Raw genomic sequence first — 69,569 nt, forward strand, 5'->3', positions numbered from 1 at the left:
CGGAAATTAAGACATCAATGAGCCCTAAAAGGATAACTCGCCTAAAGGGGCATTTTTTTTTTAATTCCCTCCCACAGTTAAGTAAAAAAACTTGGTAGTTATGTCCCTTTGAATATTTACTTTTTAGTTTCACTAAACAAAGTTCTTCTGGGATGTTTTTTTTTTCCCCTGAGGAAATATGCACTAAATAAAATCCGCAAAACAGTCCTGATAGCTTTTCATAAACCGACTATGTTTTATATTAGTTCAAAAATTAAAACCTGAAAAGTCAGGGGGGGGTTTTGTGTGTTTTCTCCCTTCTTGTAATCCGTGGTCCCCAAACGACTGCTCACCAAAATAAACTTTACAACGTCTCAGAGAAGCTCTAGGAACCCGCACTCAAGGCTTTTGTTGGCCGGACAAGAAAGCAGTTTCGATATTTAAAAATGTGGCCTCCCCCGGTCAGTCGCCAAAAGGGGGAGGTCGGCTCATCTTAGCCGCTGATTTTAATTGTCCCGCTCGGCGTTTTGAGACATGATCAAACGGTAAAAACTGAGAGAAAAAGAGAAAGCCTCCAGAATGAACCCCAAAATAGAGGAATGGGGCATTTCTTTACTTTAGGAAGCTTGTCTGTTTCTAAATTTCTGGACCAAAAAAAAAAAGCCTTACAGCAGATTAGCAGATTTTTGCTCCCACGCCCATTTCGTGGTAACAGGCCCCCCCAAAAGTGCATCGCGAACGTCAGGTTTTTGTGGGTCAAGTTTTCCAGGCGTCATCGTAGACGGCAGGCCCGGTGACTGCGGACGCACAGACACACGGGGACACGGGCACACAGACCGCAACACGGGGCCAGCAGCCCCGGGCGCCCACGAACGCGCACACACGCCACCTGCCCAGGCCCCGCAAACGCTGGAAAGGAATTTTAATCTACGTGGTTTGAAAACGGGGGCCTTTTCAATATGCTGCCTACGGGTTGGGATGGTCATCTCCGAGATGCTGTTCTATTACCCATTTCCATTTGGGATGAATGAAGCTAATTAATTTCAAGCCATACTTGGTGAGGTCAGCACGGTGCGGGGTGGGGGGGGGGGTGCGTGCTAGACATGGCTAATCTCTTTCAGCTGAGAGTGATGAATTAAAGATGAAGCCTGCCTCTGCAGCCCTGATTCAGAATGTATATCAAAAAACGTACAGCAAATAACACTATACCTTCCAACAAAGGGAAACTTGCTCTCTCAGGCTCCCCAGGCTGCGCTGGGGTGGGGTTTTTTGTGTGTGTTTTTTTTTTAAAGACATTTTCCATCTTCGTTGGCATTCCAGCTAAAGGGGGGGGGGGGAGCCAGATCAAGAAAATCGAGCCCTCCCTCCCGCACATGGCCGTGTGGACAAAAAGTGGGATTAAAGGGAAGGAAGAAAGAAAGAAAACACAGACAAAAGACAGCAATCGGGGTTTGATCCCTTGTGTGTTAAAATTCCACCTACACATTAGGGTCTTTTTTTTTTTTTTTTTTTTAAATCACCCCCCCCCCCCCCGTCCCCCCCAGAGTTAGCAGACAGACAAAGATCCCAAATCAGCAATACCTATATTCGAGCCATGGCCACCCAGGTCTGCTGGGACATTTCAAAGCTACATCCTAAATGAGGCAGCCCGTTGTTTCCGAGCCAGCTCTATCCTAATGAGGCTTATTAGGTTTTCCATGTCTCTGTTTTGAAAGCCACTGGAGATTGACCAGGTAGATAGCGCGATACCTTTTATTAAGCCAAGAAAGCGGTTGTAATACACGCGCCTCCCGGCCAACATGTTCTTATAAAAAGTCAACGCGAAGCCAACTCCCCGAGTTGGGAAAGGGAGGGACTCGCCGCGCTCGGCTCGGCATTAGGCAGAATTTCTCAGCAGCAATGCCCCCAAGTCCCCCCAAAAAAAGGTGGTTCGCCCCGGAGACTGGAGAATGCACCTTGCTGGAGTCTTTCCAGAACACCTACCACGGGGAACCCCCAGTGCTCGGGAGTTCCCACCCGAGGCCACCGCGGCGCCTGGTGGTGTACCCCAGTAGCCCTGGTTGGGGGGGGAAAAAAAAACCTGCTTCGAATTAGGGCCAATCTCCACGCCGAAGCCATCCCTCATCCCTCTGATTGCTTCTGAAAATATTTATATTTCTTAATAACGCACATTTTGTCTTGCGACTTCTGATTAAACCCAGACGGGGCTTCCCAGAGCAGGCAGCGTGTGTGGGAGGGTGATTTAGGGCAGGAAAGGGAAGGGGAAAAGCACCCCAGTTTCTCCCATTGGGGACCCATTAGACAATGTAAATCGAGCGGTTTCGGTCACGGGGGCCTCCGAGGCGCTGTGATAAATTCAGATCGGGGTGTCGGAGTGACCGAGCGGAGGTCACAGAATATTCTTACTCCTGCGCAACTCTCCATTGCAGCTTCGACTCTTTGGCTGGTTAGCTTAGTAGGTTTTGTGAAGGATGAAGGTGGGAGAGATTTCGGAATGTTTCGTCTTATGACCAAAAATAACCCATACAAGGGAGCATATGAGATACAGAAATAGTTATAATAGGGACATGACATAGTGTGGGGGCAATGTTTGGGGGCCATGGGGCTGGATTCTTAGAAAAGGGGTTTGATTTCAACTTTGTCACCAAAGAGCTGGGTAACCAGCCACCTGTCAGTCACCTAATCTCTCCAGGCCTCGGGTTTTTCCTCAAGTTTTTTATATGGAAACAGGGGAGGTAAATGTTTCTTTGTGAGTTTTCGCTCTGGTTTTTTGTAAAGGACCATCATGGAGCATTCCCTGGGCTCTGGATGCTGAGGGGAAGTAAACGGGGCCCTCGTCCCACGCTGTGTGTCCCCAGGGCAGTCTCTGAGATGGAAGCCACACTTTCTCAAAGTACACCCCACGTCACGTGTCCCCGCTTGCCTCCTCAGAGGTGGCCATTGCTTCTCTGTGCCTCTCTTCTTTCCCCTTATGGACCCCGACAGAAAGCAGCACCCCAAAGCAACATCCACGGCTGCCTTTGACATAACCAGCCCATTTTACAGATGTGGGAAATAAAGGCCAGAGAGGCTGAGCTCCCATGCCTAGGAACCGGTGAAGCTAGAATGTAAACCCAGGTCTCCAAACCAGGCTCCAATCTGCTGTGACACACGGCCCCAGATTTTTATGTTCCAAAATTAAGTGGGATATCTTGTGAGCGCTCCGAGCGGTTGGAAACAGAAACCTAGGGTGGGGCAGTGGCTTAGAATCCAAACACCCTGGATTTGAGTGACAGATCCGCAACATTGTAGCAATGTCACCTCCTGGCAAGTCCCTAAGCTCCATGAGCCTTGTTGCTTTTTGTTTCTCTTGAGTCATAGAAATAATAACAGTATCTACCTCAGCCGGTTGTATAGAGATTAAATAAAGTAACATATGTATATGTTACCACAGTTCTGATACATAGTAATTCTTAGTTGCTGTTAGTATCCTGCTCATCTGCGTCTTTATTTACATAGTGACTTGGGGGAAGAAAACCCTGAAAGGCCCCTGGAAGGCCTAGGTGCAAATTCTGACTCTGTTCCCACTACCTCCACGGCCTCAGGTCATTCTCCCAACCTCCGTTTACTCATCAGGCAAATGGGCATTCAAAATATCTGCACGCGCCGGACGCCAGTAAAAACCCAATGAGTCAGGCAGGGGCGATGGCTTTCAAAACAGGTCGAGCCCTGGACAAAGACAAGGGTCTGGTGCTTGCTTAAAACATTCCTCCCGCGTTGCAAAGCAGGGGCCGCCGAACACGGAGGAGCTCATGCCATCCCTCTGTTTCTCAGGCCACCTTCGGAAGGAGATCTACACAAGGCCATTAAATCACAATAAACGCATTTCCTTGATGATCGCCGGCGTTCATTTAACCCTCTGCTGTCCTCTGCCTAAACTCGCTGTTCTCTCAGAGTTGCATTTGCACCAGACAACTGGGTGACAGTTGGGACGCGGGGACAGGGTTTAGAACAGGCAAAATGCAAACCCACTCTCCTCTCTGCCTCCCAGTGCAGGATAGAAAGATCTGAAAGCAAATTAAGCTCATTTTAGGAAATATTAAGCGGTGGCTTCCGAGGAGCCTCGAGACCCTGGCTTTTGAAACACTGTCAAACTTGGCCATTGACCAGCTGTCCGCGGGGCGTGAACTCAGAAGCACATTCATTACCGAGACATCATTTTGTCTGAGCCCAAGAAGCAGCGAGGGCTGGGGGGATTGTTTTCGGAGGGGGATTATGAAGGAGTTGGGGCCTAAAGGTGTGTGTCTATTTTCAAAAGGAATTTTCTGATTGCAGATAACTTCCCAATTTGATTTAGTGTCTAGCGATAGCGCCGGGGTTGATAAGTGAGCATCCGTCGGTAATGCATCTGGCGCGGGGAGAAATTTACAGCAAAGCCCTGCTTTCCCAGCAGTGACAAGCCCTTATTCATCTTCCTCAGACACATTTCAATAGGTGTCCCCATCTGCGGCCGACATCTAAACGCTCCCGCGTTGCCGGCAACTGGAAGACACCTCCATTTCCAGTTACATTGCTGAAAACGTGATACTAGATTGTACTCTATTTTTTAACCTAATTCCCCCCTCTTCATTCAATTAGCCTCTCTTGCCTGGACTTTCCCCGCTCACGTGTAACATCATTACCGAGGGAGAGCTCGCAAAGATTTGGTTTTGTAGAGATGCACGATCTTCCCCCCGCAAGGTCAACCACCGACAACTTCTGGACAAATTAAAATTGCTCAGATTCCAACCCTGACGGTCGCCGGCCTCTGGATGCGCGTGTGTGTAGACGGGAAAACCCGCCTAAATAAAGTCCGCCTGTGGATTGAGGGGGCTCAGGAAGAGAGGGAGGGAGGCTGTAAAAATCCATTTCGGTTCATGTTTACAATGCGATTTATTGTCTTCAATGAGGGTGTTAATTTCAGCGCAGGGGAATGCGGGGAACAGGAGAGGCCTTTAGGAAAACTGGGTGGTGGGAAAGAGGCCCCCGTGTTTACACATCCAAAGGCCAGAAGACGTCCAGTTAGAGGAGGCGCAATAATCATGTCGGGGTGGATTATTTTACTCAAATCACCTTTTTTCCCCCTGCAAGCAGCATGCTCGATCTGGCTGCCAGGTTGGCCCAGGTGGAGCCTGCAGAGGGGATGTGGTTTTCTGGGCCACTGTCAGCCTCACGGTGAGGTCTGATCTTGCAAAGAAACGGGATTCACGCAGCATTTTTCTTATGTGCTTTACAAATCGTCCCAGAGACAAAACTCCGACACGCTCTCGTGTGGGGAGAGGTGAGAGGCATCTATCTGTATGATGAATGGAGTTTCTTAACCTCACTGGACTTTTTTTGGTCCCTGTGTGATGGGAAATATTTGTGACCCGGACGTGTGCGCGTGTGGAGCCACCTATGTGAGCGGGACAGACGTTCTCAAATAGGCAGATTTTTTTTGCAGTGGTCATCGTAGCTCGCTGCAGCTCTCGGTACCTTATTGCAGGTGGCAGGTTTAAATGTGCCATATTAATAACTTGTCCTCCAAGACAAATTAAGCCCTTATGTGTCAAAAGCATTCGGCACTGGATTATCTACAAGACAAGTATTTATTGAATAAATGTTGAGTCCAATTTCATCTCAATGTGACTGCCTGTGTGCTGCGGCCTCTTAGGCGGAGATAAAAACACTCAGACCAATAACTGCGTTGCAACATTACACCTAACTTGTCTGGTTTTATTATTGTCTCCGAACTTATAATATGGAGGGAAGGCTTTTTTTTTCTTTCTTTCTTTCTATTTCTTTCTCTCTTTTTTTTTTTTTTTTTTTTGGTGGCGGTTCTGAAGAGCAAGGGGAGAGATAGAAAAACGGCTGGCATTCAGCCTAAAGAGAAATCATTGAAACAAATTAATCCTACGCCGTTTAAATTGACATGGTAATCCATCATCAGCGAGGGCGGACTCCGGGAGCCATCCAGACTCTGCCCGGCTCGCGCGCGCCCCGAGGCACGAAGACAGATGGGGGGTCATCATAAAAGTTAGGGGCGCCCCGGAGAAGCACAGGCTCGGCCCTGTCAGCTCTCGCTGCCCGGCCTCTGCAAAGTGGACCCACTGGCAGGTTTGGCAGCTATTTCCCCAGAAACTTAAACAAAAACGCCGCGCCCCCCCCCCCTCCCCAAGTGCCAAGGGGATTCTGACGCACGGGTTAGGATGGGCGCTTGGTTTATAGTTTTGTCGTTTTGGGTGGGGGGAAGCGAGACCAAAAGTAAAACTTGTGTCCCGTCCCTAGACACCGAGGCCGGCCACCATGGCCTGTCACCTTCCTGGGGCTTTCCTTTTATCTCCTGAGGCTTCTCTACCCGGCCTCCCTTCGGTTCGAAATGTTGTTAAAACTCGCTTAAGATTCAGAAACTCTCTATAAAACCAAAGCGAGCGTCTTGGTAGATAGTTAAGATGAAAACAAACAAAAGCCCCTTATTTAGAGCTCCCCTGAGAAAACAATGTGTCTGTATGTTCAACAGACTGAATCCGAAGGGGTTTTTTCCCCTTTAACTTATATATAAAATGTGGCTCTGATGTTTCTTTTCCTGGGGGGGGGAGCCTCGGCCCCTAGCACTGCCTGCACGGACAGATTTAAACACAGGATTATATTTCCGCTTAATAAGGCATTAAGCTATAAAGGCAAGACCATTTGAAAATGATTTTTAATCTCAAAAACTCGCTCGGTTAGCGACAGACAGCGTGTGGCGACAAACACCCAGATGCCTTAGCGCCTAAGTAAAGAAAGCAGAGCCCACGAGGACAGGCCATACCCAGCAGCTGCCCCGGCGAAGTTTACGTAGGATAGAGTTTCTCTTGGTTTATTAAGAAAACTTTATAGGTTCCCGTAACTTTAGAGTAAACATCACACCCCTTTTCTATAATTAGATTCTTTTATCCGCTGGTTTTTCGCAGGGGGTGGACGATACTTGCAAACTGGCTACTGCTTTTTCACGTCCGCGAGCTTTTGTAAAAGGCAAATTAAAGGCATCTGCAGGGTAAACAGGGAGAGAGTTCAAGGCTCTTACATAAAATATTCATCCACCGTCACCCAGTTGCCGTTCTAAGGGTTGTTGGGACAGAAGGGTCGGTTTAGGTCTTTGAGTGTCTTTGTTTTTAACAGAACCCGAGATATTGAAACAGTAACTCTTTAATAACCAGGCAATCAGCTACTTTCTGAACAAGATCTCATGCCTTTGGATTTATTTTCAGTTTCTAAACGGTGCCAAATAGCAGATCCTTTTAAAAGGCATCAAATGAACCAAAATCGTATTAAACATCAATGAACAAAGACGCACAGGTCCTTATCACTCAGAGGAGACCAAGAAAAAAAGTATCTTTTCAAAGCATCCCTCCCCCCCCCCCATTTAAATTCCACAGTGTAGCTTCTTTCTTGCTTGGTAACAAAAGTATATGCAGGATGAAAATTTGCAACATAACTTTGGAAGTCAACACGCAAGTCACTGCTATGCATCCTGCAAAGAAACGAGGTGGCCTGATTTCTTTAACTTCTGCCCCCCGACACGGGCGGGATGCCACGTGGCCCTGCGAAGCGATCCCCAGCGAGCCACGTTGTCCCTGGTGTCAGCAGGCCCTGCCTCTCAAGTTTTCGCTTTTGCTTTAAACTCTTTTAAGTGGCATCGCCTCGATCAGTTTACCTCGGCCGAGCCCGTCGCAGTCTCCTCGAGGAGCCTGGCTGATTGATTCCCAATTGTCCTGGACAAAGAGGGGAAGTACCTTTCTCTACCCTTATCCAAAATATTAACAATTAAAACACTAGCGTCAATTTTATTCCAACATGACACTCTGTAAACGCTCAGCCGGATGCCTCTTTTGGTCAAGGAGCCAAATACGATGTCCAGCAACCCCCCCCCCCCTTTAATTTTCCCTAGAAGTCCTTTATTTTAACCGTGTGCCTTCAACATTTCAAGCCATTAGCCTTTTAAGAGGAGAGATGCGGTTGGCAATTAAATAATCAGGACTGTTTCCTAAATTCCTGCATGAGGCTTTTCTGCTTTGGCAGTGTGTCTGTCTGCCTTTGTCCGTCCACTCACTGCCTTTATATTGAAACTGGGGTGTTTCAATCCTTCCCACCACCACCAGGCTTTCCATGACTTGTCTCCCGAAATTCACCTTGAGTCTGTGGTTCGAGGAAATGAAACCAGGTCAGTCCCCTTTGTTGCTGTGTTTGGACTCAGCTAATCCGCAGTATTAATTCACCTGCATAGTCGCCTCACCAACACCTTCCCGTCGAACTGCCTGCCACCTGGTACCATTTGACTCCTGCTCCCCCCCCCCCCCGCCCCCGACCAAAACTGAACTGTCATTTTAAAGATCCCATTACCAGGCTCTTGGGAAAGAAAAAACATATAGAATCAGACAAGCTTTCCTCACTCTGTCCACTTCTAAATAAGAGCTGATGTCCACGTGGCTTTATATGTCTTTAGAAGTCTCTCAGCAGGAGCTGCTCTGCGGTGTCTTATTAAAAGCACGGCCAGCCCGCAGCAGCCCCGGCTGCGTGGCCACCGAGTCCCCCCCGCGCCTGTCCCCTGGCTGGAGCCCGGCCTCGTTATAGCCTCCGATCCACTGCAAAGTAAAACACGCAGGGTGGCATCTCGTGGAATTTTTAAATACATATATCAGGCAAAAGATGCCCACCTTTTGTTTAAATGCTAGGCCAAAGCTACCCAAGTGAAAACAGACTTTTTTTTTCTTTTTTTTTTTTTTGTCCTTTCAGGTGTCTTTCTGGGGCTCAGCCAAACACAATAAAAACTGGACCATCCCTGAGTCGCTTCAGCCGGTATCTGCACAATAGTGAACCCGAGGGGCTCATTCAGAGCTCCTCTCTGCCCTGCTCCCGGCCAGCCCCCCAAGTCTGTACACGATCGACAGCCTCTCTCTAGGGCTTGAGTACAGGGACCGTCCCTCCACCGTGGGCCCGCCGACGCCCCCGGGCACACACCTCCGGGCCCAGTACCCGGCCCCCAATTCTAACGCCACCGGGGTTCAAAGTCAGCAGGATATGTTTCCCTGATTTCAGCCACATTTTTATGGCTATCGCTTGGCTACTGACAAGACTCTAAATTAGCTCAAATGAAAGAAGGAAAGTGTATGTTGGGTTTAGGGTTTTTTTAGTAACACCCCCCCCCCAATAATCTATGGCACACGCGTTGGAAATAGTGTTAAAGCGAACTAGGTGGTGCGTTAAAAGAAGAAAATATTTCACTACATTGTTTCCTTGTTTCCCAAAGTCCATCTCCTGACGGCTGAGACTGCTGTCTCCCTGAGTGGAACCTGCTGCCACAGGAGGCGTGGGGACAGGAGAGGACCGGGGAGGGCCAGCGCCCTGTCGCCCTGCCTTTGGCTTTTTGCTGCAGCCCCTTTGGTACATTAGTGCAGTTAACCTCCGCTGGGCCAGGCCGAGAAGGGTTAATGGAGGCCCGGGTCCTGACAGCCCCCAGGTCAGAGCTGGAGCTGCCATCACAGGAACAAGGAGATTACTGAGGATGGGACTCAGGCTCCAGTCGCCTCCCACCTGAACACATCGCTCCCATCCACTGGGATTCATAATTTTTCTAAAAAATCCCCCCTCCTGGAAAACCATTAATTGGATCTGCAGTTGTATTTCCTGTTGCAGTGAGGGGGGGGGGGGGGGCTGAGCTGAGTCCTCCAGCTGCCAAGACAATCAAGCAACCGAGGGAGAGGGGATATAGATACAGAGATACAGAGTTACACAGATACATAGATACATAGTTATAGATACATAGTTACATAGATACATAGTTACATGGATAGATACATGGATAGATACATGGAGAGTTACATAGATACATAGATAGATACATGGATACATAGATACATAATCAATCAAGCTATCAGTTTCTCAGGGAAAAAGTCAGGAGCAGAAAGAAAGCTTTTCCTCACTTTGGCCCCTCCTTTCCCCCCAAATTAGTGTCTTCCTCATTGTTTGCAGCTGTTTGGAACCTCAAGGCTTGTCCACAGTAGCGAGCTAGGCTCCCAGAAACACAAAGCTACTTTCCTGCCAGGACTTTGCTGCTTGCAAGTCTGTGGACCAGGCTTGGGGGGCAGGGGAGTTTGTTCCCCCCATCTCCCCCCCCCCAAAGCCTGGCTAACTTCAGCAAACCCTGGAGGCTTTTCAGGCCCCTGACCCATGGCACAGCTGGACGGTGGCTTTGGTACCCCCAAAGCTAGATTCCCACCCTGGAGGGAACCAAGGCGCCCTGGGGGCCTTGTTGGTGTGCGTCACCCTGTCCCCGCCTTCCTCCCACCCGCCCTGGAGCGGAGACCCTGGGATCCACAGGTCCCCATGGGGTTCGCCACCCTGCGGCTGCTCTGGACACAGGCCGGGTGGCAGGGACAAGCAGCTGGCCAGGCTGGGCCGCTGCATCCTCTTTAGAAATACTCAAGGAAATGAGGGGCAGGCATGTGTCAAAGAGAAAGTTCCAGGCGGCTACGGGGCTCGGCGGGGGGCCGTGGGGGTAAATGCGCGTTTGGGCCCGGAGTGAAGGAACCTGCCCATGTCCCCGCGCAGGGCCTGCGACCCACTCCCGTGGCCACCTGGCCACTGCCACTCGCGGCGTGGAGCCTGTGGCTCCCCAGCCCTCGGCCCCGCGCAGCCCGGGTCCGGCCCCTGCGGGCGCCCTGGCGTCGCCCGTCGAGGAGGGAGGGACACAGGCCTGCGCCCCTTCGAGGTTGCTCCCCCCTCTCAGCCTCAGCAAATCCCTGAAAGCCCCGGCCCCCTTCGTCACCCCGGGGGCTCCTAATCACCGGGTATCGATTTCCCTAACTCCTCTCATCCCGTTGAAGACACATCTTAAAACACTCCAGCCCGGAGTGTGCTCTGGGCTTTATCCACACTAATAAAATGATTTACCCTTCTCTCTGGCTCTCCTCACAGAGGAAAATCGTTCGAGCCCCGGCTATTTGTGTGTGATCAGTAAATATTTAGTGCAGTGACATCCTCAGCTAGGCTTCGGGTCGATTCCGGGCCCACCGGGAGGTGCGCGCGGTCCGGGCGGGGGCCCGCGCCGGGCTGGCCAAGGGGGCTCCTCCCGCCCTCGCCGCCGGCCGCTGATTTACAGCCTCGGCAACCAGCAAAGGGGGGCGAAAGCGCGCCTGGAAAATTGCCTTTTCAACCTTTTTACTTTTGACATTCAGCCGCCTCTCCAGGCTCTAGTGCTCGCCCCTACTCGCCCCAGCCCGCTCGGGATCCAGGGCGTCCTGCGCGCCCCGCGCGCCCTCGGGGCTGCCGCGCGCGCTGCGCCCGCGCCCCCGGGGGACCACCTATCACAGCCCCGCGCCGGACACGGGGAGGCCCAGGCCCCTGCTCTGGGGGTCGTCGCCTCTGGGCCAGAGGCACTCGGCCCGCCCACACCCAGAGGGCGGAGAGGGGGCGGAGGAGGCCCGGAGACGCTTTCACCGAACCCGGAGCTACTCTCCTCGCTGCCTCTTTCCCTGCCCTCGGTCATTCCCCCACTTCTGCGGCTGGGCCTCGACGCCACTCAGGCCTCATGGTGTCGGGTGGAAACTTTACTTTTCCTCGCCGAGAAGCTTCCGTTTCCTTAGGAGCGAAAAGGCACTTAGTTTGGAGATGTCAGAAGGGGGCCTCCTACCCTGACCTTGGTTTCCAGGGGGCTGCGGCCGCGCGGGGGGGTAGTGCCTGTTCCCCTCTGGCCCTGCCGGCCTCCCCGGGGCGCGCGCTCTTTCCTTAGGGCTGGGCCGTACCCTGAACCTAGACACCAGGCCGAGGGCTGGACCCCAAGTGGGGCAGGGCGCGCTCGCCGCCTCCTGCGGGACCGGCCACCTCTGGGACCGCTGCCTCGTCCGAGCAGGAGGCTGTGAGCGATACCAACCGCCTGGGCTCCTCCGCCCTTCCCGGGCCAGAGGCGCGGGCCTGGGGCCTCCAGCGCCGTCGCCCACCTGTTAGCCGGCCTGCTCCCTTCTCACCTGAGGCCCTGGCCTCTGCGACGCCCCCGGGGCCCGGGGGAAGCAGGGGCGCGACCTTGCTGGGTCCACGCGCCCCTCCCCTCCCCTTTTGTCTCACGCATGATTTTCTCAACCGCGTTATCTGCAAGACTCCGTCTTTATACTAATACATACTTAATTGGTCCGTCCTGACTGTCCATATAAAACAATTTAATTAGGGCGCTTTCTTGCTTTGGAGAGCAAAGGGGGGAAAAGAAAATAAAAAAAAAAATCTGCCCGGTGCCCATTGTAGTTAGCACCAATACAGGCACAAAATGTAGCACAAGTTTTTGGTTGAAAGAGCACCTCCGCGCCCATTGAAGGGCGTTGATCCGAAAAGACAGAAAGAACATGTAAGATCGATTCGAAGCGACCCTCTCTGTCCCTTTCAGCCATTCAGCAACTCCATTCCTTCTAAGACAAAGACCAGCGCCTTGGGAATTCTCCCGGAGAAAGCGGACTCCAGTCCCACAAGCCTAGGGCACTTTAAAAAAAAAAAAAAAAAAAATCCTCTATATTGCACTTAAACCGGCTCCCGGTGCCGTGCCCCCCAGGGCGGGTCCGCAGGCGCCCCCTCGGCCGCGCCAGGCTGGGGCTGCCACCCGCCCGCTCCCGCCTGCGCGGGGCCTTCGGGCCAGGCCGGCCTTTTAGGGTTAGCGCGGCCCTCACCTTTGACCCCCGGGATCGCAGTCGCTGCAGCAGGCCGCTGAGCGACCCCCGGGGGCCCGAGGTTAAAACCAAACAAAGCAAAACTGTATCTTTTTGCTGCCCAGCGCGGGGAAACCAGTTGTGGCTCCCCAGCCCTCCCGCGCCTTAGCCACCCGGAGAAAGAGAACTGGAGCTGTCGGGGCCGCGGCTGCGGGGAACCCGAGGGCCAGGTTATCCCAACGGGGCGCCCAGGCCCGGGAAGGCGGTCATCCATCGGGGAGGGGGGAGAGGCTGGGCTGTGGCCACCCTCACCTGCCCTGGGTCCAGCCCCCCTGTCCAACTGCCCCTCCACCTTGTGCTGGGGTGAAAGGGGGCGGGGGCGCCGAGGAGGGGTCCGCCACCTCCCCAGGGGCCTCGCCGCCATCCATCCACTCGGAGGAACTGACAGGCAAACCGCAAGGAAAAACTTCTGCAGCCCATATTTATGGTATTAATGAATAGTTAAAAAAAGATTTACGCTTCTTATGATCAATATTCTGAGTTATTTCCCTCAAAGTATATAATTACAGAGTCCTCGGAGTTTTCATCCTAGTTTTGGGGGTGGCAAAACCATTTGTAATTTGCATTAGCCAGTAAACATGTAATTAACATTCAGCACTGTGTTTAACTTAATTCCTGTTTAAGACAAGGACAAGACGCAGCCGAAGAGCTTTAGTTCCATTTGTCAAGTCTGACATACATCTTACCATCCAGGCTCCTAAAATAAAAGATCCGCGTCTCCCCATTATCCCTCTCTTAAAACAAAACAAAACAGAACAGAAAATCCATTAGCGAAAACTGTATCCAACTACGAGGGGCAACATAGTTTCCTCTCAGGTTCTCCGGCTCCTGGATCCCCGCTGCCTTAATTCATTTGAGGGGGGTGGGGGGGCTGGAGGGGGTGAATTAACCATTCATTATCTGACGACCAGAAATGGGGAACCCCTCCCCCCCCAGAGGCACAGGGTTTCTCTCCAGGAAAGTTCTAGAATGGGGACTGGGAATGGGGGGGGCGCATCTGCAGGGGAGAGGGGGGAATCGCCGAGGGGAACTTGAGTTAAGAGTAACAAGGAATGAGGGTTCCAACGGATTCCTAGGGAAAGGAAAAAAAAAAAAAAAAAACCCGCTGCCCTTCTATTTAAGTTGCATCTTTGATCCAGGGCGAGCAGAGCCTGCCCGCCGGGCTGCGGAGGCTGGAGCCCGCCGTCCGCCGCCAGCCCCGCGCCGCCCGGGCCCCGGGAGGGTCGCCCTGCCCCCGGCCCCTGCGCCCGGCCCGCGGGCGGCGGCTGCGCCCCGGTCCCCGCGCCCCGCAGCCTCGCCTGCAGTCGCGGGCGGTTTTCCGCTCGGGCTCAGCGCCGTGCGCGCTCCAGCCTCTTCGGACTAAACTCATTAAGTTGGGCGATTTTTTTTTTTTGGATTTTTTTTTTTTTTTTTTTACCCCAATTGGACGGGTGTTTTGAAAGTCTCCACTTTCCAGCCCCAAACAAGGTGTAACAACGCATTTTCCCTTCTAAGGGATGAGATGAGAGACACGGATCACTCCAGACATCTCCCTACCTACGGTTTGGGGAAAAATTTTTTTTTTTTTTTTTTTTTTTTTTTTTTTCCTTAAAGGCGAGGCTCGCATTCCTCAGCAGGCTCCCTGAAACGTCCTCTCTCTAAAGTTAGCGCGCAGGGCTTCCCGAGGCTGAGCGCGCCTGATTCATGGGGAGGCACTTCCCGGGGCTGCAGGAGCTCTGCCCGCGCCTCGCCGCCCGGTCCCCGCAGGCTAGCCAGCGCCTACTTTTTTTTTTTTTTTTACTTTTTTTTTTTTTTATCAGTTTGCACAATCGCGTAGATAAACACCGAGGAAGAGAGTCTCTTTAATTATCAAAGACACATCTTTCCAGGGGTCCAACAAAAGCGCTATTTCACCCGCCAAAGTAAAGGAGAGGTATTCCACTTTTAGAAGCAAGATGCAAGCCATCTGGGACCTTGAACAAGGGAAATATGGTTTTGGTATGTTTGCTTACAGTATTTTTTTTTTTGTGTGCTCTCTCTCTCTCTCTCTCTCTCCCTCTCCTTTCTCACTTCTCTCCTTGTGCCGTGTGGGGTTGGGGATGACTCGGGGTTTTTTTTGTGTGTGTGTGTTTTTCAAAAAATCGGGTTGCTAACTGTGTATGAAATGCCTGGACTGTGGTTCGAGGGGTTCGGGGAAAGGGGGGGGGCAGTCGATTCAATGCATGGCCATATTTTATTACATGTGTGCGGTGTGGAGGGAGGGGGGGGCGGGGGGGGGAAGACAATCGCGAAGGTGCCAAAATATGATTAAACCGAAGCGTAAAGACTGCGGTGCCTCCCCTCTCCGCGTCCTGTCTGCGCCAACCCATCGCCTCCGGTAGCCAGTGCTCTAAGCGTGTTTTTCCCAAGCAATAGATGACTCGGTTTTCCTAGCGAAGGAGCTGCTAGGCTCGCACCAGGGATCAGAATTTACTGTTCGATCGGCCCGCTGAGCTGCGTTTTGCAACCTTGTGCAACTGACAACCAGGCAGGGAGGGAGGGAGGGAGGGAAGGAGGGAGGGAGGGAGGCGGGCGAGCTGCGCCCGGGCGCCTGGGCCGCGGCTGGGGAGGCGCGCGCTCGGTTAGGCTGGGAGGACAGTCGCGACGAAGGAGGGTTACTCACCAGCCATCCATCCAGCCAGCCATCCATCCAGCCATCCATCCAGCCATCCATCCAGCCATCCATCCAGCCGGCGGGGTGGCGGAGCTGGCGCGCGCTCTCAGGCAAACGTTTACCTCTATGCTGTCCATTGCAACGGCCGGCGCGCGCTGGCTTGGGAAGCAATTCTGGGCTGTGTCCAGAGCGTGCAAGGAACGGGTCCTCGTTTAAAAAAAAAAAAAAAAGCCGGCGACAGAGGCGAGAGAGAGACAGAGGAAGAAACAAGAGCGGAGGGAGTGAGAGAGACGCACATAAAACCCAGTTCGGGGTGGGGGGGGGGGTGGCGCGCGAGAATCATCACCTCTCCCGTCCCTCCGCCAGGGACTCGGGGAAACGCAAGAGGTGGCGAGAGAGATCCAGGGTCCGGTCCAACCACGCCAGAGCCAATTAATTTTCAATCCTGCGAAAAACCCATTCAGATGAAAGCGCGCAAGAGAAGTTTCATTCTGCTGGGCATGCCTACGTGAGCCTCCAGCCGGTCCCCTTTAAGAGCTCCTTTCTTTGAAAGTTGGATTTTAGGCAGCGAGGACGCTTACACTAGGGGGCAGACAGACACTGTACTTGCTCCAATCTTAAGCAATTTTTTTTTTTCCTCTCTCCCCTCCCAGCATATGCTCTGATTTAGCACTGTAAATTTTTCAGAGGTCCCAACTCTGACAGCCCCTGGTGATTTTCAAAGTACCACAAGCCAGTGGTTAAAAATTGCATTGACTTGGAAGTTGAGAGGGACACAATGGAAACTCCCTTTTCCTATTTAGGGAGCTCCAATGTGGTCCAAGAGCAAAACACACAGGGGCTGGAGTGAGGGGCAGGGGGATCCACTGAGCCCGGGTGCGCGGGGCTGGTCCCCACCGAGCCCGGGGCTGCCCGGGGCTGCCCTGGGCACTGGCCCGGCTCTGCTCCCATGGCCACTGAGTCGGTGGGGAAATTGCAGACGGCGCTTCGGTGGCTCCCCTCTGGAAAGAAATCATCCCTGGGTGGCTTTTCGTCTCTCCCTCTTTTCATTCCCAGAATGAGACAAAATGGTTTTTTTTCCAACTTTCTCCGGCCAAATTAAAAGCTTGCCATCCGTCTCGTTACAGTGAACTTACATCTGCAATGAAAGCCTGGGCTGGGTTTTTATTTTTATTTTTCTAAACGGTGACAATATATTGATATTTCTCGGCGAGTCTCAGAGCTGTTTTATTGCAGGGAAATGAGCATCTCGAAAAAACACATTTTAAAATTTTTTATTCCCCCCTTCTCGGTCTGTAGTCCTTTTATGCAGTAAAATTAACTACAGTGAATAGTCTTTTGTTTTGTTTTTTTTTTTTTTTTTTTTTGGTAGTAGCTGCATAGCTGTGGATGAGCCCCTACAATGGAGAGCGAGGCACTTCTGACTCCCCGGCAGCCCTGTGGCCGTGAGCCTCGCAGGCTGCAAGTTCTGTTGGAGGCGGCTGGGAAAATTTTTCATTTTAAGTCTGAGGCCATCAAAATGGACCTCAGATGCCAGATATCTCTCAGGGCACTGGGGAAGCTGTTCCTCCTCGAAATTTCCCCAGCGCCTGTTTGTCAAAGGTGGACCTTGCTGTGGGGACGTCTGCACAGGAGGCGAGGGGGACATCTCCCTGTGACCAATTATTCCAGCTCCCACTAAGCCGAGGCGGGAGTGCCCATCGGGCCGCCTTCTGCGACCCCAGCCCCACCACGTCCCTGCTCAGTGGGCCCCTCACCCACTGACATTTGTGGCATCAGGCAACTTCTCGACTCACAGAGGTTGAAAGAGGGGAGCAGAAAAATCCTCCCCTGGAATAATTTCTTTTGCACGATTCTTGTTTTTGGGGGAAGAAAGTTCTGTTGAGCCGATAACCTGAAATTCTCAGCCTGGCAGTCTCATTACACGTCAGGTTTATAGCCCACTGTCCACTATAGGGTTCTGGTTTTTTGTTTTGGTTTTTTGTTTGTTTTTTTTTTTTTTACAACTTTCCAATAATCCCAGCACCTGCAGCTTTGGTGAAATAGGTGGTTTCAGGGGAGAAAGGGTGAGGGCTGAGAGAATTTTATTTCCTGCCCTGAAAACTAGCCCCTGTCTGCCCACATGTGCACCTCGTATCCTGCCTGTGTGTGGAAAGGGTATTGAATGCAAAGTGCAACCTGCACGTGTCAATTTTATGTTAAAGAGAAATCCTGCATCTTTTTGGATTTTTTTTTTCTTTTTTGGAACTATCCAGGATGCTTTCTCGAGGCTGTTCATTACTAGTTATACGTGTTCGAGTTTCCTGCAGCTTGGCGTGTGTTTTGTGTAAAATGTTTTAATTGTTCACCAACCTGCTTGGCTCAGCCACTTGCAGTTTTTCTCTTGGTGCAAAGTGTGCGTGACGGAGTCACGGATTTCCTTTTAGGAATATGAAATAATCGTCACCCACTCATTTGTCCTAATCGAACCGAGCGAGCGGCGTGTGGGAATAGAGTGTGTTCTGGGGGTGGGGGGGCGACCTCTGGATGTTGGATGTTTCAGACCCATCGCCCTGGACTTCAGAGGCTCAGCCGCCTGGGTGACTTTAGCCCACTGAGCAGCACGGCCGGGGCTGGGAAGTTGGTTTCTTGGGGTAGAATATGGCCGGTGTGTGGTTCTTGTGAGTTGCCCTGGTATTATTTCCAAGTTGGGGCAGAGGCTCTGGGTGTGTTTTAATGGCCCTATGAATGCTTTAAGGGGACTTAAGAAACAATGAAGTCCGTCCTCAACTGTTCCATGACCTGGAAACATAGTGGCTGAAGTCTTTGTCTGTGAACATTGACAAATGTGGCCTCATACATGTGCGTTCACATGCGTGTGCGGAGGGTGTGCGCTGGGGAGCCCGGGAGGCTGCCTCTGTTGGCCCTTCGGCCGGCAGGTCGGCCTTTCCCCCTCTGGCCAGGACTGGGTGTGTGGCAGGAGGTTGGTTAAAACCAACCAGAGAGGGGAAAAAGTTGAGGAAAATGTATTTTAATTGCGTCCTGACTGTGAGATGAAGTCTGCTTCTGTTTCTCAGCATCCGAGATGTTTTATTTGAACAATTAAAATGTCAGGCCGCATACCTGTGAAATGTTAACCCTGCAAGGAAAAGACAGGCTCTGAATGGCATGTTACCTCTCTTTTTAAAAATAAAAATAAAAAATAAAAAAAAGCCACCAAACCAAGCCAAGGATCAGAGTTGATTAAGAGAAGGGTCTGCCATCACCCGGATTTGGCCAAATCTCCCGTTTGGAAAATGGCCCGCAGAGCTCGGTTCGCGGCACCTTCCCGCCCCCGCCCACCGCCCCTCCGCGAAGAATCCGGGGAACTTTTCCCTTCCGCCGGCACGGAGATGCGCCGGGGGTCCCCGGGCGGCGCGCGCGCACGCGCTCGCGCTCGCGGCGGGTTTCGTGGCATCGCCAAGTTGCGAGAGGCGAAGTCCCCGATTCCCATTCCCGAGCCTCTCGCGGAGCCTTTAAGAGGCGTTTTGTCTGCGCGCCGCGCTCCTCTCCGCGCTGGGGCGGAAACCTCGGGCGCGGGGCGCAGAGCGCGCGCGGGAGGGACGGTGCGCCCGGGGCCCATCCCCCGCTAGGCGGCGGCGGCAGGGGGGGGTGCATGCGGCCGCCCCCCCCCCCCAGGCCGCCCCCCCCTCCCGCGGCGCCCCCGGAGCCCCGGCCGCCACGCCGCTCGCGCTAGGACCGAGCTGAGCCCGCGGCCGCCATGGCGGGGCCGCCCGCGCTCCGGCCAATGACGGCGAGGGGGCGGCGCGCGCGCGCCGGGCCAGGCCAACCCCGGCGGCTGCCTTATAAGGCGCGCCGTCGCCATGGCAACGTGCGCTAAGTTGCAGCAGTCGTGTCAAAGTTCACTATATAGAGAGCTCGGTGAGCCGAGCGCGGAGCAGCCGCCGCTGCCAGCCCCGCGCCTATAAATCGCATTTCCTCCCGCGCCCCCCTTTTTAGCATATTTGATCACTTTGATTCTGTTCTTTTCTTTCCGCGGTGCGTGCGCGCGCGTGGGCTTCCTCCGCCGCCTCCTCCTCTCGCCGAGTTGCCTCCTCTCTCCGGCGGCCGCGCTGCCCTTTCCCTCTCGCGCTCTCCCTCCGTCTCCTCCCCGCCCGGCGCCCGGAGGATGTGCTTCTAGGCGCCGCGCCGCGCGCCCCGCTCCCGCCCGGTGCCCCGCCGCCGGCGCGCTGACTTTCCCTATGAGTGTGAGGCGGCGGCGCCAGCGGCTCCAGCGGCTCCGGCGGCGGCTCCAGCGGCTCCAGCGGCTCCAGCAGCGGCGGCGGCGGCGCTAGACGCGGCGGCTCCGGGCCCGACCCGGCGGCATCGGCGGCGGCTCCGGCGAAGGCGGCGGCGGCGGCGGCGGCGGCGCGGGCGGCCCGCGGGGGATCGGCGAGCGGCCTCCATCCGGCGCGAGCGGGCGGCGGCGGCGGCCGGAGCGAGCCAGGCGCGCGCCGGGCGCCCGGGGCAGGCGGCGGCGGCGGCCCAGCGCCAGGACGACGCCGCGCAGCGCCCGACGCGGACCACTTTCATGCTGATTCCCCCGGACCCGGGCAGCGCTCCGGCCACTCCGCGGGCCGCCGGCCTCCGCCCCGGCCTGCCCGCGCCCGGCGCCTCGGCTCTCCCGGTCGCCCCGATCTCCATGGCTTTTCTGAATGGCTGACTGCGGGCTGCCCTGGACTTGGCCCCCGGACAGTCGCCTCTCCTCCGCGTGCTCCCTGCGCTGCCTCCTCCAACTCCTCGGCGCACCAGCCCTGAGAGCGAGCGAGTGAGCGAGCGGGAGAGGGAGGGAGAGAGCGCGAGCGAGATCTTTGGAGAGATTTTTTTCTTTCTTTCTTTCTATTTTTTTTTTTTTTTTTTTTTTGCCTCCTACTTCTCTCTTGAAGCCAGACAATCGACTTGCAGCTCGCCCTCCCCTCCCTCTCTCCACGTCCCGCTCCCACTCGCTCTGCCCCGACCCTTCCCCTGCCCTCCCGGGGCGAAAGCACCCTCCTGCCCACCCCCACCCCCCTCCTCGCCTCTCCCACGAAACCGACAAAGCTGAGCCGAGGGACACAAACAAAACAAACACACCGGGCCAGACGAGCCATCGCCAAAACTTTGCAAAAGCAGAAACAAAAAAAGAAAAGAAAAAAAAACTAACCGACCTCAACCAGCCGGCACCCCGGAGCCAGCCGGGGCGCCCTGCCCGCGCCCTCTCGCACCCTCGCGCGCGCACACACAAAAGGCGGCGCACCGGAGCCCGCGACCCCGGGAGCCGCCGCCACCGCCTCCGCCGCCGCCGCCCGCAGCCAGGGGAGCAGGAAGTCCGGACGCGGCCCCCATAGATATGGCAATGGTAGTCAGCACGTGGCGCGACCCCCAGGACGAGGTGCCCGGCTCGCAGGGCAGCCAGGCCTCGCAGGCGCCGCCCGTGCCCGGCCCGCCACCCGGCGCCCCGCACACGCCCCAGACGCCCGGCCAAGGGGGCCCGGCCAGCACCCCGGCCCAGACGGCGGCCGGCGGCCAGGGTGGCCCCGGCGGCCCAGGCGGCGACAAGCAGCAACAGCAGCAGCACATCGAGTGCGTGGTGTGCGGGGACAAGTCGAGCGGCAAGCACTACGGCCAGTTCACCTGCGAGGGCTGCAAGAGCTTCTTCAAGCGCAGCGTGCGGAGGAACCTGAGCTACACGTGCCGCGCCAACCGGAACTGTCCCATCGACCAGCACCACCGCAACCAGTGCCAGTACTGTCGCCTCAAAAAGTGCCTCAAAGTGGGCATGAGACGGGAAGGTATCGGCCTCTCATTTCTCCCCCACCCCACCCCACCCTACCCTACCCCACCCCACCCCCTGCGCGCGCGCGCGCTCGCTCGCGCACCTAGGGTCCCGGGGGTCCTGGGTGCGTCTGGCCAGCCTGCTGCTCTGGGCACGGTCACTGTGGAGCCCCGAGCTCTGCTCGGCCTTTGCTGCTCCGAGGGGGTTGATACTAGAAACAAGTCCCGTACTGTGAACCCGGGACCCCCTCCCACCCCGGACCCGCTTCCTTTGGCCAACGGGTCCCCTCCACTGTGTCTTTTGGGCCGGTTTCCCGTTCTTTGCGGGGATGGCGAGGTTCCTTGGAGTTCGCCTTTCTGAGGGGCTGGGGTGGTGCTTGCAGTTGTTGTTTTAAATCCTGCTGTACTTCTCTGCCCCCTCGCCCTCTCCTCGCAGTTTCTCTCTCTTTCTCTGTGTGTGTGTGTGTGTCTCTCTCCTGGTTTTTCCTGCATGTTCAACACATGTCCCTCCTCCCCACGTCTCCCCAGCCCCCACCCTCTCTAAAAAAAAAAAAAAAAAACACCCAACCTGAGATTGTACTTTTTACAGGCGGTTCAAATTACAAATGGCAATTTTATGCACTTCGCCGTATTAACGCTGCCGCCCGGGCTGCGCTCATGTGACCCTTCCGTGGATTAACATTCTGCTAAAGAAAAAAAAAAAAAGAAAGAAAGAAAGCAAATTCCTCTGTTTTCTTTTTTTTTCTTTTTTTTTTTTTTTTTCCTTTCACTTTTGAAGTGAATGGGGGAAGCAGAGCGCGTTGGGGAGTCCGGGAAGGGTGGGCCAGGGCCCCGGGCGGCCGCTTTCGCCCCGCGCGAGTTGGGTCTTTGTGACAGAGGATTCGCCCAGAGCCACGAGCCGGGCTCGGCCAATGGCGCGGGGCGCGGGGCGCGGGCTCCGGGCTGCGGCGAGCGGCCGCGGGCTTTCTTTGTGTTTCTGGGAGCGCGGATCTCCCCGCGCGGCGCCGGCGAGCAGCCCCGGCCCGAGCCCCGCCGCCTCTCCCGGCCTCCCCGGCCCTGCGCCGGCCGCTCGCTCCCGCCTCTCCCCGGCCTCCCCTCGCCGCGGCCGGCCTGCCTCTCTCCGCCCTCTCCCTCCGTCTCGCCTGCTCCGTGCACGCTGATCGGGCCGCCGCCAGATCCCAGCTCCCCGCTCCTTTCTCGCCGGGAGTCCCCCCTCCAGGCTGAGGCTGGAGGCTGGGGGCTGGGGCTGGGGCTGCGGGGGTTTTGGGGGGAGAGTCGTTCCCGGGCGGCCACAGGCCAATCTGGGGTGAACCCTTGTGTCTCTTGCAAAAGCGTCTCTCCTTCTCCACCCCACCCCACCCCCCCAGACTCGCCCCTCCCGCTCCCTCTCCTCCAATCAATAAGAAATATCAGCTGTTTAGCAGGAAAGAAGATGCCCCCAGAATGCTTCATCCCGCCCACCGCGCGGGGACCCCAGGCACGGTGGCCGGTTCTGGGCGCTCGGCGGCCCAGCTCCGAGCGGGCCTCGGAGGCAAGTGTGCCGCTGTGCCGCCGGGACCTGGCCTGGGTGGCGATTGGAGAGGTGCTGCCGGGCTCCGGGGGAGTCCCAGGCGCACTCCAGGGCCTGGCAGGCCTGCTCGTTCTTGCAGGGCTTGCGTGCATATGTGTGCGTGTGTGTGTGGTGTGTGTGTGTGCGCGCGCCCTTGGGGTCTGGGTCAGGTGGGGGTCGGGCTGGGGCAGGCCCTGCCAGGGGCGCTGGGGACCCAGGCTGGTCACTAACCAAGGACTGTCTCCTTTCCTCCCCACAGCGGTACAGAGAGGCAGGATGCCGCCCACCCAGCCGACCCACGGGCAGTTTGCGCTGACCAACGGGGACCCCCTCAACTGCCACTCGTACCTGTCCGGATATATTTCTCTGTTGCTGCGCGCCGAGCCCTACCCCACGTCGCGCTTCGGCAGCCAATGCATGCAGCCCAACAACATCATGGGCATCGAGAACATTTGCGAACTGGCCGCGAGGATGCTCTTCAGCGCCGTGGAGTGGGCCCGCAACATCCCCTTCTTCCCGGACCTGCAGATCACCGACCAGGTGGCCCTGCTTCGCCTCACCTGGAGCGAGCTGTTCGTGCTCAACGCCGCGCAGTGCTCCATGCCCCTCCACGTCGCCCCGCTCCTGGCCGCCGCCGGCCTGCACGCCTCGCCCATGTCCGCCGACCGGGTGGTCGCCTTTATGGATCACATACGGATCTTCCAAGAGCAAGTGGAGAAGCTCAAGGCCCTGCACGTCGACTCCGCCGAGTACAGCTGCCTCAAGGCCATAGTTCTGTTCACCTCAGGTAGGAAGGAGCCTCCCCTTCTCGCGCCCAAGGGCTCCCAGCCCAGAGTTAGGGCCCGCGCCACTGGGGAGTCCCCTGAGTGAGTCCAACCTTCCCCCCTCCTCACAAACACCCTTGAAAGGCCAAACTGTTGAGTGCTACTTGCATGAGAAGTTTTGACTAGCTGCTGGGCCCCAGCAGGCCTGTCTGGGAGCGGGGGAGAGGAGGGCAAGGCTGGGCTGCAGGAAGGATGCTTCATACAGGCTGAAAATGGGGCCAAGGGGAGGCCTCTGGGGCCTGCTTCCCTCCTGCCAGGTTGGGATGAGTGCTCCTGCTCACCCCCTGGGCCAGCCCAGCCTGTGGAAACTTGTCCGCCCCCAAGGTTCTCTCTGTCACCCTGGCTTAGCCTCCAGGAGATGCCCCCCGGGCACTGGGGCGGGCCTGGCATCTGCTCGCAGGGGAAAGTTTGCCTGGTAACTCAGTTAAGAGTTGGAGCTGCAGGCAAATCCAACCGGAGGGCACCAATTTTGAAAATCATATACTCATTCAAACAATGCAGCCTGCCAGGAGCGGGGAGAGAGCCGCCAGGAAGGGGCGAGAGGAGGAGAGGGGCCATCATAACTCTTGGGCGCGTCTGCAGGGGGTTGGAGACTCTGGCCTATTGCCTCCCCTGCCCAGGCAAACACTTGAGGCGATTTTCAAACAACCCACAGTGCCTGCCAACTTGGGCTGGATATGGATGTTGCCGCAGATAGAAAACTAGCATTGACTGCGTGATGAAATCTAATTAGTCTGCATGTAGTTTAACCTGTGTGAGTAATAGATCTAATATTAATTAACTCTTGAGGCCAAATGATTTTTGCAAGTGTCTTTGCGCTTTGCGCCACACCTGAGCCTTTTGGCTGCCTCCGGGCTGGGTTCAGCCCAGCCCAGGTGGGTGGAAGGCACCCCCTCCACCTTCTGGTTCCAAGTTCTCAGCTGATCCCTTTGTCAAGGCCAAGAGGGAAAGGGTTCCCAAGTCAGCATTACCAACCATTTGGATGTGGGTAAGGCTTGGAGGCTAGTCACCCACTGGATTCCCCCCCGCCCCCCAACTTGGAATCAGGAGAGTAGGAGAGAGCTTTGTGGCTCAGGTGGCAGACAAAAAAGATCCACCACCTCTCCCTTATTGTTTGAAGGAAATCTGGGGACCCGAGCCATTAGCTGGATGTATTTACAGGTCCTGAGTCTTTTCTCTAGTGCTGGTTTTTACCTAAAACCCCAAATTTCACAGCCACCCCAAACTGTGCCTCTGAAAGTGCTTAGGTAATCAATTAGAGGGCAGGGTCTGGGCAGAGGCAGAGCCGCCTGCAGAGGCTGGGGTCTGGATCATCCTCCTGGGGGACCTGTCATAACCAGAACGTTTGCCTGACGGATGCAAACGTAGGAGCAGGAGAGCCCCCTACCCCCGCAGCCACCTTCAGCTGGTCCCACAACCCCACACCCAACCCACCATGTCCCCAGACGGCGATGGGGGTGGCTGTTAATTTCTTGACATCATTGTTAGCTCTCAGCCTCACCCTTGGTCTTTCAAGGAAAGAAATGCCTGGTTCTGTGGTCACAGTTGAATTTATTACTATTTGTCCAACGTAGAGGCCTGTGTGGGGAATGCAAATCACCCCACAAAGAGATAAAAGCTCCTGCTATCTGATTTCTGAGGGATGCTCAGGGAAGGGGCCTCATGGAAACAGATCTTTTCATTCCCGAGCACAGACACCCGCGCTGGGTGCAGACAGGTAGAGTCCTGGACACACACACGCGGGAAGATTGCATGTGTGCTCTGAGTCTTGGGGTGGAGACGGTGGCCGCTGTTTTCCAAGCCCCGTTTTAAGATTCACAGTGTGTATGTGTCAGCCCCAGTCTTGTCTGGGGAGCCCCGAAAGGTCAGGTCACAACCTGCGCCGCCTCCACTGAGAAGCCTCTCATTTCAAAGGCACTTATTGTATTTTTTTTTTTTAACGTATCAGAAAAAGAAACGTGTTCTGAGGATAACTGGGAGGGGAGGGGGGTCCTCTTTGGAGGGACCTGGGTTGTTTTTTAAAAAACAAAAAAATACAAAAACAAAAATAAATAAAGGGGGGGGGTAGGAGAAAAGGGGGAAAGAAGAAAGGGGGGGAGAGAAACAGCTGAAATGAACAGAAAGATCACAGTTTGCATGGCTGCCCTTCAATGGGCTAAACTGACAAGATCAGTTTTAAAGGGCCACTTAAATCAGTTTCAAAGGCCGGAGCAAAATGAGTCGCCCTCTTTGGGGACAATCTGAGGCTGGGTCGTGGGCGCCATTCCTCGGTGCCGGGCCAGGTTGTCGCCCCCCCTCCCCACCCCATAATTATCAGCCTAACTGTTATTTACAGGCGAGGAGGGGGAGGAGCACGAGCACTTTTGGTTTCGTCTGTTTGTGTTTCTGTTTACTGACTTGGGCCAGATTTCACCCAACGCTCGCCCTCCGCCGGGGCCTCCCAGGGACCAAGCCTGGGCACCGGGGCGGTGGAAGCCTTGCAGCCGCACGGAGCCGGGGGGTTTTCTTTTTAAGCAGATGCCCCAGGGTCATGCCCAGCTGTCCCCCACCCTGCCCACGGGCCCCCTCCCCGAGTTGCAGGCTCTAGGCATGTGTCCCCCTCGCGCGCGCACACATGGTCACGCACCTCACGTGGCCCACTGCAGACCTCCCGGTCTGGTGGCTGGATTTCTCTACATTTTTCTCCTTCTGGGTTTTTTTTTTTGTTTTGTTTTGTTTTGTTTTCACTTCCCTGCAGATGCCTGTGGCCTTTCGGACGTCGCCCACGTGGAGAGCTTGCAGGAGAAGTCCCAGTGCGCCCTGGAGGAGTACGTCCGGAGCCAGTACCCCAACCAGCCGACGCGCTTCGGGAAGCTCTTGCTGAGGCTCCCCTCCCTGCGCACCGTCTCCTCCTCGGTTATAGAACAATTGTTTTTCGTCCGTTTGGTAGGTAAAACCCCCATCGAAACCCTCATCCGGGATATGTTACTGTCCGGCAGCAGTTTTAACTGGCCGTATATGGCAATTCAATAAAAATTAAAAAAAATAAAAATAAAATAAATAATTTTTTTTTTTTTTTCTCAAAGTAAGAAGGGGGAGTGAAACAGAGAAACAAAAGGCCCAAGAGACTGGTTTGTTTGCTTAAATTCCTTCTGTTAAGAAAGGATATAAAAGAATGTTACCAGTTTGCTAAAAGAAGAGAGGAAAGATTTAATGGACTGTGAATTTCCAAAAAAAAAAAAAAAAAATTAAAAAGACTGTCAAGTGAACTTTTACAGAATGCATTAAAAAAAAAAACTCCTGTGTCCGTCAGAACAACTTGCTACTTTTTTTTTTTTTTGTATAAAAAGGAAATTAGTCTTTTTTTTTTTTTCTCCTTTTGGTAAATTTTTGAAAAAATATTGCTAAAAAGTGCATTTAAGGAGATTGGGAGAAAATTAGCAGAATGGAGAAAGTAAGTCTCTCTCTCTCTTTTTTTTTCTTCCCCAAATTATTAATTGTCCTGTGTCTATGTACCTCTAGCTGTTATTTCTTTGTACTTTCCTGGTTCCAAACCAGTTTATTCTGTGGTTCTATAATAAGTTTTGATATAATCTTGGCTTCTTAAAAACTGTGTATCCTTAAAATATATGTTCTGCAAGAATTAAAACCGAGTCCATGAAAATATCATAGGAAGACATAAAACTTTAAAAGGCAAGTCAGAGGTGATGGGAGCGCACTTAGAGGTGGTGACCAAAAATTTTAGGTGACGCGGAGCACTGTTAATTTGAAAATTGGAGGAACCACGTACAACACTTAACTCCCCCTACCCTGCCCTCCTCCCCCCCCAAAAGACACCGAGACACAAACCTAGCTTTTTAAAAATATTTTAAGAAAGAGAATGAACTGTGGAATTTATTGGCAGCCCAGGAATGTGTCCAAGACACGTGCTGAGGTTTTCAATAAAACGTGAACTTTTGTAATTTGAATTGAGTCCCGCTTAGTTCTTGAATTGTTATGAAAACCGTATATCTGTTTGTACATTTGCAAACCCTTTGTATTATAATTGTTGATATTCCCTTTTTAAAAGAAAAAAAAATGCCATTGAAATCAGCATGACAACTGTTGGCACTTATAGGTAATGTGATTGAGTCCCTACCTTAGAGTTTACAGTTTGTGTTTTAAAAAAAAAAAAACTGAAGGTTTTTTTTTTTTTTTAAGTGCAACATTTCTGTATACTGTAAAAGTTATAATAACTGAACTGTTTGGTCGAGTCTTTGTGTGTTATATTCCAAGGAAAATTTGAAAGTATTCAGAAATTAAAATATTATTTGATATCTGAAACCTGTTTGGCTGTCCCCACTCACTGTCTTCCTGTGGCCAAAAGCCCCCGTGAGCTCTGGCTGAGTGGGGCTGGGAGGCCCATTTGTTTACGATCCTCAGTTTGCTCAAAGGTGGACTAGAGTATTTATTTGCCTGCTTGATTTGGGGGGGGTATGTGTGTGTGGGGGGGGAGAAAGCTGAAGTTAATGGTTTATCTATGGTTTAGGAAATGCCATAATGATATAGTCAACCACCCCCATTCACCTAATGCTCTTTTTAATTAAAAATGGATTTGGGGGGGGGGTTATGTGCAGGGAAAAAGGGGGCCCTTATATTTGTCACACTTAAGTGCCTGCTTAGGGAAGGTATTGTGAAAAGTCTTTGAAACCTGGAGATGGGTCTCTATGCTATATGATCAGAAAAAAAAACATAGTGTATGGTACCTTTCCGACAGTCGTGCAGAAAAGACCGTTTGCAGCGAGTGTTTCCTGAAGTGGCTGTGATGGTTTTTGTGTGTGTTTTTTAAATAATTCTGCGGCTCTTATCTGGTGTGGTGGTGGCGAGGATTTCAGAGTCAGTGGAATCACAGTGCTGAGGAGTCTGCTCTGAATGTATATGTGATAACTTCCAGTTGGCCTGCCTGTCCCCTCCCCCTTCTGTGTTCCTTCTGGGAGAGCATGACCACAGGTCAAGGGAATCTTTTCCGCTGGAGTTATGTACATAAAAAAAAAAAAAAAAAAAAAACCCAAAAAACACATCAACATTTTTGACATTGCAGATTGTGTAGATATACAACCTGGACTGCTCTGGGGATCCTTTGTCCTTAAGGAGCCAAATTAAGACAAAAAGGAGAGAGAGGGAGGGAGACAGAAGGAAGGGAACCTGACAGGCGGTGCTGACTTGGAAGCAGCCACTATTTTGTTGTGGAGTCTGCCCCCCGCCCCCCTCCCCTCCTTTCCTGGGCTGGAGAAAGCTAAGTTCCTGGGAACTTGCAGTTTTGCTCTGACTGAGGCTCTCCTGCACCCCGCCCCCGTATTTCCCTATGTTGTGGTTTAATTTAAAAAATTGGGGTGGGGAGGGAAGGAGGAAGTGTGGGGTCATTTCATAAAGTGTATTAGACTTGGATTCTCCGTGCCAGCGAGTGCAGGGAGACCAGAAGTGCCCGTCTGCTGTGTGCATTAGAGCGGGGTTGTCCATCCATCCATCCATCCGGCCCAGGGCCTAGCTCCCTCCTGGAGACACTTATGCACATAAATGCAAGTGTGTCCTCAGGGCTGAACACCCCTGACCTCTCCGATCAAGGTCTCCTAGGCTGGCTTTTACTTTCGTCCCCTTTGCAAGTGCTACCCATGTGCGTGTGTGAAAGTTTCCTCCGCTAAGTGACACGCAGGCCCTTTCCTGTATTTTGCTTGGTGTTAGTTTATTGTAAACAGCCATTTGTTGTAAATTATTATTGGCATTAAATTATAATTTATGATTCTCAAAGCAAAAGGCAGTCCCTGTTTTATTCTGCTGTGAGCATGTGTCCTAGACGCTGGGGGATCTGTGTGTGTGTCTCTCTCCAAGTTTCAGCCATCAGACGGAGGGGGTGTGCGAGGCAGGCAAACAGGACCCAGAATTTTTCAGAGGTTAAGACAAAACCTCTTGTATATGTTTAGAGTGGCCCGGAGGAGGGTCTGTTTAGAGTCTTGAGCTCGGTTTAAGTTTATCGCATTTAAAGAAAGTTTTTCTTTTCACGCTGAGTTAGAACAAAAGATCTTTGCTGAGACTGAACTGGACAAAAGGCGAGGGCTGGGACCCAGCGAGTGCGTTTCTGTGTGAAATTGACGAGATCTTTAAAAAAAAAAAAGCTGCTAAACATGGCGACTCTTTCCCTTTAAGTGTCTCTCTTTCCTTGCTGGTTTTTTTCCCCCCCCTCTCATCGGATCGGAGCTCTCGCTTTATTTCTTCCCGCAGCCGCGCTCCCCCTCCTCTCGGCGCTCGGGGGTGTGCGAGAACCGGGTTAGAGACGCGAAACTGCAACAATAGTCGGCGGAGGGGCCGAGAGAGAGAAAGGGGGTGCCTGTGGGGGGGGCATCGCTGCTTCTCGCCTCTTGCAAACCAACCTGGGGGGAGCCTGAGCTGGGGGGTGGGGGGTTCGTGCCCGTCCGCGGGGCGCGCGCACTGGCCCAGCCTCGGCCTCGCAGGAGGAGCCGACCCCGGGGCTGCGTCTCCAAGTTATCGGGGCGACGTCCGGGGCTGGTTCCGCGGGGCCGGAGGCGGCGGGGACCGGGGCCTGGCGTGGGCAGCGGCCGCCGAGAAGCGCCGGCCCCCCGCCCTCCCCCCCGGTTGCGCGCGATGGAGAGTCCCGGGCGCGCGCGCGGAGCTGCGCTCGGGGCTGCGCGCGCGGGGCGGCCGGCGGCAGGCGGGGGCGCTGGGGGCGGGGGCTGGGGGCGGCCGGGGGGCGGTCGGGGGGAGCCCGAGCGTGTGAAACTCTGCCTCGAAGCTCGCTTTTGACTTGGTCCTATGAGCTGAGCCAACATGGCGTCTCCCACTGCTCCGCGAGCGCCGGGCTGCCAGGCTCGGCAGGGCCGGGTAATAGGAAACACATTGATTCCCCCCGAAAAGAAAAAAAAAAAAAAAGGCGGGGGGGGGGGGGACGGCCAAAGGCCATTCCATCTGCAGGCAGAAAACCCTCTTTTAAACTCTGCCTGGCCCGGGAGTGCGATCGGTCCGCGATGATCTGTAATTACAGCAGCAGGAGTCGTAGGGGAAATAGGGGTAACGCAGGACCCCTTCTCTCTGCGCCCCCCTCTCCTTCACCGCCCCCCAGTAATCAGGAGAGTTTATTTCATGTCTCCCCTCCCTCCGAGCATCAGTGTAGGGGAAGCAAAAGTCTGGATCCTCAAACGATCTTAAATGTTTTAATGGTAAAGGGGGAGGGGAGCGCGCAGAGCTCGGCCGCTCCTCTCGCTCATTAACGCAGGGGCCGCGCGGGGAGGGGGGGGACCCTGCGCCCGCCGAGCTGGGGGGTGGGGGCCGCGCTGCGGACCCTGCCGGACGTGGGCAGAACTTGCTGCTGGCAGGTCGAAGTTATGAGAAAGGTGGCTTTCGGGGCGCAGGGCTGACCGGGGGCGCGCAGGGGTCGAGGGGCTGGTTCTGGGCCTAGAAATGTGTGGAGCCGCGTGGACAGCGCCCCTGGCAGGAGCGCGCCTGCAGCGAGGGTCCGAGAGCGGGCGAGGTGGGCCGTGGGACGGACCTGGCCTCCCAGAGGGGGTTCTTCCGAGGGCCCCTGCAGAGCCAGGGGATGGGCCGGGCTGAGCCCAAGGGGACAGATCGCCCCTTAGGTCCAGCCCCAGCCCCAGCCCGGAGACCCCGACCCTCAGCCGCCTGGGAGGGAAGGGAGGCTACTCTCTGAATTCCGGGCCTCATCGAGATTTATTGAAGCTGGGGTTTTTAAAAAAAAAAAAAAAAAAAAGTGCTTCAGATGATTTTTTCCCATTTTCTCAGATTTCAAAGGCTCCCTGCAGTGCGGATGCCTAATTAATGGTGAAATTCAACTAAATCTAATTATGCAGTAATTTTAAAGCAGTTAGTGCTGGGCGTTGGTTTGTAATAGGACCCCAGTTTTTTAAAGTTTGCTTACTATGTGGATTCAGGGGAAAGCCATCTTTTGTAGTTCTGCTGGGTGAGCCCCAGGGCGGAGAACTGCCCCTCTCACCTCTATCTGCACCCCCACTCCTATCCCCCCTTTCTCTCTCTCTCTCTCTCTCTCTGCACCCCCCTCCCCCCAGCTCAGGCTGAAAAGCTAAGCCAGGTGCCTGCTCAGCCAGGAGACCCGGCTTCATAAACCGACTGGGGAAAGGGCCTTCCCTTCAAGGATTTCCCATCAGGACACAAAGGGGCTGGGGATCTGCCCTCCTGGATGAGTCTGTGGACACCCGAAAAACCGGGCAGGGACTGTCGTCTCTAATAGAGAACAGATTTCCTCCGCGCAACATCCATTGTCATTAAGGCCAAAAGCTGACGCTCGGGGTTATAAATCTTATCGCTCTTCTGATAACACACTTGTAATAAGTGAGCGTCCAATTCAAAGCGAATTGTAAAACTGCCTCATTTAATACGGCGTCTGTGTCGTTAAAACTTATTTATTATTATTATTATATATTTTTTTACTTCCCGCGCGTCCTGCAGGCCTGGCATTCCGGCCAGGCCAGCGCCGAGGTGCCTACTGGGCCCTGGGTGGGTGGGTGGGTAGGTAGGGGCAAGGGGGAGAAAGGCATGGGAGGTGGGCAGCCTGGGGTCCGCCTCTGGATCTTAGTCTGGGGTGACACCCCGCCCCCCGAGGCAGAGAGGGCCTGGGTGGGTGGGTGGGGGCGCGCTGTGTCCCCTTCTGGGAGCGCCCCAAGCGGCCCCCTCGCATGAAACAGGCTTGTGATTGGCTAAGAAAAACACATCTGCGTCGGAGTTGGGCCTCGGTTAATTAGCTGAACAAAGGGCCGTTTGGGTTTTTACCTTTTGCTGGGGGAATATGTGTGTTATTTCGGGAGTGTCGCCGGCCCTCTTTTTTTTTTTTTTTTTTTTTCCATCGCAGCCACGACGTTAATTTTATTGGGATTACTGATGGGAAATGAGGTGACGCGGGCTTCCGAGAGGAAAAGCTTGAGCATTGCCCCCTCTGGAACTATATTTTTCCACCCAGCCTCCTGCGCGCGGGGAGGGGGTGCGCCGGGCTGGGGGGCGAACGGCGCGGCGAGTCCGGAGCAATTGGAATCAGGCTCGAGGCGCGCTGATCTCGGGTGACAGAGCGTGTGTGGAGGCTGAGCTCTATAATTTGCGCCTCTGCTGCTTTACTAGGCCTGGATAACGAACTAATGAGCTTTGGCCCAGCGCTGTGTCACTTGTATTTATTTTCTTAGGGCAACTCGGAGGTAGCGGAAGCGTCCCTTATGCAGAGCCCAGGGAGGGCCCTGAGGCCTGACCGCCACACTGTCCTGCCCGGGGTCGTTGGCTGCGTCCCCGGGGAGCCAGGGCGCGCGGAGCTGACCGAGCCCCGGCACTGGGCCTTTACGCGAGGCCCTGGGGCGATCGGGAGGCGCTAAGGCCCTTCGGAGGCGCGGGCATTCCTGCAGGCCCAGCTCCCTGAGGTTGGGGTGGAGGGACGCGGGGGCAAGCCCAGGGCAGATCCCCAAGGCACGCACGTGATGGTCAGAGAGGTGCAAAGGTGGCCGGCGCTGCTCCCTGCTGGTGCCGGGCAGAGGAGGGACCCAGAAGCAGAGCATGTCAAGGCCAAGGAACCCTTGAGCGAGCTGAGGCTATTCCCGCCCCGTGGCCAGGGCGGCTGTCTGCTTTGTGCGGAGGGAGGCCTGGCTCAGCTCTCCGGCTAACTTGTTTGGGGGGGAGGGGGGAGCAGAAAGGATGCTTTTAAAAAGCTCTTGGGGGTCCTTAAGTGCGCGGGGCAGGGGGGCACACCCTTCCCTCTCTAGTCTGGCTCATCCACCGAGTCTCAGTTGGAGAGGCCTGGAATTAAGTAAAGGAGTGAGGCGTAAAAGGGGTCATCGGAGGAAGCGCGCATGTCCCTGGTGCCCTGGCACAGAGAACAGGAGCCCCCACGTGGAGCAGGGGGCTGGGGGTGCAAGGGAAGGGGGTGCCCAGCGAACTGCAAGGCCCGTGGGGACTTGTCCGCTCAGCCGCCGGCGACTTCCCGTGGCTCTCGCCTCGCTCCGGGTCAGACAGCCCTGACTAATCCCGCCCAGGCTCTGCGCCCCCGCCCGCCCACCCGCCCATCTCTCCCGGCCTCTCCTGGCCGCATCCCTTTGCCTTCCTACCCCCTCCCCACCCCTTCCTTCCTTCCTGCAAATGGGTGTTAACGCGGGTCTTTATGTTCTCTCTATAACTAGGATGTAATCACGCGCCCCATGCCTCTCTCTAAAAGCATTTAATAAATGTCTATTAAACTGCTACAAATGTAAGATGAATTCAGTGGCGCTGCTGCCTCCCTCAATCGGAACGGTAATGATGGATTTATCAACGGGGATTCGCCCGCAGCACGGCGAGGGAGGTTTACTCAGCAAATACGTCCTCGAGCACCCACCCTAATACAATCACTCTGTCCCCCGCGGGCGCCACCGCCTGGGCCGCGCCTGGGCCCGGCTGTTGGACCGCGGGGCGCGCCCCTCTCCCGGCCTCTCACCCCGTCCTCTGTTCCTTCCCGTCTCCTCTCTTGGCAGGGATGGGGGGGGGGCTGCTGGATAGGGTTTGGAGGCAGAGAGAGGCTGGTGGCCTTGCCAGAGACATCAGTGGCCCCTCTGAGCCCCTCTCGGCTCTGAAGGAGCAGCAGTCATTCCTGAGTCTGCGAGTGGGCTCCAGGGCCCTGGCTCTGACCGCGTCTTGGGTGGTGGGATCCTCGCTGGGCCTGCAGCCCAGCCCTGGGCACCATTCTAGGGGAGGCGGCTGGAGGACCCAGGCCTCGGGTCTCCCCAGGCCCTAGGAGGGGCCTGGGTGTGCCCAGAGTGGGCGCCTTGGGAGCCCACGGCCCTCTCCGGTTGCTGGACCCCGGCAACTAAAGCAGAGGCGGCCGTTTTATCCAAGGCTAGGGTGTAGCCTGGAGGCGGGGGCAAAACTTCCAGGCCTCTCTCCCCGACCTGCCCCAGCAGAGGCCACCGGCCATTCCAAAGTGTGTGTGGCTGCGGGTTTTTAAAAATCCGGTCTGGGCGCGGTGATCGTTAACGGGCACAGCCCGGTGCCCAGCGCCTCGGCCTCTCGGGCTTTTATCTTTGTTTTCGAGGCTCGGCCAGCGCTCCCTTGCTCCATCCAGCCCAGCTCGCATTTGCTCTGGCCTCCGATTTCTTTCTTCTTTGGAAATTTCATTGAGATGTCTCTGTACTCCGCTTGTCAGTTATCTTTGTTCCTTTTAAATAAAGGGCTTTTAAATGGACTTATTGCTCCCAGCGTGGGTTCCTCTCTCTAAATGTTAGAAAACTGTGCCATCTACCCGCTACGCTGAGTACTGTCACTCTCGGAGACCTCGGGGACCTCCGGGCCGGCTTCAATGCTGCCGGCAGGGCCGCGGGCGCAGGAGGGGGGTGAGGGTGGGGTGGGGGGGCTCACGTGGATTTGTACAGATCTCCGCCTGCAGCCTCCCGATCCCCGCGTGGCCGCGAACTTGGCGACAGCGGCCGGTCAGGGACTGAATCCCAGGCGGGGCCGGGGCTCGTCCCTTTCCTCAGATGCCCCAGGCCAAGGAAGGGGGGGCGCGGGGGCTGGGTTTAGACGCCGCCAGCCACTGGGGGTCCCGGGGAGCCCAGGCCGGCGCGGGAGGCTGCGGGGCAGGGGCGGGCTTGGAGCTGGAGCGGTCCTGCCCCCGGAGCCCCGCGCTCTCCCTGGGGGCGGCTGGGCTCCGAGCCGCCGCTGCCTCGGAGCTTCCCGGGCTCTCGGGGATCCAGAGAGAGGCCGGCTCGGCTGCGACTTCCAGCTCCGCTTTCCCGGGTGCAGACGCTTCTAGCGGCTCCTGTAAGCCCAGGACGGGCTTCCCTTTACGGGAGCGGGGCTGAGCCGCAGCGCGTTGGAACAAGTCGGGTGTCAGCTGAGGGGTCTCCGAGCCCCGAGCCCCCCTCCTCTGCAAAGCGTCCCACCCGCAACCGCAGGGCCTTTTTGAATGAGCTTAAATGGATTAAGGGTTTAGATTTTATTCTGTGGCTACCCCTCCCAGGTGCCTTTTGTTTTTTTAACCCATTAGGAGCATTAGCTAAGATTTCCAAGTGTCAGTTGGGTACTTATGCTTGTGAGGGCAAATATGTATCTATACGTGTTCCCCGATAGGGTTGGTGGCTTTTCCCACAGCCTCGCCCTGGCGGAGAAGCGGCCTTTGAAGGAACAGACGGTCACATCTATGTTGCTCTTTGGAGAAGAGCCCAGGGCCTCGCAGTCAATGAGCTGAGATCTTTCGATACTTGTTGCTAAGACGAAACTGTGAAAGTCCAGCCTCACCGGACAGCTGCCTCCCCATTTCCCTAAAACCGTGGCGGCGGGACCGCATGGGAAATGACCACTGCTCCCCCCACCGCCCTATTTTTCTAGATTATTCGGCACCGATCCGCCCTTAAAGAATCAGGCTGTTTTCTGTTTCCCCCCTGGACGCCCTCTGACTGCCTCCCCGCCTCCGTCCGCCAGGTTCTTTCTTAAATGTATTTATTTCTCATTTGTATCATTTGAACGTGAGTTTCCCACTCACCCTCTCACTCGCCCCCCTGCCCCTTGCCTGAGACTCAGAAGGGAAACTGTGTCAATAACCACAATAGTACAGTGTCCAGACAAAGGCAAAATTACGTTTTTATGACCAGGACTAGGATGGGGGATATAGTCTCTGCTCTGCTCTCCTCCCTCCCTCCCTCTCTCTCATCTCTGTCTCTTTAAATAAGCATCTTAGGAAATAATCTCCTTCGAACACAAACTGCTCGCTCCTTGAAAATGCCACCGTCCCCAAGTCCCTGGCTCTCCCGGAGCCAATCCCCTCGGCGCCTGGCAGCCAGTGCCAGCCCCTGGCCCTGGCTGGGGGAGCGGAGATGCCCCTACGGAGCCGGGGGCCCTTTGAGTGCTGTGGGGTCCTGCCCACCTAGACGGGGCAGCTGACCAGGTCTGCTAGCAACTTCCAAACAGGGGCTTGCTCACAATTTATTCAATAACTCTCGGTTCCCCTTAGCTTCTCCCTACAGCCACCCGGTTCCCAAAAGGAGGGGAGAGGGGTCTGGGGCTTTGCATATATATCCCCCCCATTGCCTTCCCTGCTTTCCAGGCCTTTCCCCACCCTCGTCACTATTTTAAAATCCCTGTGGCTTTGGGACTGAGCAGGCCACTCAGTCAACTGTCGTGTCCACCAGGATGGACCTCTAGGCATCCTCGCTTGTCCAAAAGAGACTGAACCAAATGAAGTGATGGGTCGGAGTGTTATTGACCTCTGTCCAGAACCTTCCTTTGCCTCCCAGGGGGTGAGGGCTCCTGGGGGCGCAGGGGGAGCCTGGCCTGCACCCAGCGCTGTGGCCCTGGCCCCGAGGCCCCTCTGGCCTTCCACCCGCGCGCCTGCCATGTGCCCATCCCTGGGCCGCTGCCCCGTGGCGAGGAAGGTCTGGGAAACATTTTCTCTGCGCTAATTTCATATTTCCCCTTTCCCCCCCGGCAACATTAAACATAATTTTGCGCTGTCACTGTCGCTAAGATTGCGGTTTGGTGATGTCTCTACTTGGAAATATGACCCCTTCGCCTCCAACAGGGAGTCCTCCCTGTTCAGCCTCTGAGAGGCCCCTTCTCCGGCTCCATCGGGGACGTCAGGGTTTCTGAGAAAAGTCAGAGCCAGAGAGAAGGGGGGGCAGTAATGAAGGCCAGAGGGGTCCCCACCGGAACCCCACAGTTCTTCCAAACCCCCTTTCCCTGCACTTGCAGATGCAAATGTATTTTTGACGTGCGTTTGCTGCTCGGCTTGTTTGTTTAATAAAATCCCTGTGTTTTTCTAACGTCTCGCTACCCGGGAAGGGTGACCACAGCTCCTCCACTTTCCAAATGTGTCTTTGAATTTGTTTGTTGGCTTTGGGTGTCTCTCCTCTTCAGCTCCTCTCAGTCCTCTATCCCTCCCCCTGCCCCCCAAACATTTTCTCCCCAGCTAAGCAATAATCCGGCCACGTTCCCGGAGATAAAATCCATTTATCCCGTGTGTTGCCTCCTCTCCGAGGCCCAGTTACCCGGGGCCTCCGGTGACAGGCTGGAGCGACAGAGGCGAGGCTTCTCCCGGCTCCCAGGCCTTGCCCTCCTTCCCTTTAAGGTGCCAGCCTGCTGGAGGGGGGAGCAGGGGAGGCTTCTGAGCTCCAGCCAAGCTGCCCACCTTCTGCAGGTTTGCTCTCTGCTCCTGGCCGGGGGTCCTAGGTGCTTTGCATTTTTGCACGCTCCACAAAAGTGTCGCTCAGCTTCCTGCACCCAGGCTGCTGGTTGCAGAGCGATTATCTCATTTCGCCGGTGCAGAGTGAAGGCGCTGCTGGCAGCCCCTGGGTCAGGCATTCAGCGGAGGGCCCGTGTCACACACCCAACCCCAAGGTTAATTTTCCCTCATTAGCATCTCCATAGCCCGCTCCCTGCTCGGGATCTGGGGTTCTAGCGGCTGTCACCTCCCTGCTCCCCTCTGGGATGTGCGCTCTCTCGGGGCCTCCTCCCCACAACATACCTTCTGCCAGGTTCCCATTGGATCCTTAGGCGGATCACTGAAAACTCATCTCATCAGTTTCCAGTTTGCCTGCTTCCTCCCTGGAGCGCATCTCCGCCCTCGCAGGCCCCTCCTGGACTATTCCGCTTTATTTGAATTAGTTCAAAATAACTAATTTCGAAGAGCTTCCCTTTGACTGCCCCACCTCCACCCCTCACTCTTTCATTCACCGCCTAGTAAAACCTAAAGATACTAAATGGCAAAGTCCAGCCGGGTTTGCAGGAGGTGGGGGGGGGGGGGCAGCCGACTAGAAACAAACTAGAGGTTGCCACCGAAGAGAGAATCGCATCCCCGCCTAAGTAGCCGAGTGTGTTTGTGTGTCTGTGGCCGAGTGTGTGTTTTTAGGATTTCTTTGAACCGCCCCTCTGCAGGCTCCACACAGGCCTTTGCCGAAGCCAGTCACGGTATAGGGACTTGGAGTTCACCTCTTCCAGCAAATGAATCTTTTCATTTAGAGACCAATAAATCTCCATCTCTAGCTACCTTTCCTAGACCCGGCCCGCGAGCTCCCCGAGGCAAGGCTGGGGGTTATAATAAAGACCAGATCGACTTTGCCAAACGCGTTCTTCCTCCCCCCCCTCCCATCACCACCACCCTTTTTCTGCCAACCTGAAAAATTCCCCCATCCAACAAATAAAAGTTCAGGGAAGTAGCTTTTCGCCGGGAGCAGATGGTTGGGAATTTCTTTACCTTTTCCCAGCCAGCCTGTTGCCTGAAGTGCTTTTCCAAGCTCAGACACCGAAATGATTTATAGTTTTTTCAACAAGTCATTATTGTGGGGTGTTGCTTAGGTGGGGCTCAGACAATCTAATAATCAATGTGAGGCTGGGGGCGGCGGGGGAGGGGATCGTCTGTGACCGAGAGGAGAGTGAACGCCAGGACATGAAAGCCAGGCGGGTCCCCAGGGATGGAATTTGGGGAAAGAGCCTGCACACGTCGGCTCCGGGGCTGCAAAGAAATACATTGTTAACAACAAACAAAACAGACAATGCCCTGAGCTCTGCCTTGATTCAGAGCTGAGCTACTTGCAAGATTTTTTAGCTGCACTGTTCACTTGGATGGGGGATCTGGGCCATTTGAAATGCAACCTCCAGAATTCAGTTTCTGATTTCCTACCCCTCCTGCTATATTTTCTTTATTTCCTGATGGCCTCCCAGGGGGCTGATCTCCCCCCCCCCCATAGACGACTCGGTGTTTTTCCTGTCTCCCCTGGTCACCCATTCGCTTCCTTCCCCCTTTCCTTCCTTCAGAGACGGAGGGACAGAAAGCGAACAGGAGGGGGGTTTCCAAACGGCTCGCCTCTAAATATTATTAATCGCCCTTACAAGGCAGCCGGCTCCTCGCTAATAACAAAGTTGTAAATTACCCCCCCCCCCCCCCCGACTTTCAGAAATTTCCCATTTGTCAGCTTTGATTGAGTGGATCCATGGTCCACTCTTTGAAATAATTTCAGCCGCTCGGACAACCGGCTCTGCCCACGGAGCCGGGAGCAGAGCGCGGCCCCTGACCGTGGGCCCTGCCCCGCTGCTTTTACCCGGCGCGGAAACTTCTGGCTCCCACCCCGAGGCCCAGGGTCGGGCGCTTCTGGGAAAGTTCGAGGGGCAGTTAAACGGCAAGGAGGGGGCTGACCGGCAGACCCGCGTGTGTGCGCTGATTTCTCTGTAATTTTGAAAGCCTGGTCCGGCAAATTCATTGTATTGAAAGAACCAAACGACATCAGTCCTGAATATTTTTTTCTCCCCTCCAGATCCAAGGCTAAAAAGATTCCTACCCCCAGGAAACTCACCCAAACAGCCCCATTTCTCCTTATATTTCTGGATACCATTTCTGAGGAGCTGCTTTACTCTCAGCTCTCCTAGCAGAGATGGCATTAGGGTGGCGGCTGGGGGGGAAAGGTCGGTGGGGGCGCACAGGAACTCTGGGGACAGGAGCACCCGGAGGACCCCACCTTTTAGGAAGGGGGCTGTCTGTTCCAAACGTCTTTTTTCCCTCCACCGTCACATCCAGAATGCAATTTTGGCCGCTATCAATACCCGCTGCCTCCAATACCTCTTGAGTTTTAATCTTAATTATATTATTAAGTGAAGTACCGTGCTGTCAGGGGATTGAACATGATTTATGACGTCTGCCTATTCAAGGATCGATCGCGAATATCGCTACTATCATCTATCAATATTCTCCGGCCGGGGTATTTCTCGCACCCCCGTGGTGGTTTGTGATACGGAGATGATAGGCTGCAGGAAAAGACTATTTATTCTTTGTAGGTCTAGCTTCCCAGGTGCGGCGGGGCGCGGGCGCCAGGAGACTCGGCGCGCTCCACACCCAGAGAGAGTTTAAAGGCTTGTGCGTTTTTTTTTTCATGTTTAAACGGGTGACTTCGGATCTGGTCGAAGAAAAACCAGAGTCGTTTTTTAGGGAAAGAGGTAACCTCTGCAGGTCGATATCGGGGCGAGCGCTTTCCAGCTGCCAGGCGATTTGCAAGGAGACTAGAAGGAAAACCAGCAACGAGGGGACCCCTTTGTAGGAACATGGCCGGATGGGGACTGGCTGGGGGGGGGGTAGGCTGTATTATTTTGGAGCAGGGCTGTGCCTGTGCCCTTCCACTTAGAGGTGTCCAATTTCTGGGATCAATCAAAGCTCGCCACTGCCAGCCACCCCTGCAAGGACACTCACCTGCTCCCGCCTCCTCAGCAAAGGTGGAGGCGGGTGCGAAACACGCAGCACTAAGCCCGGAGGAGCCTGGACGCGCGGAGGCCTTTTGTCTCCAGACTGAGCGCGCAGCTCTGGCTTTTTTCCACCCTCGCAGGGCACCGCACGGGTCACGGGCGAGTCTCAGCCCCTGCTTTACGGGGGTGGGAGGGAGGGGCGGTGAATGGAGCCAAACTGCCGCCTGGGACCCGACCCAGGCTGCAGCACCCGGGCGGGGTGCGGCGGGGAGCGGGCCTGAGCACCGCACTGGCCGCCTGGCCTGTGTCCTGCTCCTGTCCCCGGGGCACACCAGGCCGCCAGGGCCCCAAGACTCCCTCCTCAGCTGCCTGGGTCTTGGATGGATCAAGCGCCCGCTGGCACCCCGAGGGAGGTGCACCCCGCCTGGAGCAAGGCCCCCTGTGACCTGGGCGGGAGGAGGTGCAGGATGAGGGGCCTCAGGCCTGGCTCTGCGCCTGGCCTCCCACCCCCGGCCTGGCCCCAGCGGCCTTCACGGCCCAGTCTGCGCTCCTCCAAGTTCCAGCTCCAAGAAGCAGGAATATCCCTGGAACCTGTTGGCCTTCCCTCTCCCGGTCCAGAGGCCTTGGGCCCACACTGGCCAGGCGGGGTTTTGACCACAGGCAGGGAGGGACAATGCTTGGCCTGGCTCCTGGCTGTCCCCAGCACCCCGCCTCTCCGGGCCAGGAGAAAGGGTTTCAGGGCATAAACCCCAACCCCCCAGACATGCCATCCCACCCATCTGGCCACCTGCCTGCTTGTCCTGGCCTCCCACTCCGACCCTTGGCCACCACGGTTTGTTCTCAGATTAGGAATCTCCCAGGGGCCTGGATGCATGGTCCATAGTAGGCACTCAATAAATGCTAGCTGGTATTATTAGGCACTTCTGGCTTCCTCCACCAGCACCCCAGTCTCCATTTATTCCACAGTAACTACAGCACAGCCGAGGTCCCACGCTCCGCACCTAGGGGCCCACCAGCTGTCTCTGCCCCTCCAGAGGCGGGAGCTACAGCCCCCCACCCGTGACGTGGGAAAAACCCAAGGCCCCTGTGCCCCCCCCCCCCCAAGGTGTCCGTCCGGCCTGGGCCACCTCAGCCGAAGACACTAAGGCCTGAAGCGGGTGGTAGCAGGTCTCTAACTGTCCCTGCCCAGGTCAGGACCAGGGGAGGGGCATTTCCGCCCAGTAACACCCTCCAAAAGGGGATGGTGGTTCGTTACTTTAAAAACAAACGACAATACAGGGGTGGGGGTGGGGGACCAGGGGCAGGTCGAGGCAGGAGGAGCGGGAGCAGCTGAGTCAGGAGCGTGGGAATGACAAGGTTTCCTTCCAGAAACCAGCCTTTGGGTGGGCCTCTCGCGGGCCTGGGCCGAGGGCGATGCGTTGACTGGAGACGGAGCCGCTAAAAAAGACCAAGTACAAAGTACAAGGCCGGGCCGCGGGGTTTTATCTGACCACCTAAAATAAATATCACTCCGCCTCTCTGATTCTGGTTCTTAACCCACGATACTCTTGCTGTTGTTTTTATTCTTTTGCAAACGACATTCCGGTGCCAGGCGGCCTCGAGGCCGCAGAAGGAGCCACGCCCAGGACGGCGACCACCTGCTGCGCTGCCACCCGGCCTTGTCCCCCCCCCCCCACTCCCAGGTCCCTTCCCTCCCCCTCCCCGCCCCAGGCTGATGGATAGTCTTGGATATGCTCCCCTTTAAAAATGCCAAACGTCCTGTCCGTGCAGACCGTCCGTCCCCTCCTTTCTAATCATCTTTCGGCGCGAGGAGGGACCCGGGCGCAGGCCCAGCGGCGCGCGCCCCGCCGCCCGCATTGTGCCGCAGTCGCCAAAACCCCGGCGTCGCTTGAGGCTAATGGGTCTCGGGCGAGGGAGTCGCGAAGGAATCAGTGAGTGGCCTGAGGAGCGAGATGTAAGCTTCGGGAATTAAGGGACTGGAAGGAGCATATAATTCATAGGATTTCCCCCCCCCCGCCCCCTCCCACACAAGTCTCCCCGCTCCGCGTTTGGGGACGCGCTGCGGGCTCCTGCGCGTCTGGGGCGCCCTTCCCTGCGCTCAGGCCCCTCGCCCTGCGCTCGCTTCTCACAGCCCCCGGGAGGAGGCGCTGGCGCCCGGGGCGGCCTCTGGTTCCTCCCAGCCGTGGTCCCCAAGCAAAGCCCCGCTCCGAGGAGGCCACACACACACACACACACACACACACACACGCAGCCAAGAGGGGAGTTTGATTTGTCTCATTGGCGTCTAGGCCTGAAAGGAAATTCATTTGGGTAAACAGCCAAGCTTCCAGGCTTAGCGCCCGGCTCCCGCCCCCGCCCCTCCACCCCTCCCGCTCCCCGAGTCCCCTTCAACCCCACCCGCCACCCACACTCCGCTCCGCAGCCGGGCCCCGAGCGAGCTCCGCGCGTCCGGGCGGGAGCCGGGGCTCCCCGGGTTCAAAGGGCCGCAGCCCCCAGGGAATGCCCTCCTCGCAGTGCCCCCGGGGGCAGAAGCGGACTGCAGGGCCGTGGGACCGGCCTGGGCCACGGTAGGAACCGCGAAACCTCCCGATTCCCTAAGTAGGGCTCGTCCCGGGGAGGGAGGGCGCCCGGGGAGTGCGGACCCCGCAGGGACATTGGCGCCCAGACCGAGCCCGCGCGGCCCGCCTGGCGGGCACCCTGAGCCCCACCAGGCGGTCCCGGGCGCGCGTACACGAGTGTGCCCGGCCCCGGGCGGGGGCCTGGAGCCTCTGCAGGCCGCATCGCGCCCCGCACAGCACCCTAGGGCGATTACCGGGTCCCCACCTCCCTGCAAACGGCCTGGGCTCCTAGCAGAGACTTTAATCCATATTAAGCGTTTTCTGAAGTTTGGTTATTTCCATAGAACAGTTCTCAGTTAACTGGCTATAAACATAATGAATAGTTATTAACATGCAAAAAAAAACCCCAAAAAACAACCTTTGCGGTGTTTAAAAGGAGATTGGTTTCTCTCTAGCTCACACTCTCAAGCGTGCAAAAAACCTTGAAATCTGAAAGTATCCTGATTAGATTATTAGGCCTGATTACGGGGTGCCCCCCCCAATTCTCTAATGAAACTCCTTCCTCTCCTCCCCTCTCCCCCACTCGCACTCTCTCCTCCCGGCCTCTCTCCCCGTCTGATCCAGGAGTGATTAGCAGCAGCCTCTGGCTACATGTTTTGCATCAATGAAACATAGTGACATAGTTGTAATACAAACGCCGCCGCCTTGCGCTGCATCTTGCGGCAGGAAGTGTAATAGCAATAAAAATCATTTTTCATCTCCAGGCGTTATTCGGGTGGGGGGGTTGGGGGGGCAGAAAATCAGGATGTGAGAAGAGCAGGGGGTGGGGGTGCCGGGGGTAAAAATGAAAGCAGGGAGAGAGAGAGAGAAGTGGAGCCTAGTGAAACCTCTCCAATTTAGAGACTTCTCAAAACTGGAGACATCTAGAGTCAAGCTTATTTTCTCTCAAGCTCCCTTCTGTAGTCTGTCTCTGCTCCTCACGGCTGCCCCCAGGGGACCCCAGGACCTTCTAGCTCCCAGTGTCTCTCAGCAGCCTTCTTGTCCCCAACATAGCATCCTTTGCAAGGACAAAGCCCCCCCAGATTCCCAGAGGCCCGGCCACCCCTTGTGAGCTGGCCCGGGTGAGGGGTCTTCATTCAACCCCTGCTAGGAAATTGGGGCCTCTTTCCTATATGGTCTCTCCGGAGGAGAGAGGACCCACCCAGAAAGCCAACCTGGCTATTTTCCTGGCTCAGCCCTGTAATTTCTGAGCAGAGGCTCTCGGGGAGCCTCCTAATCTGCGATGAGTGTGGGTTGCAAGGAGAAGACACTCCCTCCGTCGCCTGCCTGCTCTTGGGGAGCTCGACCTGCCAACTCAGGAAGGGCCAAGTTTCAAGAAAAGGTTTCTCTGTTGACTTTGCTCAGGGGGTGAAAAACAGGGGCTTAACCACCACCATCCTCAAGCTCTACCCACAGCTTCCAGCTCCCTCAACATTATTAAATACGGGATCCGCTGGGCTCCGTTAAACAAAAGCAAACGTAGTCAAAACTACATTAGAAAAAGATTCTGTGCGCCCCCTTTCCCCCCCAAACACACAAATCCTCGTGTCCATACTCACAGGACAGACTCTAGTTTTAACACCACGCTTGGCACCTTTGCAGGAAAAATGTTGTTTTCTGAAATTTGTTTTTACTTATAACGCCTGTCCCTGGGGTGGTGCGTTTTGAAATAAATTGAAGCAGAGACTCGCTGTGTAAGTGAATTGCATTTTCTGTGTGTTGTGTTTTTTTTTTTTTGTTTTGTGTTTTTTTAGTCATGAGGAGCTAAGAGTGCGGGGAGCCTTTTAAGTTACTAACTGGATACAATTGGGTCAAACGCCCAGTTAGAGCGCGCTCCTTGCAGAGAAACACATATGATAGAATTTGTAACTCTCGTCGCTGCCTTCCCAGGCCGATGTGCGTCCAGGTTTCCCCGCTGCGTTTTGTGGTCATTCTGTGAGCAGGGCCGAGGGCTGCGGGGCGCGAGGCTGGCCACTTGGATGGCGGGGCACCTCCGCGTCTGCTCAGAATGAGTGGACTTCGGGTGGAAACCGTAACTGGGGAAGGATGTCTTCATAGGCACCGCCCGATGGGCGATATCTGCATTGGCGACAGCTGAGTGGCACGAACCTGTGGCCTCTTAAAGACACCTCTCATTTATTTTATATTTTCTACCAAAAGAGAGTCACAACTTGGGGTGAAATTGTACCTATATATTTTTTTCTTTCTCCTGTTATGGCCCCTTTATCCCAATGCAGACACTGCGCGATATGTGGGTGACAGATCATGGGGTTTAGCGGGTGGGAAGCAGGCCTGTGCGGTTTAAGTTTCTCTTAGGGTTTGGGGGGGGGGGGGTCCGGGGATGCTCCTTGGGCGGCAGGAGGCTGGGAGGCACGGCCGGCCGTGCAGTTCCAGTTTCCGCGGCGAGGTGGCGCTCCAGGGCACGGCAGCGAGGCCGCGGCCACCCAGCGAGGCGGGCGCCGCTTCCCCGCGCCCGGGCGCACACGGGGCGCGCTGGGACCCGCGGGACCCGCCGGCCGGCGGGTGGGCGAAGGCCCGAGGTCCCGGCGGAGGAAGGCAGGCTGGCGGCTGCGGGCAGCGGGCACGCTCCGTGCCCGGGGGCTCGGGGGGGCATCTGCGGTGTTCGAGTTGGCAGCGGGACCCAGGTGCGCCCCCCCAGGCTCGGGGCCCCCCCGCGCGCGCGCGCTCACCCGGATCAGGCTCGACCCACGCGGGGAAGGCCGCGCCCAGACGCCTGGAGGGGGTCCCCAACTCTTGCAACCCCTGCTCAGGACATTACGCTTCTTTTTTTTCTTTTTAAAGATAAAAAAAAATCTTATGCGCCCCATATCGCCGTTCCCCCAAACTAGGCAGTTTTCCTAGGTAATCGGTTTCCCCCCCTTTCCTTTCCGTGAGGGTGGGCGAGAGACAGAGAGAGACAAAGAGAGACAGAGAGGGGAGAGATTAGCAGCAGCCCTAGGAGACCCAGCGCTGGGCAAAAGGCAGCAAAACTGAAGGAACTATTTCGATTTATTGCACAAACACACACCCATCGTGCAAGTTCGCCCCACATTCGTCCCGTGGGCACCTCCCAAGCTCCAAGTCAAAGACCAGGGGCCGGGGATGCCTTTCGGGCGCCTCTCTCAGCCTGTGGTGGCCGGGGCCCTTTAAAATCATTTTTAAAAATAATCCTAGGAGCAGTAATGGCAATAGCGTGCATTGCCGCGGGTGTGCAGCCGCCCCTGGGGTGGGCGCAGGGCCAGAGGCAGGGCTCTCGGGCTGGGCTCTCTGTCCTGCAGCCTCCCTGAGCCCTGGGCTGGGCCCCTACCCGGTGGCCTTGGGCACTCAGCCTGGGCCCTGGCTGCCTCATTTCCACCAGCTGCACTCCCTTTACCCCGAATGAATTCCCTGCCCCCTCACCCTCCTTGACATTTTTCTGGTATAAATTTAAGAAATTTCGGCCCCAGTTAAGGCTCCACGGAAACTCAGAGGGTCAGGCCATTAGGAGTGTTAACGGGGTGACCGAGGATTATAAACATCATCTGAAAGTCTCTTCCAATTCATTCCTTCGAGTATTTATTTGAGTTAAGTTATGAAAAGTGACAGTTGTGAAATGGACAGCTTTTAAAAGTAATGAAGTCAGATGAGGCTTTAACCTGTCGGTTGCTATAAATCAACGTTGAAAAAGACGAGCGAAGATTATTATCTGGGCGCCTAAGAGCCAGCGTGTGCTGTGTGGGCTGAGGGGGTCCCCAAACCGCCTGCGGGAGGGGGGCAGGGCCTGCGCTCGGAGTGTGGCCCTCCGGTGACTGACCGAGGCAGCCTGGCACCTGCACCGCCTGTAGGTGACATGTTGGTGGGGGTGGGTCTCGGTTTGGACTTGGGCTGTGGATTTGGGCAGGTGGCCCCAGCCCTCAGTACAGCTGGAAATCCAGAGGGGCTGGCACCCAGGCCACAGGATAGATGGGTGCTCAGCCCAGCTCCCCAGCGAGCTGAGGGTGTCGGCCTCCTTCCTCAGGCAGGAGGGAAGGCCCCGGGCCTGCAGGCGCCCTCATCTCACTAATCTTTCGGAAATGGTGGCAACTGAGGCCAGTGGTGTTGGGTTCTCAGTGACATCAAGTGGCCCTAGCCTGCCAGGGAGCCTAGGACAGGACCCTACTGGGGCAGCCTCCAGAGGTCTTGCGATGGGGTTTTAGTTGGGCGCCGGCCCACTGGGGGTTCAGATCTGGCTCCAGTGGGTGTTTTACCATTAAACATTATGCATTTTCTTGGAGCTCTCAGCTCCCCCACAACTGCAATTTAGTCAGTCAGACACGGGGGGAGGGGGGGGGGCTGTCAGATATTCCCTTTCCCTGTGCCTGCAACCCCATGTCCGGCATCTAGCACGGTCCCCGAGACCCAAGGGACTGCAGGGTCACCAGCAACAGGTCCTGCTGCAGGTCTCCCCCTGACTCTTCCACCCCTTCCCCTTCCGTTCTCATTTCTGGGGTGAACAGGAAAGAGAGGGAACCCCTCTGGCCTCCTCTCCCCCTTGATCATAGAGAGCAGACCCCCGAATGCGAGGAGACCCGCCTGGTTTGGGGGCAAGTGCCTGGCTGGGGGGGCTCTGGAGACGGTCTGAGGCTCGGAGTTCACTTAGTTTGAAATTCCGGGACTCTTGGCTGGACGCTCGGCCTCAGAGGACAACCTCTGAGGACCAGACCCAGGAGAAAGTGTCAGCGTGTGTTTGAGGGGAGTGGGGTGTGAAGTGAACCACGCCCTCCCCTGGGAAGATTGCTAGCGATTTGGGGGACACTGAGCTGGCAGCTCCATTACGCACCACCCCGGCCTGCGACGCCTCCGGAGTCCCCTCCGTGCTTTGGAGACCAGGCCGTGGGAAGGGAGGCGCCCACCCCAGGGCGCGCCAGGGTTCCCAAGGCCCCAGGCTGGGGCGTGGAGGGCGCGGGGACCTCCGGGACAGCCAGGGTGGAGGGTGGGCGACTTGCAGTTTCCTGCGGAGTGCAGGGGAACCGCAGGAGGGGGCCGGGGAAGACTCCTCCTCCATCCGCCCCGAGGCTGCCCGGGCTCGGCTGGCGACGCGCCTCCGCCCGCCCGAGCGTTTCCAAGAATCAGGCGGCTGGCAGGCTGCTAATTAGCTCAGGCCACAAAGAATAGCCCGAGTCTCTCCAAGTGCTCGGGAGGGTGGGGGTGGGAACTCAGTAGGTGGGAGAGTAGACTGTCCCCGGGACCAACCAGAGACTTCTGAGGACGCCCCAGCTACCCCCCGCGGAGGCCGCCGCCGGCCCCCGCCCCCCAGCCGCGGCCTGCGCACCGGGCCCCGCAGATCGCACGCCTCCCGCGCGGTGCGCGCGCCCACCCACGCCGAGGCCGCTCCCCGCGCGCCCCGCGGTCTCGCAGGACCAGCAGAATTCACCCCGAGCGCGCCCTCCTCAGCCTGAAGCCTGCGCCTGGAAAACCCGCCAGGAGAATCGGGCACCGGATCTGACACCTCAAGGCTTTTGGGGGGATGCCCGGGCTCCCCCAAGAGTTGCGGGCTGAGTGGGATGGGCGGTTGTCACCCTAATTCTCCTTCCCCCATGACGGGGAGGGACGGGCCGCTCCGGATTGCAAAGCGCACTGAGGCTGGGTATTGATCCCCGCGTGAGCCCGGGGCCCGGGGGCGGCGAGTGAGCGGGGCCGCGGTTTATTCCCCGGCTTTTCCGCCCCCACCTCTCCCGGCGGCAGGGCGCGCCCCTCGCCGTCCTCACGGGTCCCCCCCTCCCTGCTCCGGGCAGGGGCTCTGCGATGACATCACCGCGGAGACCGGCGGCCTCCCCGCCCCCGGCCCGGGACCCCAGAGCGCAGATTGACAGGTGTCGCTCCAGGGACAATGCCTTCCAGGTGTCACCGTCACAGTCTCTTCCCCCCACCCCGCCCTCTCTGCCCCCTCCGCTTCCAACTCCCCCCCCTTTTCTCCTCGGAGCTCTGGTCCCCCCCGCCCCCCCCACCCAGGGGCGGGGGTGGCGGGGATTCTGCGCGCCGCCTGCAGCGGGGCGCTGGGCTCGGGTCGCCGGGCCCCGGGAAGGGTCCGGGCGTGTGTTTAAAGGACTCGGCGTGGTCTCTGGACCACCGTGCACACGCACACACACGCACACACACAGAAGCGCGCGCACACGCACATGCACACACGCGCGCACACACACATGCACACACAGGCTCCAACAGACGCAAAGATAATCTGCCATCTGGCAAATCCCAAATTTGGCCACTACGCTCAGAAAGCCAGGGCGACGCGTCACCCGGGGTGTAGGTGGCGCGTCCTGCCCAGCGAGCGCTCCGGAGCTGGGGCGCCGGCGGGGAGCTCTGGGGGGCGCACCTGCCCCCACCTCGGCCATCCCCCCACCGGGGCCCTGACCCGCTAGACTTTGCGGCTGTTTTCCTCCCACTCTGGGCATCGCCTGGGGAGGGGGGAGCCGGGCGGAATGGCAGGAGGGCACCGGAATTGTGGGGCTCCCTTCTCGGTGGCCGCCAACGCCAATCTGAGCTCCAACTCGGGTTCGGCTCCTTTAGGGAACAGCGAGTGTCCCGCATACCCGGGCGGCCTGTGGGGCGATTTCCAGCGTCTGGTGATAAAGATCACCCTTGCTAGATTTTTCCAAGCTGCTGGGGCTTCCCCATATATGTACAGAGATACACACACACACACACACTTTTTTTTTTTAAGGGGGGCATTTGTGCTAAATTCCCCAGCGCCGGCGTGATAAGTGTCCAAAGTTGGACATCAAAGCAGCTAATATTATTCAGTTACCAGAGAAGCTGTCTGTGGAAATAAGAATATCTTAATTACTGAACCACAAAGGTAGGCAAGGGGTCGGGCCTCCAAAGCCGGGAGGCTTCGGGGCCCACTTTGAGGCTCAGTCTGCGGGAGCCCAGCGCGGCCCCTGATCAGGCCCAGCCGGGTCCCCTCTCTCCCCCGGTCCCCTGCACTTTGTAACTGTAAGTAAACACCTTGTCAGCTGGGGACGTGATCCCCCCGGGTTCTTCCCAGAGGAGGTTTCCGTGCTCTCTCCGGTTCTAGATTAGGCCTCGCAGTCCCCCCCGCGTCAGGGACCGGACTAAGGTTTCTCCCGACAAGAATGTGGCGATTGTTGATGGTTTGTGACCCATAAAACGCGGAGGTGGCCGTTCTGGCTTTGCTATGTAATTATGCAAAACACTTTCCATAAAGACCTGCCATTCGATCTAATGGCGTCCCCTCGGCCGATCCCAAGCAGGGAGGGTCTATGTACAATTGAAAAGAGTAACATTTGTTTTAACACAGGTTTTATGGGGGAGGGGAATGGACACATACAAACACGCCGTGGCAACGCCGCCCAAACGATCTTATTTTCTGGTCAAATTAAAATAATTACGAGGGGGCTTAATAAGTTAATCATAGCAACAGGGCCCATCCAAACGCAGAGGTGTGGGGTGGGGAGGGGAGGGGAGGGGTGGGGTGGGTGGGGTGCAGGCTCCAACCTACCACCTGGGGACCTGGGCCTGGGCCTGGGCCTGGGGATGGTGAGTCACCCCTCGCTTACGCAGGGCTGGGGTGCGGCTCTGTCTCGACAAGGTCCACCTGGGTGCCCCGCTGGAAGCTGAAGTCCCAGTCCCGGGCTGAGACTGGGGGAGGGATGGGCCAAGTCTCCACTCCCCCAAATCGCGTCTATGAGAAGGCATTTCAACAAAGCAACCCTCTCCCAAGAAGACAGACCCATCCCTTCTTCCCTCCAGTGCCCTCAACCCCCCAGGATTTAGGGATCCCCAGAAAGGCCGTGGGAGGGGGTTGTCAGGGCACCTGGGTGATTGGGGTGCGGAGCCTGAGCCCCGGGCCAGCTCAGAGACTTCGGCACTGGGCAGACTCCCAGCAGCTAAAACTGCCCCCAGCACCTCTCCGCGAGCCCACTGAGGTTTGCTTTTGTTTAAAATAATAATAATAATATAAGAAACAATTTTAAAGGCCTGCAGGAGGAGAGGTGAGATGAGATGGAGAGTCATCCCTCGTCCCATCCAGCACAGGCTGGTGTCTAAGAGCAACCATTCTGTCCCCCACGGGGCCACCGCCCCTCCAGTGGGGCCCTGCGGGCCCTCGGCCTGCGCACAGTGACCTTTAGTGCGAATCCTGGCCACGGAGGATTTTTCAAGGGGGGGAAACGCCGGGTAAAAGAAAGAATCGTCTAAATATCCAAGTGACACACAGGGAGACCCGGAAAAAAATATTTTAAGCTAATGAAAAGCACAGAAAGTAGCAGGCGCTCGGGAAATGAAACAGTATGTGTAAGGCGGCGCTTTGGGCGCGGGCGCGGGCTGGGGGCTTCGGATTCGGGTCCCACACCATAAACGCTCGGGTTTGTCATCTGGAGGCGCAGCCCTGAAAGATGAAGCGCCGGCGGAGGGGGAGAGAAGGGACCTGCGCCCGTCAGGGGTCAGGCAGCCCGAGATGGCTCGTGGAGGTCTTTGGAAAATTTCGCACAGATTGAAGGCTTAGGGGCCTCAGTGCGCCCGGCGTTTCAGACCCAGGCCGGAGGGATCACAGGCAGAAACAGGGGTCTGGAGCCTCCCGATGCAGAGGGGGCCGCGGGCTCCAGGCCCGCACCAGCTCGGCCTCTCCGTTTCTTTCCGAGGCAGACACTGACACTGACGTCGCTGTGATCTCCCGGATGACAGTCGTCAGAAAAGAAAGAAAATTGCGTCTCGTCTCCCGACTTCCTTAGAGTCGGGAGGAATTTGGGGTCTTGTTGCCTGCGAGAGAGGGGAAGGGGGCCTTGGACCTGCACACGACTTGGGGCGTGCAGACGCGGGGACCCACGGGGGCACACGCGCGGCCTTAAGTCACGAAACCCCAAAACCCGGAGCCAGGCCCCGCGGCCTCTCATTTCCTGGGAGTTCACGCGCACTCATCTCGCGCCCACCCCCATCGAGATGTCAGCACTTTCTGGTTCACAAAGGACACAGGAAAATCAATTGTCTCTGTGATTGATCCACCAGGGGAGAGAAAATAAAGGGGACTGGGAACGAGGCGGGGCTGGGGGTAGGGGGGTTCTATAAAAACAGACCAAACCAAGGAACTCTGAAATGGGACTAGGACGAGCTGATGCAAAAATAATAATAATAATAATAATAATAATAATAATAATAAAATATTTTTTAAAAAGCTGCTTACAGACAGCCAGGGCTGCAGCACAGTTTTTCCGAACGGCCCAAAGTCCTGCCAGTCATGCCCCAAGTGGGAATCATCTAAAATTAATTTCGACCGGTTTGGCAAACTTTAGAAAAAGCGGGGTTTCGGGGAGGGGGGAAGGACAAGTTTACCATCGCTTTGCCAGGTGTAATTTTTACCTGGCTCTCTGACACAAACAGCGATGTATTTGGGGGGGGGGGGAATATTCAGAATTACAGTTGGTTTTCGTGAGCTCTGGGGCTGCGAGAGCAGAAGTGAGGTGCCTGGGAACTTTTCTTAAGTGCACACAGCAGGCACCTCTCCTGAGCAGGTGAACGTGGCCTGTTTCTCAGTGATCCATTCGCACCGTTAACACGCGCGTGTTTCTAACGGGTGGGCAGAAGGGGACGCGCGTGAGGCTGCTCTGACTGGTTTCACAAGTTCGATTCCTCTAGCGCCTGCCGTTGGGGCAGCCGCCGGGGACTTGGGGCACCGGGCACGGACAGGCCCCAACTGCCTCGGCTCCGGTGCGCCAGGCGGGGAGGGACTAGGCCCCTGGCGCCCTGGCTTTGGGGGTCCCGGAGGAAGGTGGGGGAAATGCATCTGGAGCCAGGGCGCCCGTCCCAGCCGCAGGACTTCCCCGGGCCTGGGAGGTTTTGGAGAGAGCGGTCCTGCGTCGACAAGGCAGCCGCTCCCCTCAGACCAGTTTCTCCAAATATATATATATTTTCCCAGGTCCACAGTTAAGACATAGAGAGCGGGTCCTGAGGACGACTTTTAAAAACTTGAGCAGAGATGCAAACGAAGGGGCCACCCGCGGGGCTCTCAGTCTCGCTCTTTCTATGTCTCCTTCGGAGGACCGAGGCTCCCAGCTGGGTTTTCAAAGCGGGGTTTTGTGTATTGAATTCGGGGGAGCCGGTCCTGGCTTCCTGGGGAGAGCCTCGAGTGAGAGGGGCCCAGGGGCTAAGATGAGAAAGTGGGGACAGGAAGGAGGGGCCCGTGGTCCATGGGGACGGTGCAGCCTTGGAGCCGGAGCCGCGCCCGGGCCCCCGCTGGAGACGGCGCAGTGGGCGAGGGTTCGGCGGGATCCCCGCCGCCGCGGGCCCACCGAGGGCCGGCCACAGCCCCTGAGCCAGGCGGACAATGCTCCGAGGCCCCTGGGGTGGAGTGTGGGAGGCTTTGGGGCAACGCTCCCCGCAGACCCAGAGCTGGCATGAGGCTCCGTAAAAGGACCGGAACGAAGCGTCTAGAGCGCCGGCCGCCTTGCCCACAGCAGAGGGTTTTTCTCGGGCCAGAAGGGGAAGCGACACCCTCGCCACTCGGGCCGGCCAGGGACGCGGCGCCCAAAGCCCATCCTGCAACCTCTTAACCAGGAACCCCGGGGGCCGGGGACCAGGGCGACGACGCCAAATCACAGGCTGCCGGTGACCCCCTGTTATACGGAGGGGTCCCCGTGTCCTACCATCGCCAGCCCCGGGAGCTGAGGACAGGCGGGTAACCTTTCTCTATCCGACCCAGTCTCGCCTTACAAATAAATGAAAATAAGGGAATAGATAAATAAACTTGCAGACCGGAGATCAGAGGCTTCACAAAGCTCGAGAGCCACCCGAGCCTCCAGGTTTCAAAGCAAAGAAAGACGAAAGCAGCCCGGACGCCTCTGGCCGTGGCCGGCCCCAGCTCCGTGCGTCTCGGGCGGCGGGGGCGCCGAGCGCTCTGCTCCGGGGAGACCCAGAGCCGAACCCTGCACTGGACCCCCGCGCGCCCATCCCGGCCGGACTCAGGAGACCCTGCGTGCGCCCTTCTTCGCAGCTGCTGCACCCCGTGGGAGAGCCAACGGGGCAAGGAGGGCGCGGGGCTCGGGCGGAGAGCACGGGGACGCTGGAGGCTGGGCAGCCAGTGCCAGGCTCCCGTCGCGACCCCCTACCCCGTGCGCCTGCCTCTCCAGGGCGCAGACACTGTAACAGTCCCAGGTGCCTAGCCGCGTGCTGGGGAGGCCAGAAGCGAAGCGACCCGAGGCTTCCTCCCCCCAGCTGCGTTTCCCCCGGCGCGGAAAACAGAGCCTCGGGTGGCTGCTGGCAGAGGCCAGCTCGGCTGAAGCTCCCTCGGACCCATCTTGGCCTTTTCTGATAAGTGTTTTTCTCCCCCCCCCCCCCCAATCATGAAACTAAAAACTTCCAGGCGAGGCAACGCCTTTCTTTCCGTTTGGATGGGACATTAACGAAAAGCAATCCCCTTGTCAGTCGTCTACACTCGCACTTCAAAGCCGCGCGTCTTCCTTTTACCTCTGTTTTACCCGATGGCCCCGGCGGGCTGGTGAGGGCCCCCCCGCCCCGCCCGGGACCCCTAGATTTTAGCGTCTGGAGCACAGCGAGGGTTGAGCGCCGCCCTGGAGCGCAAGTAGCTCCCCCCACACACGCCTGGCCTCGCGCTGGCAGAGACTTAATTTCCTGGGGCCGCGGTTGACAGTTTAGCTTGAAACTCACGTGCGGGGACACAGACTGAGAGTAGGGCCGTCATCTCCAATGACCTCCAAGGGGCAACAGGCCGGGCCAGGTGACCAGCCCTTTTCCCCTGGGGGCCTGCAGGCCGGGCCCTATGAAGCTCTGTGAGCTCGAGCTCCTGGGTGGTGGCCCCCCGGACATGGGTGCTCCAGCGCCAGGCAGGCTCAGGTGGCCACACTCCCCGGCCGCCTGGCCCCTGGGGACCAAGACGCTGCTTCTCGCAGGGAAACGAAACGCGAGGAACCTGGGGCGATCTTTTTGACACCACGGGTTTGTTTTTTGGGGGTTTTTTGGGGGGGGTTTCTTGCCAGTTTCTCAAATGTGTTTCTGTCCAGATAGACGGAGCCGCTTGGAGTTAATTAACCTGCGACCCGGCTACAATTAATACAGAGCCGGGGAGAAGGGGAATTGCGCAGAAGAGAGGGAAACAGGAAAAAGTGAGGCGCGTTTAGGCCGCCGGCCTTTACCAGCCTCGGTCACAGTTGGTTGCCGACCGTCCAGCTGCGGGGACGGCCCGGGCCGTTTGCAGTCACGACACCTGCCCGGGTGTCAAGGCACAAGCAGCGCCTTTCAGAAAAGTTCCCCGCGAGGCCCCAGGCTGCCCGACGGTCCCCACCGTGCGCAGCTGCCCCGAGGGGATGGGGACCGGTCGCCGCCCGGCCCCCTGGAGACCCCACTGGGCAGCCGACGTTCCTGATATTCTGGGGGCGCCTGGAACCCGAGCAGGCTGAGGTTGAAGCCGAGACCGAATGAGGGGCGAGCATAGGACCCGGAATCGCAGGGACCTGGAAAATCAACACGCGGCCCACGGGGAAAGCTCGGCGGCTCCCAGGCCTGTGCCCCGGCGGTTCCGTAGGATCGGCGCCCTCCTGCCTCGCCCCTCTGACCCCCCTCAGCCCTGGCCTGGCCGCTCGGGGGACCCGAGTTTGACCGAGTGCCAACTGCGCTCTCTGCCGCTCCTCACTCCATACTGGTCCCCGACGAGGGCTCCCCACAGCTTTGTCCCCAGAGAGCACACTTAAGACTCCCATGCTCTCCGCCCACAGCCAGAGTCTCCACCTTTGCGCACAAGCCTTTGGCGGGTCCTGCAAAGTGTGTGTGGGGGGGTGCCCGGAATCAGACCCCCATGGCTAGTTCTGGGGGGCCCCAAGGAACAGGCCTGCACAGGCGGCTGAGCCACCGGCCCTGGGAGGGCGGCCAGAGTGAGGCTGGGCCCCGAGGGCACCCCGAGGAGTTGGGCATCTTCCCAAGCAGGTGGCCCGGGATGGCTGAGATTTTCCGGGAACAGGGGGCTCCTCCCTTCTTGTGCCTGGAGCACTGAGGGGCCCAGATCCACGAGCCCCAATCCGTGGGGTTGGGGCTGAAACCCGAGGGCAGAGCGAGGCCAGAAGGAGCTAAGGCTTCGGGGAGGAGGGGTCTGCTCTCAGCTGCTCTGCTGGGTGGTGAAGCCCGGAGCCTTTGTTTGGGGTGCACTTGGGCAGTCTGTGGGAGGGAAGGGGGGTGAGCACGCCAGGTCTGCTGGTGAGAGGAAGACAGGGTGTGGGGCTTGGCATCCACCACGGGCATCAACCACTCCAGCTTCCTCCCCAGCTTCCTCGACTGAGGTTGTCTTGGGGACCCCACAGTTGGTTGCTCTGGGAGGCATCCTGCCACCTGAGCCAGCGTGTGTCCTGAGAACGGGGCCGGGGCGCACTCTCCTATCCCCCAACCTGCATCTACCTTTCTGGGAACTCAAGCTCCTCTCTGGCTTGGCCAGAAGATGAGGTGGGGAGGACTCCCTGGGCCTCAGGTCGGGGTTGGGGGGCTGTATGGGGTAGACGGCGTCAAGGCTCAGCTGGACGCCGGAGAAAAGCAGGTCCACCTGCAGCCTCTGGACCCAGTTTTGTCCCCAGGGTCTGTGATTTGCACCGAGCCTTCCTGAGAGGCCACAGCCCCGCGCCTGCCTCACCCCGCAGCCTGGCGAGGGCCAGGAGGCACCCAGGCGAGAAAGGGCTTCAGAGCGGGTGAGGGAGTCAAGCGTTAGACCCCGTCTGCTCAGTAGCAGGGCCTGGGCGACAGGACACCCGCTGTGCCTGGGACTGCAGCAGAGGCTGGGCTTGAGGTGCGCAGGGTCCAGCCCCTGCCCCGCCCCCATCTCCATCCCTGGTCCTGACAAAACCCACATCCTTGTATTTCAGACCTTCCCCCCTTTTCAGTTTCTGCTCCCTGGTGGTTTGGAGCCTCTCTCCGGGCCCTTCCCTGGAATCTGTCCCTTCCCTGTGGATCCATCTCAACGCACAGGGACCCAGGAAAATGATTCCTAGCAGAGTCCGGCGCCTGGACCGCCCAGCGATCCCTCCCCGGCACCACCTGCCGCCACCAGGCAGTCACCAGGACCTCGCTCTTCCTGTTTGAGACCAACCAGAGCTGTTGCTGCGTCCTGTGTCCCCACGGAAGGGGTTAAAAACAACTATTCATCCTTGAGAAACCCTTCAAGCAACACTTGCATTGCTAAGGGGTCTAGTGCGGCGAGGGAAACAGGAAAGGAAGCGCGAAGAACATGAGGCCACACTGGGCACGCTTACCTTGGGAGATGAACGCAGGTTGGCACGTGGCAAACGGGGCAATTCGTAACATCAGATGGGGCAGTTTTCCTTCCAGACCTTCCGTGTTGTGATGGGGAGAGACGCGGAGTCGTCTCCAAAGCAAAGGGGACCGGGGGGGCGATTCATATGCAAACGTGGCGGCCGGTGTGAGGTGCAGTTACTGGTCCTCGTGTCAAGCATCTAATATTTCTAAAGCCACTGTGGGGGGGGGAAAGATCAGTGTACCTGGTTAATCGTTACTTTCTCGATTCCAAACAGGGACAGGGAGCATTCACGTTTTCAACTTGTCGGAAGGAGCCCCCAGCCCCCCAGTGTGTGTGTGACTCTCACGTGGGAGGCGGTCAGCTTGGGTCAGCCAGCAGGTCAAGATCAGGGGTACCTGCCTGGCTCCCCCCCCCCCCCAGGCCTATTCTGCATCTAGAGCTTCCTGGCTTGTTGGGAGGGGGTGGGGAGTGTGTGTGGGTTGAGTCTGCGGCACAGAGAAGAGAAGGCCGCAGTGGTTATTTGTCTTTCCATGGAAACTGTCTCATTTACGCGTTTGTTTAACATCCGCTCTTTGAGTGGGTGGGATGTTCCAGGCATGTACAAGGCACTTGTGGATACAAAGATTAATAAGTCAGGGGCGCTGGCCTCCAGGGGTTTTTAAGTTGCCGGGGGAGAGGCGAGGGAACAGGACCTGGTACACTCTGAGGATGCCACAGAGATCTTGGGAAACTTCCCTCCTGCCTGGGAAAGACTGGGGGGGGGGGGGGTGATTCTGACCTTGGACTCAGAAGATGTGGGGGGTGGGCCGGGGCCAGGGCGGGGATCAGAGAGAGAACCGGGACCTCCAGCTGGAGGGGAGCACAGAGCAGAGGAGGTCAGGCCAGGTTCTCACTTCTCTGGGGGGTGAAGCAAGGTCACGGTTCCTTGGAGCTTCGCGTAAGGAACCTATGGGCCGCTCACAGGTTCCCTCCTAGGGCCTGCCTTCTGCCTCCCGGGCATGTTGATGGGAAGAGTGGATTTTTTTATTATTATTATTATTTTTTTAGTGCAACTGATGAGCTGCGTATAGGTTTCCTTCCAGGATGAATGAATTCAGCATCCTGTGTCCTGGGCATTTTACCTGAAGGCCTAAGACAGAGGAGACCGAGGCAACGGACAAGGCTGTGGGGATGTGGGAGGAGACTGGTACGAGGAGCATGCATGAATGAATGAATGAATGAATGAATGAATGAATGAATGGAAATTCCTGCCAGAATGTATTCCTCATTTTGCACATACGTCCGAAGTCTCACTACCACGCGCTTCCTCCTGTGCCTGCGCCTTTCGTCAGGACGCGTGAGACCTGCCGTTTCGGGTCGTCCCGTGTGTCCCTCGCTCCCTCGGGGCTGGCGGCTGCCCGGAGGCTGGGCGCTTAGGGGACTCGCTCCCATTCCCAGCCCTGGATCAGTGCCAGGCACAGAATGAGGCCTCAGGGCCTCGAGACCCGGCGGCGGATGCAAGTTGGGGAATCCTGGTTTCTAATCTGCGCGAACGGCCGTTGCGGCCTCTGAATATCTTTCCGTGTTTGTCCTGCTGGGCGACTGCAGGGAGCGAGGGTGGTCGGCTTGGCTCCCTCTCAGGGTGGGACTGCCATGGGCACCACAGACGTTACAGTGACCTCTGCCTTGACCTTGGACGGTCACCTCCGAGAAGCTCGAGATCCCCAAGTTTGAAAACCACCGTACTCGAGCCTTCAAATCAATGCTGTCCCATCTGTCGCTTTAGGGACTTCTCAGCGTGACAGTCAGCCTCAGCCACAGTCCCTGTATCGGTCACGTCACCACTCCGGACGGTGTGACGTCTCCTTCGACCCTAACTTACCTCTGCGCATGTGTCTTGTTAGCATTTGGTGTATAGTCTGAACATTAGTCAGAGTTCCTTGGCCTAAAGTGTGGTTAGGGAGATGGTATTTTCTTTCTATGGCATCCGTTAACTTTTGGATGACTTACGCGCTGGGAATAATCTGGATTCTTAAAAGTCAGTATCCCTCAGCCGGCGTGGCTCAGTGGTTGAGCACCGACCTGTGACCCAGGAGGTCACCGTTCGATTCCCGGTCAGGACACAGGCCGGGGTTTCGGGCTCGAACCCCAGTAGGGAGGCGGCCCATCAGACTCTCATCATTGATGTTTCTCTCTCTCTCTCTCTTCCTCTCTCTGAAATAAATAAATAAATAAATAAATAAATAAATATATATATATATATATATATATATATATATATATATATATATTTTAAAAAGAGACCCTGAAAGCTAAGCTGTGCTCAGCTTCCTGACTCTCAGAAACTGTGAGATCATAAGTGTGTGTCGTCTCAACCTGCCAAGTTTTGGGTTAATTTGTTACATAACTAGAGATAACTAGTGTATCCCTCAGAAGGAACCTGCACCGTGTCTGGTATCAACAGGCAGACTGATAAATATTTGTTGAGTGACTTAATTCAAATGAACAACGTGAAAAGTTTAATTTATAGTCCAACTTTCCCTGTTTTTATTGCCTCTTTTAAAGTAGCTTCGCGGAAAAGCCTTTCTGAGAGACAGTCCCTTCAGTTATTAAAAGCTTAGTCATTCAACAAATATTTATTGCTGTTACGATTTGTCCGTGAACCCCCTTTTCAACTATGAGCCCATTGGAGCTTCTGCCAAGCTTTCCTAAAGAGAGATTTATTGCAGCTCTCCCGGCTTCCCCCGGTCTCTCTGCTTCTAGAAGTTAAAACCCAGATTCGGGGGAAGGAAGACACAGGTGACCAAGAGAATGAAGGATCAGTGGAAGGACAGAAGTCATCTCTACACGGACATACTCAAGGCATCCACAGGCCATAATGAGACCAAACACTGGACGGAGGGACACGAATGTCGTGAGAATAAAACACACGTAAGGCTCTGAAAAGACCAAGGACAGAGAGAGAAAAGGAAGCAAAGTTAGTAAATCCAGCTCTACAAGTTCTCTTTTTCATTCTATTTTCCGTTCCTGAGCAGCGGTCAGAGTCCTGATAACCACAGAAACCCTGCACAACTGGTGAACCTCCTTGGGGTTGTGGAGGTTGCTTTTAAGAAACTGTTATTTATTTTTCGGTTCTGTCTTTGTGTTTGTTTCATTTTCGAGTAGAGTCTCTTCAAATGGCATCTCAAAAATTATTAACTTAATTGGTTCAGCTTCTTTCTCAGTGGTGACATCAGACATACCCAGAGGTCTTGGTTGGGTTCCATGCCCAGCCTTGAAAAAAAAAAAATCACCATCATTTTAGTTGGAAAGGCTCGGGTCACGGGCCAGTCACTGGAAACACGGGGTGGGGTCAGCTCCACCGACATGGAAGCACTTGGAAACGAGAAGGGGGGTAGAGTTTCAGAGGAAAATCGAGGTGCTGTTACGTAAAGGGGACTGGACGCCCGACAGAAAAATCACAGATACCTGTGCTAGGACTCAGCTGCGTGCGTGTGTGCTCAGCAAATGCAGGAGAGAAAATAAATTAAGATAGTCAAGGGTGGCATTTTATGTGGGATGCTAAGGATGGTGGGAAAAATCCGGTAGATGAAATTGGGTCTCACTTTACCTTTTCTCTCCCTCTCTCTCTCTTTTTAAATAGATTTCAGGAGAGGAAGGGAGAGGGGGGGAGAGAGAGAAACATCAATGATGAGAGTCATGGATCGGCTGCCTCCTGCTCGCCCCCTGCTGGGGATCCAGAGGCCGGCACCCCGGGCCTGTGCCCTGATGGGGAATCGAACCCTGACCTCCTGGTTCATGGGTCGATGCTCAATCTCTGAGCCACGCTGGGCTGGGCATCTTCTTTTTAACACTAGATTTTCCCAGAGCTTTGGGACAGAGGTAGATAACATGTTCTACATTTTCATTTTATATAGAAAAATATATGGGGGGGGGGGCGGGATGTATGTTGTAAGTGATCAGTGTTTTCCAAAGAAGTGACAGTGAGATGCTGGTGTATTTTTTAGATAAGATCGTATTTTTTAATCCCCAGGAAATCCCTGTCATTCAGATGGATTTACCTTTGCTTAATCTGTACGCAGTGCTGGTCCGAAGCACAACTGTGTTCAGAAGGGGAGCGTGGTCTCTGATAGTCTGCTTTCCCGTAGGTGCCAATTACGGTCCCCACGCCCGGAGCGCACGGTTATGGGACAGCGACTGCCTTCTTCAGATAACATCCATTTATCTGTGGGGGAAGAACCCATCATTTTTATTTCATCAGTCTCAGCTGTCACACACGAAATGCTCCCTAAATACCAACTCGATTCCTACAAATCCATCAACAGACTGTGCTCGTAAAGAAATCCCATCAATGCTATTTGCTTAGCACGTTCCTGTGTCCCGAGTTCTTGCACGTCACGGGGCTTCGGGAGGCAGGCAGGGCAGATAATCACGTATCGTATATGATGAAATCGGGATGGAGTGACCTACTCCAGCTGACAGTGAATGTGAACCTGCAGATTCCAGGCCTCAGGTTTTCCCCACTCTGTTTCATTATCTGAGTTGGGGTGAGGGCGTTGGTGCTGGCTAGACGCGAAGAGGAAAAACCCAGGAATCAGATGGCCAGTGCTTGGGAAACTGGCCCTGCTGATTGTTAGGACATCATGCATGGATGGCACTTAGCAGAGGCTCCGTATGAATGTGCTAACTCTTGTCAGAGTTGTTATCGCAGATCTCTAAGTGTAGGTTCAACCTGCATTTCAAAAAGACTAAAGACCTGAGTCATTCCTCTGGATTGCTCCACGCTTCCACCTCCGCTGACTACATCTTCCAACCATGGGTAGAATGGAAATATCAGTTCTTTTTTTAAAAAAATTTATTTTATTTATTTTTTAAATATTATTTTTTTTATTGATTTCAGAGAGAAAAGGAAAGAGAGAGGGAGAGAGAAACGTCAATGATGAGAGAGTCAATGATCATCTGCCTCCTGCATGGCCCCTGCTGGGGATCAAGCCTGAAAACAAGAAACGAACCCTGACCTCCTGGTTCATAGGTCGCTGCTCAACCACTGAGCCACACCAGCTGGGCCTGAATCAGTTCCTGACCTCACTACCCTTACCTTCTAATTGCTTGACCTATTTCTATTTCCCATTCCCATCACCCACCACGAAGCCCAGTATACATACTGTATGCACTCAAAAGACTATAAGGTTAATGCTATTTTACATATTCTAGGAGGTAAGTGAAATGCTTCCAAGAAATATTGTAGGTCTTTCTTTCATTAGTTCCTGGAGCTGGATTTTTGTATTGTTCAAATTTCTTTTTGTCCCTGTCATAAAACATTTGTCATTTAATATTTTAGATTCTTTTTCTGGTTTCTAGCACATGTGCACATGGGCAAACACGTGTTAATTACCCTGATCGAGTGTGGGGGCCATCTTTTTGCTGACCCCACTTACAATCAACTGTGATCCCCTAGAAGCAGGCCAATGGACCTCTTCTACCACCTCCTACTGGCCAGAAAACTGGGTCATACATTCTCCTGCCCCTTTGAAAAATCTAACTCGGTGACTGATTTTACAGCTGCCCCATGGCAGCAAATTCCTGAGTGAATCCTACCAGGAGAAGTCATTCCTATAACTTGCTTTAAAATTCCTGCACATTAGCTTCTCTGAGTGGCCCGGTCTCTCATGGGACAATGTGATGAGCATCTATCAGTTTGACTGGCTGGCACGTATCTTTAATGCCTAAGTAAATCTCTCTTACTTTGCAGCCCAGACTTGGTAACTTCCGAAATTTCTTGTCCTGAGTGAATCCACATTGCACTCACTTTCGTGCCCAGCTCTGGAGCTCTGGCTTCCCTGAGCTATGTTCCTTAAGGTGAGCAAACGAAAGATGGAGACCACAGTGCAGATGACCCTATCCTGTTCTCTTCTGTAATGCTATTGTGCGATGTCCTTCCTAAATTTTTCACCTTCCTGATTTTTCTGCACAAAAAAGGGAAATTCATGGAAAGTTTTTTTTGTTTTTTTTTTTTAAGATTTTTATCTAATTCCTATTCACACGCACCCTCTTCCAGCTCTGTACAGCTTGGACTTCTAGATCCTATGGGCAATGACTTAAAGGGGCTCTGACCAATCTTTGTTAGAATAAACACCTATTTTATTAAGTAAATGGACACCTCAAGCATGAGTCACTAATGAAACAAAATCATAAATAAAATGTTTAACTATCCAAAGGCGACATTTTCTCTAGAATTTTGCCAAAATTTAAATTGAATTTATTGGGGAGATACTGGTTAACAAAAGTATACAGGTTTCAGGCACACAATTCTATAATACACCCTCTGTTTATTGCATTGTGTTCACCACCCCATCAAGTCTCCATGTCCATCACCACTTATCCTCCCTCTACCCTCCTCCACCTTCATCACTGTCAAGACAAAATTATTTGATAACTTAAGGAAACTCCTGTAAGATTTTCAAACCTCAAATTAAAAAACTGTACTTTAAGGAAACCCATTTTGCCATTTACTCATTGAAATGTGTGCGAGAGAGTCACGAGGGTTGAGTAAATAAATTGTTCCCCACCTCTGACCTCGGGACACCTCAGCCCTGCGCCTGCATTTATAACGGAAGGACTCGTTACGTGATAACACGAAGGCAAATCAGCGGGTGGACCCACTCAGGTGTTTCCACTGCCCCCAGCACGTGGGTATCGTGGGGGCCCATCGATTATTAATAAGAGATGCCCATGAGGGGATTTCCTGTCGTTTTGTTCATTTCCCAGATACACCCAATGCAGAGAGATGTGGCTCCAGTGCATTTAGCTTTCATTGTTAACACCTACCATTATGTCATCAGGCAAGAATTGCCCAAAGAAATGGAAAAACATTACCACTGGGATTGCTTAATGGCCCTCCACCTACCTGCCTGTGGATTGAGTTGTCTGAGAAAGACAGGCAGGGATGAGTCAGGCCCTCGGGATAAGGAGGTGGCTCTCCACCAGCCAGTGCCAGTTTAGCTTGGTGTCTGCGAACAGGCTTTGGCAGGCCACCCGGGAGAGGAACTGCCCTAATCCGGGACTTGCCCCGCAGGATTTCCAGGAAGCAACTCACTAAGGGGAGCCAGGGATGGGAACAGAGTGAGGACATGTATTCCATGGACCCAAACCTCTGCAGTCCAAGACAGGTCCTTTCTAATTTGGGTTTCCTTTTATTTTAGCTGCTGCATGTTTTTTCTCACCAGATTTCACAGTGTATCGAACTTGTCTATCGTCGGTGCTCCTGAATGCACTGTTACAGAAATTCATCATTAAAAAAAATGTGCTGGCACCCGGCCGGCATGGCTCAGTGGTTGAGCTTTCACCTAGGAACCAGGAGGTCAGGGTTCGATTCCTGGTCAGGGCACAAGCCCGGGCTGTGGGCTCCATCCCCAGTAGGGGGCGTGCAGGAGGCAGCCGATCAATGACTCTCTCATCATTGATGTTTCTGTCTCTCTCTCTCCCTCTCCTTTCCTCTCTAAATAAATAAATAAAAATAAATAAATAAATAATTAAAAAAAAATGTGCTGGCTATTTGTGGGGGAAAGATGCTAGGGTTTGTAAGAATATATAAAAATAATTAACATTTAATTGAGCACTTATTTGTAGCAAGCAGTGTCCTAAGACGCACATGGAATATTTCAGGTAATTCTCTGAACTCTGGTGTCTGGGTCCAGTTACCAAGCCTAATTTCACCTGAGGAAACTGAGCCTGGGAAGGTTAAGTAACTTGCCTGAGGTCACAGGGCAAGCGAGTAGCAAAGGCAAGAAGCAAACCCCTGGAGCTTGGTCGAGGTCATGCTCTTAAGAGCAGTCTTGTGCTCCTCCAAACGGGGACAGGCCTTGCCTTGATGTCCACCGGGAGCTGTTAGGAGGGCCTGGGTCTCCATTTTCACTAAGTACCTATTGTGCTAACGAATGGGTGCTTTCAAACCACCCCACAATGCATTGGGTGGGAAGACAGATTGGCAGCTCCTTACGAAACTAACAATCAAGTTCTTTGGTATTGACTCCTATAAGCTGAAGATTTATGTCCGTACAAACACCTGCACGGGTGTCTAGACCAACTTTATTCACCATTTGCCAAAACACGTAACAATCAAGATATGCTTCAGTAGTGGATGGGTAAGCAGACTGTGGTACGTCCAGGCAACGGAATACTATGCAGCGATGAAAAAGACCAAGTTGTCAAGCCATGAACAGACATGGAAGAATCTTACATGCATATTGCCCAGGGCAAGGAACTAGTCTGTAAAGGTTCCAACTACATGATATTCTGGAAAAGGCAAGACTGGGGAGACGGTGCAAAGATGAGCGACTGCCAGAGGTTTTGGAGAGAGAGGAGATGAGCAGGTAGAACATCGGGGGTTTCTAGGGTAGTGAAACTATGCCACAGAATGGAATATATACATATCGTTACACTTATGCCAAAACCCACAGGACGCACAACACCAAGACCAAGCCCTAATGTAAAAGGTGGACTTTAGCTAATAATAACCAATACCAACCGTAACAAATGTGCAACACTAGAGCAGTGTTAATAATAGGGGGAAAGGTTGGGAGGGGTGCGAGGGGATATATACGCATCATACTTTCTACTTAGTTTTTCTAAAAACCTAAAATTGTTCCCCCCAAAAAGTCTATTAATTTTAAAGGGGGGTATTGGTGAATTTGGGTCGGAGGGGCTGGGAGATAGGACTGCAGGCAGATTTTTCACCCTTTCCTACCTTTTGCATATTTCCATGATGTATTCAAAGCAAATTAAGGTTTTTAAGCCATCCAAGGAAAGAATTCTCAACTTGGGGTGTGATCCTGAGGCTACGGCCTCAAGTTCAGCCCATTTCATTCATGAATCAACTCAGGTAGTTGCAGAAAATACCGCTGAATTGGAGGTCAGGATCTCTTTTATCTGTTCTTTCTCTCTCTTGAGCCGATGGTTGATTTGTGATCTTGCTGGATGCCCCGACGCTGCTCATTAAAATTCTCTCATTTTATAGCCTGTGAGCCATAAGTCAGCCAGAGAAAGACAAACACCATATGATTTCACTTATAGGTGGAATCTCAGGAACAAAATCAACTTACAAGCAAAACAGAAACAGACTCCTGTATTATTTATTTTAAAAAATATATATGTTTTTATTGATTTCAGAGAGAGGAAAGGAGAGGGAGAGGGAGAGAAACATCAATGATGAGAGTCACTGATCAGCTGCCTCCTGCTCGCCCCCTGCTGGGGACCGAGGACCCTGCAACCTGGGCCTGGGCCCTGACTGGGAATCGAACCCTGACCTCCTGGTTCATGGATCAATGCTCAACCACTGAGCCACGCTGGCTGGGCAACTCCTGTATTCTGGACGCATCAGACACATGCCATGCTCAGGAAGGACCCGCCTGCTGAGAAAGTGGCCGGGTCTCCGCAAAGGGAACTGGGCTGGGGGTCGCTAAAGGCCTCACGCTGCAGGCCCGGCACTGCCCAGCTCTGCACATCTGTCCTCAAGGACTGCACACAGCCTGGTGTCCTGGGCCCATTCACTCTCTGAGGCTGCTACCCTGAGACCATGCTCGGGAGAAAGAGAAGGCAAGGAGGGGGGGGGAAAACAAACAGAAAGAGAGAAAGAAAGACCAGGAGAAAGCCAAAGAGGCCGGGAGGGGTTGTGCGATTTTGATGAGTCAATCAGGAGGCTGTAGGGTTTCCCTCGGGCCCTGTGGTCTTGGCGCGCAGCTCCGCAGACGGGAGAAAGGATGCCTTCGGCGCTTCCAGCCAGGAATGGGCTGGAGCTTTTCCTGGTCCCTCTCCGCTCCAAGCCTTGGAAGGAGCATCAGACCGAAAGGGTTTACTGTCTGTCGCCGCATCCTGCCTTCTCACCACCAGGCCCGGGAGCTGCCATTAATCACAGGACACGTCCATCTGTGTGCCTGTCACGGGAGCCGCTCCCCACGGTCAGAAAGGCAGGCGACTGGCAAATCCCAAGCGCTCGGCTGTGCGCGTCTCCCTGGCGGTGGCTGGGTAGAGAAGTTGCTTCTGTCTACATTTTAATTTTCCCGAAATCCGATTTATTCTTACAGAACGAGGCAGTGACATTGGAGAATGGAGCCAACCAAAGTCCATCTGGCTGAAGTGAAGGCGTCCCAGGTCATGAATCCCCCTGGCCGTGCGCACGAGAGCATCCAACCCCATACAGCGGACCAGGAATCGGGGTTCTGGGAACACACTGGCTCTCTCCCTAATCGTTCAAGCGGTGCTTGGTTTTAGCTACAGAATCGGCCAGGACGAGCACCTCATTAGTCACGTGACACACAAAATGGCTTAAAAATGCAAACTTCCAATTCTTCCCAGCTCCCCAGGGAGGTTCTACCCGGATACAAGGAGATTTCCCAAGTGATAGAATATTATTTTCAACATGAGCGTTATTTGGGATCTATGGACCCCCCCCCCCAGAGGCCCCGGTAACATTTAATTATTAACTCAATGTCATGGTCCCAGAGAATCCGGGCTGGTTGGCTCCTTTCCAGGTAGGACTGAATTTTCCAAGAAGTTCCCAGCTCTTCCCGCAGGTGCTGGGGGCTGCCGCCTTCAGGGTTCCTTTGGGTTTTTTCCCGAATGAGTCTTGGTCCAATTTCACCACGGTTTGGCCTTCACTGCAAAGCCCAGAAAGCTTTGAGCTTCCTCCTGGAAGCGACTGAACAACGTCAGGACATGAACAATATATTCCAATCTCCACGCCCTGCTTGAGATCTCAAGACGCATCGCTGGATCCGTGAAACGCATCACCTGAGTGTATTTCGTCTGCTCTCTCCAGGGGTAGACAGAGGTGGGCTTGGGCTGCCGGCCTCCGGCCCCCTCTGGCTGCGGACCCTCACCTCTGCCCGGCGCAGTGGATTCATGAGGGTGCAGGCGTGAGTTATAATCATGGGACAAAGGGTGTCAATTGGGCATCCTTGGCTTTAGCTTCATTCGTGCCAGCTGAGCCTCCGCATCTGGAAACAAAGAGCCAAGAGCCGGCCGCTGGGACTCATGAAGAATTGGGGATATTTCCTTCCCAAAGTGGACGCCTCGCCCATTTCCACTGGCTTTCAAACGAACGCCTCACCTGTATCCCCATATTACAGATGAGGAAACCGAGGCCCCAAGAACTGGCTGACGCGCCCATCAGTTACGCATCCCATAGACATGCAGGAGGTAGGCTCGCTCGAAAGCCATGATCCTTGATGAAAGGAAAAGTTAGGCCAAAGGAGGAGCCTGGCCGGGGTGGCTCAGCGGTTGAGCATCGGCCTAGGAACCAGGAGGTCATGGTTCGATTCCCCGGGTGCAGGCTCCTCAATCCCCAGCAGGGGGCGTGAGGGAGGCAGCTGATCAATGACTCTCATCACTGATGTTTCTCTCCCTTCCTCTCTCTGAAATCAATAAAGACATATTTTTTTTAAAAGAAAAAAAAGTGAGAGGAGAGAGAAATACAGTCACAGATCTGAGGTCGCCACTCAGGTAAAATGTGATAAAATGTGACACCATCCACCCAGGACAAGAGCGACGCTTCCTGAGGACGCGTTGCCACGTCTTCGCGTTCGTCTTGCGCACGCACAGCTCATCTCCCACAGGGAAAGAGATAAAAAAGAGCTTCCTTTGAGAGGGGGAAAAAAAAAAGATGAATAAAAATAATGCTTATTTAACAAAGCGTAAGAAAAACAACTACTCTTGGTTTATTTGATCTGATTTGTTGAGACGGACGGGAGCACCCGAGGAAAGATGAAATGCCTTTTTATGGACTTTTATCTGTGCACTTAGAGTACAACCCGGTGCGCGCACACGCTGAGCTGCGGGAGAGATGCCAGCGCATGTGGCGCCCCCAGGGGACCAGAGGGCTCCAGCCAGCCCCCTCTGGATGTCCCCACCTCCAGCGCCTTCCTTCCTGCCCTCGCCCCACCGCCGGCGCCCGCACGTGCGCGCAGACATCCCAGGAGGGGATGGAAGTCGATTCCCCATCAACAATCGGCCCTCTGGCCCCTCTCGGAGCGTGCCAACCAGGTTGCCAATTCCGATGTCGACACCTGTCCATTTGGAACAGGAATGAAAGCAGCCACTCGTTGCCTAGA

General features: G+C 55.3%; 1 protein-coding gene and 1 pseudogene across 2 annotated transcripts; both read left to right on the plus strand.

Annotated features, from left to right (window-relative positions):
- The first annotated feature begins 9,446 nt into the window (after window positions 1-9,446).
- On the plus strand, window positions 9,447-10,798 carry LOC148090722 (uncharacterized; annotated as a pseudogene).
- Window positions 10,799-14,484: 3,686 nt separating this feature from the next.
- On the plus strand, window positions 14,485-27,786 carry NR2F2 (nuclear receptor subfamily 2 group F member 2). Of its 2 annotated transcripts, none has more exons than XM_016197727.2 (3): window positions 14,485-14,684; window positions 22,920-23,447; window positions 26,222-27,786. In XM_016197727.2, the coding sequence occupies exons 1-3, from the start codon at window positions 14,642-14,644 to the stop codon at window positions 26,494-26,496; spliced, it is 846 nt and encodes a 281-aa protein (XP_016053213.1). In that variant the 5' UTR covers window positions 14,485-14,641; the 3' UTR covers window positions 26,497-27,786. The 2 variants fall into 2 exon arrangements, with proteins under 2 accessions (XP_016053213.1, XP_087685351.1); XM_087829225.1 differs by lacking the exon at window positions 14,485-14,684 and adding an exon at window positions 20,672-21,128.
- The last annotated feature ends 41,783 nt before the right edge of the window (window positions 27,787-69,569 follow it).

The sequence above is a fragment of the Miniopterus natalensis genome, chromosome 22 (assembly GCF_054644295.1).
Source record: "Miniopterus natalensis isolate mMinNat1 chromosome 22, mMinNat1.hap1, whole genome shotgun sequence".
In the NCBI taxonomy this organism is placed as follows: domain Eukaryota; kingdom Metazoa; phylum Chordata; class Mammalia; order Chiroptera; family Miniopteridae; genus Miniopterus; species Miniopterus natalensis.

What these genes read in the sequence shown, in the direction of transcription:
- NR2F2 (XM_087829225.1), top strand. Translation starts at nt 20,687, where the DNA reads ATGGCAATGGTAGTCAGCACGTGGCGCGACCCCCAGGACGAGGTGCCC. An exon ending in AGTGGGCATGAGACGGGAAG is followed by an intron (nt 21,129 to 22,919) that starts GTATCGGCCTCT and finishes TCCTCCCCACAG; the next exon opens with CGGTACAGAGAGGCAGGATG. An exon ending in CATAGTTCTGTTCACCTCAG is followed by an intron (nt 23,448 to 26,221) that starts GTAGGAAGGAGC and finishes ACTTCCCTGCAG; the next exon opens with ATGCCTGTGGCCTTTCGGAC.